Raw genomic sequence first — 72089 nt, 5'->3', positions numbered from 1 at the left:
CGCAGATTTTAAAAATGTTTTGCCACAGGGGTATCAAAAACATTGCACTGTTTTTCAAGGTCAAATAGGTGGCTCTGAAAAGAACCTTTTTGTGGTGTTTGTTTTTAGAAAAGTTGAATTGGTCAACTCTTACTGCAAAAATGGTTGCTATACTTCCAAAAAGGGCTGTAATGCATTTTGAATATTTCGCAAAAAAATCTGATTGCCAGCATCAGTCAGATGGACTCCATCCCAGTGAAAAATGTTTGTGCTACGAAACATAATTTTACATTGTGGAAAGAGGACATGCCAACATTTCTCAAAAAGGCACAAACAATCTTGTTGACATTGCATCTCGCTTTCTCCACTTGCGGACCAAATGAAGAAGAGTGCAGCCACATTTGCCTCTGCGAAATACGAGAAAAAATTACTCTGGAGTTTGGAAACATACCCATCACTTTCCCAAGTCCTTCTTTCATTGCAAACGGCAACACGATTCCAGTACCTTATCCTAAACTATTCCCTCCACAATGAATAATAATAATGTCTGGATGACGGTGTGTCACCAAAGTGGCACAAAGAGGGACCAAATCCTGCCACTTCATTCCGCGCACTCCATACCGCTGTACATCCACATGATGGAATCCAAGATCTGCAGCCACTCTATATTTCTGTGCATGCACCTCCAACCAATGTATCCACAAGTCTCCCAAGATCCAAACACTCTGCTTCTTAAAAGACAAAGCCATTGTCATAGGCATCTGCTCTCCTGTAAGCAAGCAGATCTTCTGACACAATCTCTCCTTACAAACAACACCCTGTAAACCTTATTCACCAATCCCCTAACATGCAGAGTCCCATTTCCATGCATAACAACCACATAATCTCTGGATGTAACACATGCAGTCCACAGACTACTGTACTGTCCATGGATATATCGTACAATTTGTGGTAATAGAGACACATATTTCAACCAGATTAGGACATTTAAATGTAAAGGTAGCTCTGAAAATAGCCTTTTCTTTGTAAAAGTACTTGGAAACAAACACCTTTACTTTTTTATCTTTTCATATTTTCCTCTTCTTCACATTCTCACAGACTTATAGGAACCGTTTGAAAGCATCCCTTAGATTATACAACCAAATGGCATTTCCAAAAGTGGATAGAGAAATGGCATCTGCATTGAAAAAGTTCAAATTCTGAGGATTAATGTTGTCATCGTCACAGGAGAACATTCCACAACTGCAAAGAAATGCAGACATTCCCCTGTTAACAACACTCCTTGCAACATTTTTTTGGGACCATAATACATTTGGATTATTCCATAGTGCTCTGGGTGTTATATAACAAAAAAGCACCTTCACACTAGGAAACAACAACATCAGATGCTACACCAGCTGCTTCAAGTCTAGAAGCAAACTCCCTGCACTAATATATCCCAAATGCTCTCCTCCACAGTACAGTATCAAAACATCAGGACTACCAACAGTAGCTATATCTCTGAACAAATCAAACAAAGCCTGCAAATTATGGCTCGGCACAAAGTTCCAAAAAGCCTGCACACCTGGACAAGCAAGATCTCCAGAAATGCCTCTTCCCTCAGCATACCTCTTCAGATAATGAAGAAAAATATCTCCCACTATCCACACAATATATTCTGTCTCTCTTCAACACCAGCCACCTTCACTACACAGCCAGCAAAGGAATGAAAAAGACTATAACTCTCCCTTCCTATACAACACAGTGTTAAAATGTGATTGGCTAATCCTTAAGTATACTCCCATTTTCATGCAAGGGAGACTCAGAAGCCCCAGATGTGGCACGCCCTGTTTGCGGACTCCTGCACTGTCCACAGACATCGTAACACAGCGACTGCCCTTCTTCCCTCTCCACTTGACTCTCTACAACACTCTTTGATTGGCTACTGTTAAACTGTCACTCAACTATCCACCAACCACATCCGAGACCTCTATATCTAGCTCTATCATCACACTTCAGCAGATAAGATCTACTGTTGAACACTTTCACTGCAAGTCTTTTGTCACTGGAAAACACCTACAGCAAAAAACTACTGTAATACTCTCCAAGATTTCTGCTTCCAGATTGATCTACATCTACATACATCAACACAAAATACAGGTATGAACACTTTCTGTATATTAGAATTTCAACTCTATTATAAATGCAAATGAAACAAATACCTGCACTTACCCTGCAAAACCAACAAAAAACATACTGTATTTTCCCTCACATCCTATCATCAAGTTTCACATGCATATCTATCTGCTTTACTAGTTTGCATGTACCAAATCACTCATTGTAATATGCAAACTATACTTTTCATCTTTCTATTGCTCATTTTCGCAACCAGTAACACCTTTACACACATGTTATCAAATGGCTAGAATGGATATGCAACTGGAAAGCAGTTTGTATCTTATCAAACAAAGAAAAATGCATATATATTAGCAGACCATACCAAGTGCATCCTGTTATTTTCAAATTTTAACAAAGATCAACTTGTGGTTTTCTGCCAAGGGGAATTAATTGCATTAATATTTTTTGTTAAATAGGTTGAGGATCTAAACATACACAGTTATGCCCAACATACCAACTATAAAAGGATAAGGATATAAGGCAATCAAATTCCTCACCTTTTGGTTTCAAATGGTTTAATTCTACTTACATTGAAAAACTCTTTTTAAAGTTCAGGAAAGCCAGCTGCATTTCAGGACCCTCTTTCAGGATAGGGAAGGGGTCTGATCACACCACTCTCCAGGATGGTCCACAACTTTTTACCATAGGGGCCAGTCAGCTTTTAGGCCTCCCCAGCAATAGAGAGCTCCACCTAAATGCAATTTCAGCAAATCTCCTTTGGTGTTTGCTTGCATCTGTCGGTTGGTAATTGTTAGCAGCTTTCCCCTTCTCTCATAGTGCATCCACTTTATATACCAGTGATGACACCATCAAGATTTCAATATTGGTCGGTGCCCTGCAAGAATTCTTGCAACCTGGACCCTTCTCTCTCTCTCGCCAAGTCCAGCCTCTCTCTAAGGATTGGTTTCTGAGTCTAGAGCAGAAATATGGCAACTTCCATTTGAAATCCCCTTGTTTTAATGTCAACGTTTTGGCAAAAAGTAGTTATGTGTCAAAGCTTCATAATTTACTAGTAACTGCCATAGTATATATATATATATATATATAGATTCCGCTACAGCTAACCATTGGGAATTTAATAAAACAGCTTGGTCTGCACCATTTGTACAAAAAGCATAATAGTTATGAACATGCAATTTACTCTCCAAATGCATAATTTTACCCTCCACCAGTTCGCCAACTCTTAAATTTGGGACATGTTCCGAGCAGCCAGGAACACATTTTAGCTTGCTATTATAATTCCCCAAGTCACAGACGGATGAATTTTATTTCAACAAAATCACCTAGAATTGATCTTAGAAATGACAAATAAATGAAAGCAGTATGACTTGTGGTTGCCGACAAAAATGCAAATGTTATGATTGTCCTTTTAAACTAATGGTAAATCTTCATTGTATTTAAATGTGAGCTCCCCTTCCTCCATGCCATTTGCCATTCCTGACCAGCATGTGACCAGAGCATCCTGGACTGTGTTTTTATTAGCCTCTTTGTTGTTTGAAGTTGGCAATATGCGGTCGTAAACTTGGGAGGCATCAGCTAGCTACACAGAGATCTCAGACGGCAGATAATGAGCTTGGCCTACCCTGTAATGCCACAAGGCCCTGCTGTCATCTGGCACCCTGTCCTGTTATCTGAGGTTGACCATCATTTTCGATCTGAAAAACCTCCTATTTTCTTGTATTTATTTTTAGAGTTCAGCTTCTCTTGATTGTAGTTTTTCCCACATTCCAATCATGCACTGGCCAGGCCCTTTGCCATTCACGGAAATGAGCTGTCAGAGACTGCAGGTCTGGGGAATATTTGTTTTCAACACCCTTATCAGGCCATACTTTTTTGCAGTTGAAAATATCCGGGAGGGATGCAAGAGCCAGGCTTGCTGTGGGGGAGTCCTTTGTTAAGTCTGCCCAACAACAAACAAAAGGGTCTGCCTCGGGTCTAAATTACGTTTTCTTGTGACCCATGGAAACAAAGTGGCCTTTTCTTTTCAATTGCCAGTATTTTGCATGTGAAGCATAATATACATTACATCTTGTCTACACACACAAAAAAAAATGTCTGACATCTTTATGTTAGCAGGGGCACATTTACATGTCTTGCTTTTAAACTGCAAGCACACAAGCACAGCCATTTTAGTGTCAATGTTTGAATATCCTGCTTTTCGTGTGAAAGGGGCCTTTGAATTTCTTCTGCCACTGTGAATTAAAAGGCTGCTTTTTCTTTTGTAATGACAGATAGGCCTTTTCACTTAGTGCTTCTTTGTGTTACTTGCAGAAACCCCCACAGTCTGCCTTAATAGGCCCATTTTCAATGTGAAGGTCTGTTATGATGGCTGGCAGGTCATTTTTCCAGTGGGCCCTTCAGTTCAGTTTGTTGGGGCCATGGATTAAACCCCACAGCCCCTAGTGGTAGTCCGCAAGGAAGAGGGATGTATTCAAGGATGCATCAACATGCAAATCCGAATGTGGCAATGCAGAGAGAAAACAAATGGAAAGATTACAGGATAAGGAAACTATCCCATCCAGGAGTGGGCAACATAGACATTGAGCAGTAAGAGGCTATTCATACCAAATTGCCTTTGTTGGCTCAAGAACTCCTTTGAGAATCTATAATTTAAAGTCATAGCTTCCTAATGAACAATGTGGTCAACAGAGCCTGTGAGGGTCATTGACGAATTGTCAGCCCCAAGTGCCTTCTCAGGAACCAAACATGGTTCCCATACATGGATGATTTACCAGAAGACATTCTAAAACATTGCATTGCATGCCAATTTACTGCATAAAACGTTCCCCACTTCTATTGCAACTCACTGAACTGCTAGAACATCTGGGGCATAAGTTGCCCTTGATTTTAATGGTCACCTCTTGGATGGATCCTATCTGCTGGTAGCAGTAGGTGAATATTCTAGATTTCAGTCATAAGGGCTACTCAATTGACTGTATTCAAACCTGTAGCAGGGATACTGGATAAGCAATTCAGTGAGTGGGGTCGTCTGAGCACTGTAAACTCAGATAATGCCCCTCCATGGAACAGCAATGATTTCAGATGACTGGCTAAGCACCTAGTATTCTACCATTAAAAGACCACGCTATTCCATCCAAGGAAATGGCTTCAAAGTTTATGACCGTACTACAGAAAACTGTCCAAAGAGTACAAATTGAAGACATGTTGTTACACAAAGCATTGTGTTGTTTATTGCAACATTACCACACCATATTGCATGATCTACAGGTGTTACTTCTTCTGAACTCACGATTGGGCACCTTCTCATGATCAGAGTGCCTCTAGGACCTGTGACACTAAATGAGAGAGACCTGGACATCATAACCAGCAATATACACATAAAATGGAAGGCAAAATGTGACATGGGTAGAAGACCATTGAGATAAGAGAGGAGGTCATTGTCATACAAAATCAGTCAAGAAAATCTGTCTCGCAATATTCACCTACTGAAGTCCATGTAACAGAAAATAGAATGGTGACCACAACCTCAGGCCATACACTTCAGGAAACACAGAGTACAAATCCCAACACCTGTAAAAGGAGGAAAGGCTGAGGCGAATATAAACAAAGATGGTGATAGGAATGGAAGAAACGTCTCGAGCAGCTGGTGAAGACACCAGTTGGGAAAAAGGTGCCGAACCACAATGGACATTGAGAAGGCAATGTAGTCTTTAGAAGAAATGTAATGCCACTCATTGAGTTAAGTGGGGGGAGATGATATGTATTTCCGAGCCACTGTAGACTCACACCAGTTTTGCCCCCCTACAGCCACCGACGGAAGGGAATGGCGGCCACAAGGGGGCTGCTTGGGGGCAAAAATGGGAGCAGCAGACCATAAAAGAAAAGGGAAGTGAGCGGACCCTAATGGGGATTGGGAGAACAGTGTATAGAATAAAGAAGCTCTTAACCCCTATGCTGCGTCTGTGTGACTATTCAGCCTGCCAGAACCTCTTCCAAACAAGAAAGGTACCACAGCTAGTTGATCAATAGCTTAGGCAATCAAGTGCCCGCTTCAGACAACGGTGTGAAACCTGTAGCCACAGGTTCAAATTCCAGCACAATAGACGCAGCCCATCAACCTTACCATGGTTGAACAAGTTGACATTATACACTATACAACAAGTGCATATTATTATTATTACACGATCTATGAGAATGTACTGTACATTTAACTGGGAAGGAAATGCTCAGAAGCGCCTACTATATGAAGCTTGCTCGAGATTAGTATTAGAGAGCTAAAGCTTTATTATGTCAGACCTAAAGCCCATCTTGCCTAGAAAACGAGCAGGGCGATTCTAAGCATGCAGGAATGTGGCAGTACCACCTCTATGAGGGCAGGGGTTACAGCACCTGTAATAGGACACTATATAGTAAAGACACTTCTCATTGGGACTGATGTGCTTGTGATATCATGCTGTCAGTGGTAGCCAGCAGAGCTGCTGTTTTTAGATTTTAACAGTACAAACGTTTCTCAAAAACACTAATATATTCTTTTTTTGAAACCTCCACTAACGTGCACACTTTATATTTTTGTGGTGGCTATGCAGTTGAGTTAAATGCCATCTGTCAATGTCCATCAAGCAAGTGTTTAAGCATTCAGTGCTCAGGTGCAACTGCTCCTTTGTGCCTCTCTCTCTCTCTCTGTCTCTCTCTCCCTCTCTCTCTCTTTCCCTATTTGTCTCTCTTTCTCCTCTCTCTCTTTCTCTGTATCTGTCGCTGTCTGTCTGTCTCTCTCTCTCTCTCTCTCTCTCTCTGACTACTCATAGCAGTATCCCAAAAGTTGTTTCATCATAGTCATTTTATTTGTGCATTCTATGAGCTACCAAGGAGGCTTCCTACTATGCAACATATTCACCAGCAATAAGAAGTATTTCACAGTAAAGAGAAACTATCCCTTCCCCACGGCAAGTGTCGTAAGACTCTGGAGCGTCAAAGTGTCCCGTGTCACGCAACCAGTCGAAGTGGAGAAAGTTCCATAACGTCTGAGTCCACCTGAAGGGGCTCCGTCGCTTTTCATACTGCTGTTGGAGGTGCACGGCTCAGATAAGTCCATCCCTGTTTGGCATTTGTCACTACCCTATAATTAAGGTGAAGCCTGTGTACATAGACTTTTCCCAAAATTCTATTGCTAATCACATTTGACTCGTGGATGGATTTGAATGAAACTTTGCAAGACAAAAGTTTGTCACAACTCCCCCTAAGATGGAGATTTTTGGAATAATTTGAGAAACGATGAAAAAGGTATTAAAAAATATTAAAAAATAAAAAAAACAGTGTCTCCAGCCTAGTCCCATTCTTTTTCACATAGAGAAAAGGTGCATTGATTGAACACCAGCAGTGCAGAAACTGAGCAAAGGATTTGTTCCAAATAAGAAACACAAAGCATCGCAGTAATTTCTTTTGTTGGTTTGAGGTAAAACCGTCCACTAGTTTTTAAAATATTCTACAGCGAAGTATGTGCCCCTGCTACCAAACAACTTTTAGATATCTTCCATGGTGCATTGAGAAGCTGAAAGGATTTTTAGAAATGAAAATCAGACATTTTTTTTGCTTGATACAATATTTTTCCGCAATAATATATTTGCATTTGTATTTTATTGTATTTTATATAGCGCCTTAATTCGAAGCACTACACATTTTAAAAACAGGGCACGGAACAAAATAATGATAGGTAGTACATATCAGACATCAATTCTGGTAGCAGGCAATCAAGGGCAAAGAAGAATATGAGTTTCAGAGAGAGACGAAAGAGAGAGTAAACAGTGATAAAGCGGAGAGATAGTGGGAGAGCATTCCATTATAAGGGAGCAAGAAGTTGAAAAGATCATAAACGGGACTGGGCACATGGAGGACGGGGAACATTCAGTCTAAAGAGACAAGAAGAGCGGAGAGAACGGGAGGGAGTGTAGAAAGATAAGAAGTCAGCAAGATAGGTGCAAGCCCGTAGAGAGATTTAAAAACTTGGCAAAGGAAATGAAATTTGAGTTGGGAGTGAAAGGGTTACCAGCCAATCGAGGCAAGTGAAGAGGAAATACAGTCTCGATAAGAGGAGGAAGTTGAAAATAAAAAGTACTCAAAATGCTATTTCGAGTAGTAAAATGATTGCAATCACATCAGGCTAGAGGAGTGGTGGGGAAAAGAGGACACAATGTGAAGTTGAAGAGTTGGGGAGGGCTAGGGAGCCCGTTATAGGTAGAACATTGTCAGTTTATCATGGAAATGCCTGGAGACTTGCGAGATTACCATAGCAACACTGCAAGATGCGATTGGAAAAGAACTTTATGACACAAATGGAAGAGTGATAGGGGGTAATGTAGAGTTTCAAGGAGGGAAAACTCATTTAAGGGTGTGGGGGAACAAGAAAAGAGTAGGGGGACACATGGTGATTACCTGTGAGGTTAGGGAAGAATTTTTCATTTTCAAGTGTGTTTTTGGTTACCACAGGAATCAGCATAATCAGAAATGATTTCTGGGAAACTATCACTGGAACAGAGTGTTGCAAAAATATTTTACACCTGCAGCAATCACATCTACTTCGCAGGGTGCAATGGGTCTTTGGGAAAAACTGATTGATGTAATATGTACAGTGGCCTCGGCCAAAGGCCACAGCCAAAGGCCATGGTTAGTGGGCCCCAAAGAAATGTATTGGTGCAACATGTACAGTGGCTACGCGTGACTGACGTGGCCACTGCACATGGCCACAGGCATGGGATTCTGTTGTCACAGGGGGGTGTTTTGCTTTTCACAGAGTGCGCAGATATATTTCTATTTTTCTCCTGAGTAAAATGAATGAAAAACTTTGGACGCTGAAGGGCAAGTATCCATACACACTCACACACACAAACACCCTCAGCTAGATTGTAAAATGGCTCTTATACGGCTTCTTTATTCATCAAAAGCATAAATAAATGAAAAAATTCAACAAGAATAATAAATGAATACATGAATAAAAGAAGTCTAAATAAAATACATCACCGTTGACACAGCCGCAAGGCACACCCTCATCTTGCCAGCAGTCCCTGAAAAGCTCCCAAACAGGCAGGCAGAGAGATCTTGGCATCAATGGGCCTGGATCGATGAGTCCATCCTCCAGTGAAGCTTTCTGTCTGCCTGCTCTGTCGCCCCTCATTTTAAGCCATCCGCAAATGCGTGATGGCATTTTCCAGAACCTTCTGGCTTTCCAAAGTGTCTAACAGTTGACAGTTCTCATGGACCCCCGACCGGAGAGACCCATGGTAACCCCAAGAGGCAAAACTCTTCCCTTTCTCAAGAAAACAGCAAAAATCAACAACATAACTTCTCTTTGGCTTTAGAAAATTCCATAAGAATGTTATCAGATACCAGCTGGCATTGGCTGATTCTAGCCTATGTGCGCATCATCGCTTCAATGTGTCGTTGGGGCAATTTAAAATAACATAAGAAATAGGCAGATTGGATCCTCAGGGTGGATGTGAGGGAAGCCTACCTGAAGGTGCCAATCTATGAGGCGCACGGGAAGTTTCTTCAGTTCTCATGTAGGGGACTGTGGGGGTCCATTATCGCTCTTCAGTGATCCCGTTTAACCTAGCATCAGTCCCTTGGTGCCTCACAAAGCTACTGAGACAGGTTGCAGCATTCCTCAAGACAAGGGTAGTGCATCCTTTGGTGTATCTGTACAAATGCCTCATTATACCTAGGTTTAAGAATGGGGGGGCTGAGCAGTTTGCTCATGCCAGTGGAGTTGTTCTACTGTCTGAAGTTTGCAATTGGGAGAACTTGGTTGCCTGCCCTTCCTGGTCCCTTGGGTTTTAAGAAAAGGATTGGATTATTCAGGTGGGGTTCAGCTTTTTACTGAAGGAAGGCCGGGGATAATTGGGTGGCTAACAAATTTAGAATATATTTGGCCAAGAAAAACGGCTACTTAATTCATCTCATGATTAACAACTTATATTATTCATAATTGTTTATTCAATACATTTTTCTTAAAAAACAATTTATGTTCAATAATCAATATATATGTGAATATGTTAAGCATTCATCTCGCAATATCGTATGTTAAAAAAAACTGAACGCTGAGTAGCGTCATCCGCTCCAGACAGCACATATATATCAGGGCTCAAGTCGAGGGTACACGCGAGGGGACGGAGTACACCCACTTTTTTCAGAGGGGGGACTCAGTCCCCCCACCACCTAAAACCAGAAACATTGAGGGGTCGATTCATGGAGCAAACGTGCGCCGAAAATCCCAGAGCAAGCAGGCGCAAGGTAGCGTAAGCGTGAGAAACGCAGCGCACGCGCACGCGTGCGATTCAAGGAAGACACTGTGCGTGTTTCCCGCTGTCCGTGCGCCCAACCCTGCCATGGCACACGCAGGCACACACGGCGTGCGCTACGCGCACAGAAAAAGCGCACATAGCGCGGCGCACACAACCAAAGTGGGCGGAACAGTGGGCGTAACACGCGGAATGGGGAATAACGTGTGAAAAAGAAGGCGTAACTGGGGAAGTACTGCAGGGAACTACACGGAACGCCCACACGCATGCCAACAACCCGTATTCATGGATTCGAATACGGGAAACCCGCGCACGGCAAAATACGCACACAGGCGTCAACGCGTCCCCCACACGAAGGCAGGCGGAAGCGTCCCCGCGCACAGTATAAAAGTGCGCGCAAACAACAAACACGTATATACAGCTACGATGAATGCCCCATTTGTCGCAGCACTGATCGTGGGACACCGCAGGAGGAGGAGAATAGCCAGGGCATGCATTTTCGCACCACGGACAAGCCTTTTTGGTATGCCTGACGACCAGGTCTACGGCAGGTATAGGTTTCCACCCCATATCATCCTAGACCTGGTCAGGGAGTGGGAAGATGACCTTACATCCCCCACCCTTTGCTCCCAAGCATTGAGCCTCTTGGAGAAGGTGCTCAATGTCCTGCATGTTTTGGCCACTGGGTCATTTCAGCGGACTACTGCCATAGTGGGGGGGGGTCTCACAGGCCACGCAGTCACACTGCCTACACCAGGTACTGGCAATCATGACAGCGCGTCCCTCAGTCCGAAGGCACATATACATGCCCAGAACACCCGCAGAAAGGCAGGCCGTTGTCCTGGATTTTTTAGGGTGGCACACTTCCCCAAAGTGCTCGGTGCCATAGATTGCACCCATGTGGCCCTACGTCCACCTAGGGCCACTGAGCACATCTACCGAAACCGCAAGCACTGGCATTCCATCAATGTACAGGTGGTATGCGATGCAAAGGGAATCATCACCTCTGTCTATGCAAACTACCCTGGCTCCACCATGACAGTTTCATATACAGAATGTCCGCCCTGAGCCGGGCCCTGGAAGCTGGGCAGCATGGCGACACCTGGCTCCTAGGTGAGTACAAATTCCCTTGCACATGCATGCATGTCACACACACACAAATACACAAACTCCAATAATCACAACCATTTAAACCTCCCCAGGGGACAGTGCCTACCCTCTGAGCAACCACATGATGACGCCAATCCGGAACCCCACCACACCACCCCAGGTAAGATACAACGCCGCCCATATTGCAACCAGGGCCATAGTGGAGCGCACATTCAGCGTGCTCAAGTCACGTTTCCGCTCCCTTGACCGCTCTGGCGGGCAGCTACTCTATGCACCACCAGTAGTGTGCAGGATCATTGTGGCAGCATGTGTCCTGCACAATGTTGCAACACGGCAGGGCGTACCGGTGGACATGGTGGTGCCCCCACATCCCCAACCACAGGCACAGGCGCTGCCCATGGGAGGGGACAGGGCACGTGGCGAGGAAGCCCAGACTCAGCTTGTGGCCACATTTTTCACCTAAACTCCCACCCCTGCGGAGTGCACACAGGCCTGGCACATACCAGGTGACAATCGATGATGACAAAGAGACAGTCAACTGTCACAACCCTACCACCTTGAGATAGTTGCCATGGAAGTGTCACATTGTCTGCATCCCTAGCTACTTAAACACAAGCTATCCTGTGTGACCAAAAGGCACACATATGACATGACATGGTATGGCCTATACACAAGTATTTTAAGGTGCGATGAGGCAGGGAGGGGGGAACAAGGGAAGACAGACAACGATACTACTAGGCCAGGTGTCATTTAGATTGTGCAAGTGCAGGGGTAAGGGAAAAGTGCAAGGGGAGGGGGGAGTGCAGTACAGGGTAAGTAGACTAAAAAACAAATACATAGGCCAGCTGGTGGCAACTGCAAAGGTAAGTGCAGACAAGTGCTGGGAAGGGGGGGCTGTAGGGATAGAGAGACAGTCCCGCAGTCCAGGAGTTGCCAGCGAGGCAGTGCAAGTGGAGAGTGGCTGGGCCAGGGACCGAGGTCGGTGAGAGTGGCCCAGTTGCAGATCCAGTGCAGTTCCAGTGAAGAATTTTGCAAGGGAGAGGCAGAGAGAAAGTAGAAGCAAAGAGGAAGGTCTTGAGGAGCTTCCCGAACCGGAGATGGTTCTCCTCAAGTTCCAGTGAGGCAGGAAGGCTGTTCCAGAGGGAGTCCCCTGCCGCGGAGAGAGATCTACCCCCAGCTAGTTGCTTTGAGAAGCGGATGACCCTGACATGCAAGGTGTGAATCACACACACCTGCAAAACAGGCCATGGCCATCACTGTTATGTCACCAAACCCTCCCAAAGCACAACATGACATGGCAAGCAATACCCATACACCAACACAGTAACAAAAAGGTACACTTTGCCATGTCCAAAATGTACAGTGGCATCAGACAATGATGCCTGACATGGAATCAGATGAAATCACTGACCAACAACCTCCCACCCAAAATAAGTAATTTCCAAATGCATTACAAGAGTTAAAGACGTAACATAACAATGAATGCCTGTCTACATGCACATTGTGCATTGCAAAATGAACACTGCAGCTTCCGTGTGCTGTGTCCAACTCCTGCAACACACTGCTCAGCGCACAGCACAGTGAACAGCCATTGTGTGTGATGCACACCCTGAGCATCACATCTAAGCGACAGACCACATCAAAAAGCAAATTAGGCATGTACAGAATCCGTAATTGGTCACAGAACATGTGCTGCAGGGACACAGTGGGCACCAGAAGGCAAACAGTGTACACGTGGATATGGAAGGGTGGTTGTACATGTAGTGCATCAGAGTGCAAGTGTGTGGGTCAGTAAGGACATGCACTCAACATATGCATGTGCAATCAAGTGACCATCAGTGTCCTCTACACATCACATGTGAACATTCACCATGTGTACACCCCAGCATGTCAAACCACAACTATCCCCTCGCACCTGAAAGGTAAACACAAAACAACGACAGGCATTGATCAGCAGAACACAACATGTACATAGGATACCACCATTATAATGTCAGGGTTCCCATCACACTGCAGGGCAAGGGAACTATCAACAACAACCCCCCCCTCCCTCACAAATGACCATGACCCATTGAACAACTGCACCTGGGTCATGGAGCCTTCAACCCTCAATTCCACCTGGCCACAGGATCACCTTTCCCCTTCGTCACCATCTCCCACATTGTGTGTAAAAAGGTGCCTGCACCCTCAGAGTCCGCACTCATTTCCAAAATCACAAAATCCAAGCCAGAAAAACGAACCAGAACACCCTCCAGTAGATGACTTGACGTAGCAGTACCTCACAAAGGCCAAGTACTACCACAATGATGTAACAACCAAGGTAGCACAGTAAAACAATGTCACAACAGGATGTGAACCATGTGTGGTACATAACATAGAATGATGCACCATGAACGGATGTGTACTGTCACAGGTCCCGTGTACAGGCGCGGGAGTATCACGAAACAACCACCCCCACCGTGTCCCGGGTGCCTGCAAGGTCAAACTCACACAGGCCTCTGAGACCCTGGTGGGGAAGGAGGGTCAGGGATATGCAGTCGGGACAGGTATTGGACACTGGATAACTGGAATGAGTGGCAGGAGAGGGGAGTAGGAATGACACATGAAAGTTGGGAATGCACGAAAATGTACTACCTGCATGAACACATACACAATCCAAACAAACTTGGACATCATTGTCATGGCCTTCTGTAGTCCAGGCTTAGGAGTGGCACGAACCAACCACCCCCTCTAGGGTTTTGGCACCTGCAGGTTTGGGGCTTACACAGGCATCCACAACCCCAGCGGGGAAAGAGGGTTAGGGAACGTTGCTTGGATAGGTACGGGAAGCAGGAACACCGGGTAGAGGGTACAGGGTTCAAAATTGCATAGGATTCCGGTTGATTAGGGGGAAAAAAACATACCAAATTGAATTACACATTCATCCATGCATTAGTGCACCCCACAGCAAGCCTATGAAAAGCAGAAAAGCAGTTTGAAAGAAAAACAACAAGACACTTAGCTCTGGTTTTGAGTGCTGGCCTCCTGCCTGCGCACTCTCAGGTCCGGTTACAGGAGCACTGCAATGCTGCAAAGAGAGCCACAGTCAACAACCTGTACGTGCCCATTACCCAAAAACACACCACCAAACATGCCCCATAGCAACAAACTACTCTACAAACAGACAATCTGGTGTAGATGCTTCGTACCCATATATAACATTACCCCTGTGATGGGTCATACACAGTCAATGCAGTAAGTCAGCCGCCGGTGGGTCCGTGGCAAATGGAACACCAATGCGTCACAATTCACACAACATGCAATGTTCCCTGGGTAAGCAGACAGACCCATATAGCAAGGCATGACTTCAGAGCAAGTTGTGTACCACCATGACCGAAACAAAGTTGGCAGTGCATTTATCAAAATGTACATGGAAATGAAATGCACTGCACCCGAGTATATCCCTTGCTGTATGTCCCTTTGAGCTGCCCCTTTCCATGTCTCGGAAGGCTACATGGTTGATACAAGTGCCTCAATGGACCCTGGTGTACCGGAGGGTATGTGCCACTGCCCCTGCAGGTGTCCCAGACAACCTTACAATCAACAGCCATCAGTCCACCAACACATCTGAGCTGCATTGTGTGCGTCAACACCAATATTCGTCCAAGCTCACCCTCAGTGCTGTGACTAAGCCTGCATGTGCAACTCGCCTGGTGCAAGCTTTGCTGTGTTGTGGCCCCCCTGTGCTGCTCACCTTGCCTGGAGTTCCTTGGAACATGTCAGCAGTTCTAGGATGTAGGTCTGCAATCCCTGTGCCTCTGCTTGTGCACACATGTGCATGTGGGCACCAACAAAAGTGTCCAGAATTCCGATGTCCAATGGGCCATGTCTGCTAGCAAAGGTGCTCTGGAGGCTCATCCCCCTGCAGAAAGGGCATGAAACACATGATTAATGCTGTAGAGTCATCTGTGTGTGTCTCTTCAGGCATCTCATTACTTGACCATGTCAGAGAGTTACATCAGAAATCACACCATCAGTCCGTCTTTCACATCCAAAGTGTGGAACACTATCTATGGCATGAATTGCAACAAGCACGTGTACAGTAAAGATAAGAAACATACTACACAAGGCATAGCAATGAATGTACACATTAATCATGAAACACCCCATCTAGCAAAAGCTGAACAGTGGACAATAACACCAAAATCATCCCCACTAGGGGTGTAAACACAAGTCACACAGCACCAGACATGCCACAGATATGACAGTCCAAAGCCCTTGTGTAATAGGTTGTGACACCGAACCATCCTTGCGAGCCCATGGATAAGGGAGGCAGGAGTGGCATATGTGAGTCAAGGACCCCAAGCAGCAAACACATACACAAGACAAGCCTGAAGGGCCCAGCTGGAACAGACAGTGGATGCCTTCAAAAGCCACAAAGCACTGCACCGTCACATGAAAGCACAATAGACAAGCAATTTTAAACTATATTAACTAATTACACTAACTATGGAAAACCTACATTACCTAATTAAACTAACTATCAAACAGAAACTTAACTAACTAAACTAAAAGAAAAATCAAAAATGGCCACATACGACCCAGGGGGGAGGGGAGGCAACCAGGAGGGGGGAGGTACAGGGTGCTGCTCAACATCCACATGCGATGATGCTGACCCAAAAAGAAAACCTCCATGGGCTCAACGCCTGCACAGCCCGACCTATGTGGGAGATAGATGGTCGTCCGAGTCTGGCTCATCCTGGAAAGGAGGACGTGGCACAGTAGCCTGGCCACGCCTAGCCGCAGCTTGCCCCTCATCGGCAGCAAGTCTGCCGGACGGGTGAGCCTGGTTCTGTGTGGCAATGTGACGTAGGTCTGCATGCAGAACCTCACGTGATACACGTGCTTCCTCTTGCAAGGTAGCACGTGTAACACAGAGTTCCTCCTGCAAGGCCTGGCTGGACAACCGCTGCACCTCCCGGCAAGCCTGTAGCTCAACCGAGATGGTACGCTCAAGCTGCGCAAACCTCTCCTCTACCCACTGCCTCTGGGACATCATAAGGACACCCAGAGTGGATTTGAGGGAAGCATACTCCTCCCTCAGGGCATCCATGTGCACCTCTGCGTGAGCAGCAATTGCTTGACGCAGAGACGATATTTCAGGCCGCCATGCCCAGCCTGAGCGAGCGGGCCGTGGACCGTGCCGCCTGCTGCTGGAGAAGCACCTGCCTAGCAGGGGGGAGCACAGATGGGGCCACACGCTCCATTCTCTCAGCGATGTTCTCCATTGCTGCCCCCTGCCGTTCTGAATTGGCAGTCATGTCTTGCTCCCACTCAGTATACTGCAGTTGCGCGTGGCGACCGCGTTGCCGGGCTTGACCCCTGCGGGACCCAAGGACTGGGGGTCCTCGCAGTGTTGGCACCGCCTGCGGCTGCACGACTACATGCCCCCGTCGACGAGATGTCCCAGGCACATCAGTGACTGGTGTGGAGGGTGACCCTGCATCCCGATCCACCACGGGCGGAGGAACCAAGACTGTCTGATCCCTCAGTGCAGGCGTCGCAGACAGAGGAGTGTCCACATCAGAATCACTCACCCCTGACACATGGACTTGATGCTCATCCAACTCAACATGGACGTCAGAGTCGTCATCAAGGCTGGACTCATAGGCAGCCAGAGACAAGATGGACTGTAGCACTTGGGGTTTTTCGTGGCCTACCACCCCACGACCCCCACTAGTGCCGGGTTGATGTAGTGGCAACAACCCTGTGTCTGGCATGACAACACCATCCTCCGCCTCGATTGCGTCAACACCTGAAAAATAGAGAGAAAAAAGGTCACTACACATGTCAGAAGCACACAACACACACACACACCGACAGCAAACGCATCAGGCAGACATGTGACACACAACATATAACCTGGCATGCATGCTGGGTCAACTTTGAATTGCTTCTGTGATCAGACCTGTTGAAAGGTGGCATTTTCCATGGAAGTGGGTCTATGCAGTGCAGAAAATGTGTACGCAACTCACTACCTACATGTACAAGGACTCCATGGTGTGTGCCAGGAAATGTGAAGGCAGTGCAATGTGAAATTCAGGCATCACGTGCCTTGTGCATTCAATGTGTACCATATCTAGAAGCCAAGCACCCCTCCAGCCCAGTACCAAAGCAGGGATGCCTAGCATGGTATCAAAAGGCTGACCATACACCTGTGTATTGACAGGCAGTGTTGACTGGCATCAACAGCTTAATGTGATTCAAGTGACAACACTGCAAATGATGATGGGACAGTAAGCAGGACACATGATGAAAACTCTGGATGCCGCCCATGTGTGAAGAAGACACAACAACAGTTGGACAGAGTCATTGGCCATTCAACAGGCTGAGGCCTGTGAGCCACACAGATTGTCAGACCCTAAACAGGTGTGCAACGCAGTACTGAGCCACAGTTGACATGGGAAGGCTGATGAGATGCCATGCAATGTATGTAACCAAGGGCTTGTATTACAGTGATCATCCAGTCAAGGACACATAGGGGCATGTGTGCAATGCACATGGAGCATGAATGGGCACTCATGTCCCTGCGGGACTTCTGACCTATGCACAGTACAAGTGAGATACCCTGCATCAAGTACTAAGGCTGTATCACACGGCATATGTCTGGCAGATTCTGCGCTAGAAGTTAGCATCTACACAGGACGCATGAACAGAAAGTACACATTGGCAAGATTGAAGCAGACCAGTGCAAAGGTGGAACTGGGGTGCAGAGTGGCGGAGGAGGGGCAAGGGAGCATGCCTACATGGAGTCCCCGCATGCAGGCAGAGGAGACATGCATCATGGAAGCATTGCATTACTTACACATCAGAACCATGCACACGTCACATGTAGTGGCAATCATGCACAACACATCCCACAAGTGAAACACACACGTCCTCAACAAACACGCATCAACACTCACTGGACTGGGCATCAAAGTCCAGCATCTCTCCCACTCCTTCGACCAATTCAGGTGGTATGAACTCCGCAACGAGTGCCTCATGCGGAGTGAGCTCTTCCTCCTCTGGTGCAGGCCCACCGCCAGTCACCAGAGTCAAGTTGTAATTAGAGGCACGCTTAGCCTTAGTGCTGCGTTTGATGTCATTCCAACGCTTTTTGCACTCTTGCGCCGTGCGCACCTCATGGCCGAATGAACGGACATGTTCTGCAACATGCTTCCAGTGGGTGTCACGTTGGGCAGCCGTAGTCTGACTATTGGCACCCACTAGCATGTCACGGCTGTGGCCCCGCACGTAGTCCACGAGGAAGTCCAGTTCCTGCTTGCAGAAAGGCTTCTTCCTCGACGTGCAGGAGGTCGTGGCTGTGTTTGGGGTCCCAAACTGTGCTGCAGGTGCAACCTTCCTCTTCTTGGACTGTGGCGCAGACCCTGGCTGGCTAATGCCGCCCTATGGTTTCGGGTTCGGTGGATTGAGCCGAGGGAGTGGCAGGTGGAGGGACGACCAAAGGCCTGACTTGTGTCAGTGGCAGCTGGGTGCCCTCTAATGGACCCTGCGCAGCAACATCAGCAGTGGCAGGGTCATTGACCGCAATGGTCCTGGTTGGCAGACTCACAACCGGGGTGTTGTTGGGTGCATCTGCCCCTGCACTTGCCAACACCTGGCTGTTCGGGGCAGCAGATGACATGACTGCCCCAGGGACACGTGTCTTGGTCTGAGCAGCCCGGCCTGCCCCTATGGTTTCCCTCCTGGCCTGTTGGAGATCTACCAAGGGCTCCTCAAGTGCCAACGCAGCCTGCGCTGGCAGACCCTGAGCCTGGGTGGCGGTGTCCACAGCTGCACCTGCAGCTACCACTACCCTTGGGCCCGTGGCAGTCGATGGAACGGACTGCCGGGTCACACGGGCGCCAGTGCCTGATGCAGAAGCTGCATCCCCCGGAACCACAGGGGGTGGTGGCATGACTGCACCGACACATGGCACAACATTGTGCTCAAGTGGCGCACCCCTGCCTCTTCCCCCTCTGTGGCCGCCCTGGACACCCTGGAGTCCCCCTACTCCCTGGTCACCACGGTCACGTCCCCAACCACGCCTGCCATGAGGAGTACGCCCAGCTGAGGCGCCCCTCACCTTTGGTGGCCTCCCAACCATGGCACAGATGTAGTAGTGCTGGCACAGATGGAGTGGTGCCAATGGGAGGTGTACACCACAATTGACCTGGGCAATTGGGGTGAAGGGGGTGGGAAGCAAGATGTTAACAGCCCCCCTGCGCTTGCAAGGCTGTATGTGACCCTGGTGATGTAGTGACGGGTCACGCAACGCTCAGGCACCCCAAAAATGCAGTAAAACCATGCACGCAACCCTGCAGCCTACGTGCGTGGATTCAACCTCCCGCAGTACGCGGTGGCACCCAGTAACATGAATAACGCATACGCGTGGGACACGCAGGCTACTATGACATCGAAAATGGGTGCGATTCACAGGGGCACCCGCAGTGGGAAAAAGAGCATGTGCGACTCACCGTCTGACTAGCGAGATGCAGAAAAACATGCGTAGCCAATACCCCAGCCAAAAGAAGAGATACGTCTTTGATAGCTGTGAAGTTGTGATGCCGCGCGAAACAACAGGAAGCAGCAACACACGTCGGTCTCCACGAAAGGCACGTACAGCGAACTGCTGGGCCCGCTCACCTTTAACCCGTGCTGAGGGAAATGCCCGCGCGCGTCACGTCACTTACGCGCATGTGCCCTTTCCTCGGATTACACGCGGACATGCAGTTTTTCACGGGCGCTGAAATGCCCATGCACGCCTGCACGCGTCACGTCACAGGGGCGCTTGCGCTTGAGGGGCCTTCTGTCCAATGAAATTGCGTATGCGTGCAGACCCGCTTACGCGCTATGGGCCTTTCCTCGAATTACACGCTGACGTGCAGAATTTTCACGTGCCAAATCACTCCGTATCAAGCTGGCCACGCGTAAGCACACGGAAGACCACGCTCCTGCCCAGAAGGCCGAATTACTGCCCCCCAGAGCCCCGAGCACGCTCCCACCTGCCATCTGCTGCTGCCTGACTGCCTGCTGCCCACGTGCCCTGCCATTTGCTGCCTGCACATCAGCCAGGGGTGCTGTTGCTGTGACCACCCCTGCTGGAACCGAAGACTCCCGACTGGGATTCCATCGCTCCACAGCCCAGCCCCAGGACCCAGTTGCCCACCCACTCCTGCCTCTGGGGTTGTCATGTTGGGCACTGTAACATCTGGCACCACTGACAACCCCCGGCCAGAGAGACAGAGGGGCACCAGATTCAGTGCCAGGGAAGTTGGTGTCCTGGTGGAGCAAGTCCTGGGGCTGTATGATGCCCTCTTCGGAAGTTCCCGCGCTGACAAGGAAGGACGGACTCGGATCTGGACGGACATCGTGACTGCCATCAATGCGGAGGGGGTGGCAGTCCGCGACTTCCAACATGCCAAGAAGCGCTGGGAGGACTTCAGGTCCAGGACCCTGAACAAGGCCCGGCGCCTCTTGAAGGCAGCGGATGCCAAGGGGCGCCGGGGCCACTTGTCGGAAGATCAGATGAGGGTCCTGGAACGCATATCCCCAGCGCTCCACGTCCAGGTCCTTGAGAGGCAGACCCGTCTGGAGTCGAGCGGTAAGTGTACATGCATCCTGATTGTGAGCTGTGCGTGTGGTGATGTTTCAGTAGTGTGCAGGTTGCACATGTGTTTGTATGGGGTCGAGTATGGGTGGGGGTGTACAGGGCCGTGAGTCTAACACATGCGAGGGCTGTAATGTGTGAGACATGGATGGTGCTTGTGTGTGTAGGCTTGCATGCCAAATGCAGTTGTGTGGGCACATATGTTTGGATGAATGTGTATGTAAGTAGACATGTTCATGATGTCACGCATGTATGTTGTTTTCAGCTGCATGTATCAGCACTGTGTACATGTGCATTTGTGTGTATTTGACAAGGGGGCAACAGTGATGCAACATGGATGCATGTGACAGCCGGATGTGGAAGCCTGATTGGCAGATGTGACATGGCTGCCCATCTGAACACTGCGACACTTGGCAGAGGTGTACACATGCATGCAAGTGTGGTGGTGTGTGTACATGTGTAGTGCACTCCCTGTGTTGCATGTGATGTCTGGCTCACCATTGCCTGCTCATGCTGTTGTATGTGTATGGATGGTGCTGGCAGTTGCGATATGGCTGTGGTATGGCTCATGTGTGCAAGTTGAAATGACATGTGTGTTGGGGATTGTGATGGCATGTCTGAGGTTTGCCAATGCCACTCATGTACAACTGTCATGTGTGTATGTGTCCATTGTACAGTGCCCTGATGCCTGTGTTTTATTTCTCCCTGTCTGCAGCGTCAACTGATGAAGAGGGCAGAGAAGGTGCTGTGGAGCACAGCGGCGGGGATCCCACCGCCAGCCGGAGACGCAAGGCCCGGCTCCCCTCCCAGGTTGTGATCTCATCGGGAGTGAGGAGTCCGGTGCTGCGTCCCAGGCCGCAGCTGCCGGGGGGAGGTCCAAGAGGCAGAGGTTGGAGTTGGACTCCTCGGCAGCAGAAGGGGCAGCTGGGACCCCACAGGGCCCAACGGGGGAAGATGGCACGGAGTCATCCAGGTTGGTGGGGGGTTTGGTGGAGGAGGAGGCCGTGCAAGCAACAGAGACGGGGTCTGGAGGTGGGGATTCCACTGGTGCTAGTGGTGCAGTGCAGGACCAGGGACAAGAGGCAGCACAGGCCGCCGCGGAGGTGCCTGTGTGCAATCCTGTCCCTGATCCTGTCCCTGCATCATCTTGCACCAGCAGGGATGCCTACGTCCAGACCCGTTTTCAGGCAGGGGATGAGCTCACGACAACTGGCCTTCCTCTGCCTGCGGATGTGGCTATCCGGGTCCGGGTTGAGCCTGTCCTGACTGGTGTGGCGTTGCGTCAACGGGCCATGCGAGGTGACCTGCAGTCTTTTCATGAGGAGACTGCCGGTCATCTCGAATGGCTCGTTGACCGCGTCAGCCTACTGGGACAGGTCACCCAGGCCGGATTCCTCCGTTTGATGGGGCTTGCTACGACCCCCTCCTCAACTGAACCCCCTATGCGCCAGTCGTCCTCCGTGCCATCTTCCCACCCATCAGTCACCTGGGTGCCCTGTGGAGCTGCCTCTGACGGTGCGGCCAGGCTGGTGGAGGAGGCATCTCTGCCACAGTCGGGAGTCGGACGTCCAGCAGGGGTGGCCACATCAATGACTGCACCCCAGCCAGCGGAGGATGTGCAGGCAGCAGGAGGCAGTGCACGGGCAGAGGCACAGCAGCAGCAGCAACATGGTGGGAGCCATGATGGCTCGGGGCCTTCGACATCGGAGGGGCAGGCATCGGCCGTAGGGGAGGAGGAGCCAGGACAGAAAGTGTCTTCCGTGTGGCAGCGGTTGGGCCACGCCATAGATGCGGAGCGGCAGCGGGCGGAAGAGGCACGGCTCACGATGGTCAGGGCGGAGAACTCCATGCGGAGGGCCCTGAGGCAGGCCGAGTGCCTCCAGGCAATCCGCAGGGGGTTGGAGGTGGACTCGTCGACGGCCCTGCGGACCCTCGGGGCCATGGAGGAGGACCGCCTCCGGGACATTGAGCAGGAGTTCGATGATGCCCTGGCCCAGGACATCCAAAAGTGAGCCGTCGGACTATCCCGCTGCCCTTGTAAATAGTTCTGTAGTTAGTGTTAGGTTTCCATTGGTTTTGCATTTTTTTTGGACCTTTTGGACAATGGGGCACATTTTTGTATATAGTTTTTTTTTATTAGGTAGTGTTATTAGATAGGTTTCATTTCTTCTGTTGGGATCATGGACCCTGGCTTGTTCATCTGTATATAGTTGACTTTTGGATTTTTTTTTTTTTTTTACAATTTACCCATGGAGCAATGGCTTTCAATTATAATTTTCCATTGGATTTTCTTTTGTGGACTGTGACTTTGGACACCATTCCTTTGGATTATGATTTTTGGTTTTGCATTATTTCACGGACATGCTGCTTTTTATTTTTTTTAATTCCCATTTATGTTTGTTTATTTTTGATTCAATTTAAGTTTCCTTTAATACATATTTTTTGTTCAAACTTCAATGTGTAGTATCATCTCATTGGTTTCATGCATATCATGATATGGGTTTTGAGATTCACTGACACCCATTTGGTGTATGTGAGGGACATGTGTTCATTTCCAAACTTGCAATTGGGGTTCTATCATGTTATTGCCATTTCTAAGTGGGTGGATGCAATACTCGGGTGGGTGTTTGGCATTTGGAGGCTGACCATAGGGACCAGGGATCTAGATTGTGATGACATGTTGGCTGGGGAACATGAGTTGGGGCCTGGTGGAGGGTGCCCCACAGTGCTGGGGGGTGGGGGTGCAGGGGACCATGAGTTGGGGCCTGGTGGAAGGTGCCCCACAGTGCTGGGGGGTGGGGGTGCAGGGGAACATGAGTTGGGGCCTGGTGGAAGGTGCCCCACAGTGCTCAGGGGTGGGGGTGCAGGGGAACATGAGTTGGACATGAGTGGGGGCCTGCTGGCAGGTGTCCCACAGTGCTGGGGGGTGGGGGTGCAGGGGAACATGAGTTGGACATGAGTGGGGGCCTGGTGGAGGGTGCCCCACAGTGCTGGGGGGTGGGGGGCGGGGGAACATGAGTTGGACATGAGTGGGGGCCTGGTGGAGGGTGCCCCACAGTGCTGGGGCGTGGGGGTGCAGGGGAACATGTGTTGGACTTGAGTGGGGGCCTGCTGCCAGGTGCCCCACCGTGCTGGGGGGTGGGGGTGCAGGGGAACATGAGTTGGGGCCTGGTGGAGGGTGCCCCACAGTGCTGGGGGGTGGGGGTGAAGGGGAACATGAGTTGGACATGAGTGGGGGCCTGCTGGCAGGTGCCCCACAGTGCTGGGGGTTGCAGGGGAACATGAGTTGGGGGCCTGCTGGCAGGTGACCCACAGTGCTGGGGGGTAGGGGTGCAGGGGAACATGAGTTGGGGGCCTGCTGGCAGGTGCCCCACAGTGCTGGGGGGTGGGGGTGCAGGGGAACATGAGTTGGGGGCCTGGTGGAGGGTGCCCCACAGTGCTGGGGGGTGGGGAACATGAGTTGGACATGAGTGGGGGCCTGCTGGCAGGTGGCCCCACAGTGCTGGGGGGTGGGGGTGCAGGGGGACATGAGTTGGACATGAGTGGGGGCCTGCTGGCAGGTGCCCCACAGTGCTGGGGGTGGGGGTGCAGGGGAACATGAGTTGGGGGCCTGCTGGCAGGTGCCCCACAGTGCTGGGGGGTAGGGGTGCAGGGGAACATGAGTTGGGGGCCTGCTGGCAGGTGCCCTACAGCGCTGGGGGGTGGGGGTGCAGGGGAACATATGTTGGGGGACTGGTGGACGGTGCCCCACAGTGCTGGGGGGTGGGGGTGCAGGGGAACAAGAGTTGGACATGAGTGGGGGCCTGCTGGCAGGTGCCCCACAGTGCTGGGGGGTGGGGGTGCAGGGGGACATGAGTTGGACATGAGTGGGGGCCTGCTGGAGGGTGCCCCACAGTGCAGGGGGGTGGGGGTGCAGGGGATCATGATTTGGGGGCCTGGTGGAGGGTGCCCCACAGTGCTGGGGGGTGGGGGTGCAGGGGGACATGAGTTGGGGGCCTGGTGGAGGGTGCCCCACAGTGCTGGGGGGTGGGGGTGCTGGGGGACATGAGTGGGGGTGCAGGCTAGTCCCCTGTGGTGTGGGCTGGCTGCAGGGGCCGTGGAGGTTGTGGAGCGAACACCTGGGAGGACCCACACGGCCAATTCACGTGTAGTACTCCACGGAACCCCTGAAATACACGTACCCTGCTGATATTGCGTGTGATACTTCCCGCGCACCCCAAGATACACGTACCCTGCTGATATCGCGTGTGAAACTTCCCGCGCACCCCAAGATACACGTACCCAGGACATTCGCGTGTGAAACTTCCCGCGCACCCCAAGATACACGTACCCAGGACATTCACGTGTGGAACTTCCAGCGCACCCCTGAAATACACGTACCCTGCTGATATCGCGTGTGAAACTTCCCGCGCACCCCAAGATACACGTACCCGGGACATTCGCGTGTGAAACTTCCCGCGCACCCCAAGATACACGTACCCAGGACATTCGCGTGTGGAACGTCCAGCGAACCCTGAAATACACGTACCCTGCTGATATTGCGTGTGAAACTTCCCGCGCACCCCAAGATACACGTTCCGAGGACATTCGCGTCTGGAACTTCCAGCGCACCCCTGATATACACGTACCCTGATGGAATCGCGTGTGAAACTTCCCGCGCACCGCTGAAATACACGTACCACGCTCGCACAGGGCCAATCGCATGTGAAACTTCCCGCGCACCCCAGTAATACAGGTACCCTGCTGAATTCACGTATGTAAGTTTCCGCGCACCCCGAAATACACGTACCCAGGACATTCGCGTGTGGAACTTCCAGCGCACCCCTGATATACACGTACCCTGCTGAATTCACGTGTGAAACTTCCCGCGCACCCCTGATGTACACGTACCCTGATGGAATCGCGTGTGGAACTTCCCGCGCACCCCTGAAATACACGTACCCAGCTGAAATAACGTGAGGTACTTCCCGCGCACCCCAGTGATACACGTACCGCCCGCTTGCTGTGCTGGTACAGGGTTAGCGCAGCCCTTTGCGCTGGATTGGGGGTTTTGATGCCATTTCCCTGTGCAAGGGGCGGTCTTGGGGGCGTAACTGGCGCTGCTGCAGGGTCGCTGCGCCACTGTGCGCCACGGCTGGTTTTGGTGGCTGGAATCCATGAATACGCTGTGCGCTGAAATGTATTTTGGCGCACGCGGCTGGCACTGGGATTCGCACGCGCACACTGTGCGCCAGCCGCGTTCGCCACTTGTGCGCTAAATTCTATGAATTACCCCCTGAATGTCCTATTTGAATTTATGAATTAAAGCCAACGTTGGGGATCGAAACATAGTTGTCAGGTTTGCAAGACGGACACTTCACCACTGCACTATATAACGTGATGAAAAACACCAAAAAAACAAAGGTGAAATGTCTCATTTCGGTACTGCATGCTCCAAGGAAAACATTTGCATTGGTTCTTGGAGTTTAAAACATGCACACTGTTTAATGTTTTCAAAAACACTATTAGAAGAAAATATTCTCTCTTGGTTTTGTGTGTGTGTTGATTTTATGAAAGGCAAATGCCATTCGTCCTGTGCAATTTGGATGGTTATGCAAAGCCAATTTAATGAAATGTGCATATTTCACCTTGATATGCTAATTTCTGGTGACGTCGCATCCCATTGTGTTTGTTGGTGAGTCGCCCCACTTTCATTTTTAGGACTTGACCCCTGATCTATATTAAAATATAAAAGTGTATATACATTACGTGAGTCACAAAGCAAAACAGTATTATGCACACACATCATTTTTTTGTTTACATTCACATTGAAAACATCTAAAAAATTACGATATTAAATTGGTGTTCTCCAGGGTTTCTGAAGACAACCAAACCTGCCCTGACATGTTTCAGTTCCCAATCGATAGAAACTTTATTCATGGGGATCTTGTTAGGTGCTTCGGCCGATACTGTGTAGTATAGTTCCCTATTTCTTTATTGATTGTTTAATTATTGTCCCGTTTTCAATATTCAAATGCTCAACTGTTGCATCATTGCTGCCCACAAACTAGATTGTAATGGGGGTTACATTACTCTAACTATAGACGACTGTATTGTGTAATTGTATTATGACAATTCAAAACTAAATTAAATGTCAGTTACCTGTTATTCATGATTTGTTCTTGTTTGTCCGGGGTGTTGCATAGATGCATACAGTAAAGTGACAACAGATAAGATCAATAACAGTGCCGACAGGCTTGACGAATGAGAACTCCTAGACGGTGACTCTGGGGAGAAGAGGACTGGCCATTGAAGGGAGCATTTCCTGTTCAGGGAATGGGATAAATTCAAACATGTCCCTAGACTACGGCTTCCCCACTCAGGAAGTCTCTGGCCAGGGAAGGACTAGCAACATTTGGTCCGGGAGGCAAGAACAATTTAGTGGGCCCATGCTGCAATGCCCAATGGTCCAAGTCCACAGTGCAGCAGACCAAAAAGGACAACATGCAACATATAATGGTTTTCTTTTTGAGGTTTCATAAAGACCTGGGCCCAAGGGAACCTTTCCCACATGCCAAACCTAGTAAAATGATTTGATCAGGATAATTTTATTTGGCGACATGGTTAAACTGTGATTTGAGTCCAGGTTTCCTGTTGTACCAGTTTGCAATTTGACAGCAGGCGACATCTTGTCCAATCTCATCCAATTTTGTGTTTTAGAACAATGTAAAGAGGCGGGGACGGTAGACAATTCATTTGTAAAGCTGAGCAACACTCTGGCTTTTCTCTAAGAGCCACAAACGAGCCGGCATGGAAATAAACATATACGTGGCTTCCTGCCCCCACCCCGCCAACACAAAACCCATACCTAGCTCCCTGTTTTCTCCCCTCTGCCATAACATAACAGCATCTCTTAGAATCCTGCCTTCCCACAACACTAGATCCATAGATGGCATCCTGTCTCCCCACTAGTACGCATTATATAAAACACTACTCTAATTATTATTTATAGAGTACCACTGTAGATCATGAAAAGTGCTTCAAATGGAAACAAAGAGGTGCAGGTTTAAGTGGGCTGTGGCTCAGGCATGGCAGGGTCCAAAATGTGCTCTCAGACGAGGACCTTCCCCATCCCATTTCTATTAATCTCACTCTGTGTCCCCTCCATTGTATGGTTTACTGTTTGTGCCGGCCTGCTGTTTTCACAGCCCTCTGTTTGCATATCCTTCTCTCGTATATGGTTTGTTGTTTACTGTTTGCGTCCCCCTTTCTTTGCGTCCCTCTCTGCTGAATGTGTGTGCCTCTATCCATTCATAGCCCCATGCCTACACATGTCCCCCTTCCAGTCATGTTCTCACCCCCTCTTTCACAATCTGTGTAAGACCATCTTTTTTTCTGAGCCTGAGCCTGGGCCTTGGAGGCACGCTGTAACATCTCAGACAGAGACATGGAACAATGAGCAGATGGTGTATAACTTTCTAAGTAAAGGGTTTCTACATAATGGCTGAACTTGATGCTATACTCAAAATTCCCGCAAAGAGAACTGATGAGAACTGCCAGGGATCGATTTCACCCTTGTGTGTGAACTTCTCTTCTCACCTTATTATTTTAAATCCTGCTCAAAGTTCTGGACTTAAAGTTCACTAGCCAGACGGCAACTTTGTTTGAATCTACAGAGCTCCTTCTCATAATCTTTCTCCTTTTCGCATAATATCCCACGGAACTACTTAACATTTTCTGCCTGACTGTCGTGAATACCTCGTCTCCTTGCTGAAAACGCCTCCATGCCAAAAATCTCACCCCTGCTGAAATCAAACCGCACCATGGAAGCAAGGCTTATCCTAAATATGTCCCTATACCGAGGTAAACCTGGTGTTTCCTGCTCTGTCCCTCTGGCAATGGTCATCGCCATTAGGGCAGGATGAGACCACTTACCACCCCCTCCTCAGAGACCAGCTGCAAAAAGAGAGGGGCACTATGCAACCTGCAAATGAAAACACAAAAAGGTCTCAGTGCCCTTCTGCTGAGAAGCTAGAACTTGGTTGTAGACCCTTCTGAGCGGAAGAAATTCCATAGAACAGGGTATTTGACCCATGTTTGTTCTCAGTAGAGGGGCTCCCACACTCTTGTTTCATTTGTAAAACTTGGGGTTTCACCTTAAATAACCCAGGGCAATCCAGATTTGGACCCCTTGATCACTGAGCAGTAGAGAGTCTCAGCTTCACCTCACCGAATAGGCCTAACATGGCTGGAACACGTGTCTGGGGTTGCTGATGGTACTCTCGTTTAGAAGTTTAGTTTAGTTTAGTTTAGTTTATTTATTTGTACCGCGCACCGAACCCTGGGGTAGCTGGGCGCCGGAGACTTAGAAACAGTTACAGCATGGCAAAAATATACAATACAGACTGTGATAAAACAACAACGGTGTAGCAGACCGGGTTACAGGTGGTCAACAGAGGCATGCAGAGAGGAAGTGCATTAAGCAGCGTTTTTGTTGGAAAGCCATGTTTTTGTTTTGGCTCTAAAAGTCCAAAATGAGGGTTCTGCTCTAAGGTATGGTGGCATAGCGTTCCATAGTTTGGCAGCTAGGACCGGGAAGCTGGCGCCACCTGCTTTTTTTAGGGAGAATTTGGGAACGGAAAGGCAATGTGCGTATGGTGTGAAGAAGAGAATTGCCTGGCATTTTGGTGCTGGACTGCCCTTGTGGGTGGGACCAGACTGATATGCAAATAGATATTTCTCCTCTGTGAAAAGAACAGTGAACTAAAATGTGGTTGTAGACCCTCCCGAGTGGGCACCTACCCATAGAACAGGTTATTTGTCTGTGTTCGTTCTCAGTAGAGGGGCTCCTACACACTTGTTTAATTTACCGAAAAGCACACAAACACTTACACATACACAATAAATAAATACTTTTACCCACACCATGGAGTCTACGTCTTTATAGATAAATGTTTCCTCCGGGAAGAAGCAATGCAGCCCCTACCAGCCAGGCCCTAACTGAGCTCGTGCTGACACTGAAGATGTTCCCCTTCCGAAAATGTCCCTGTTCTGAAAGACCCTGCTGTTGAATTGTCATAATGCCCGAAATGTCCCAAGTTGCTGAACTTGACATTCTCTTCTACCATGATTGCTTTTGTCATGTGCCTGGCTGAGCCTCTTGTTTGCATGGACCCAGACCATTTGTTGGCTTGACTTTCTCCCATCCTGATCTCTCATGATCTATTCTTGGTTAGTAACAGCTAACTCAAACTTTGTGGGAGAAGCCAATCTTATTGTATCTTCTAGTTCCTTACACAACATTGTTTTGCCCAATTACTGTCCAATTTCCTATTAATTTGAGCATCCTAATTGGGTCATTGTCGTCCTCAATTGTGCATAATCCATCTTGGTTAGGATTCTTTATTAAAGCATTGTTTTTTATCTATCACCGAGCACTGACCCATATATAAACAAAAAAGAACAAGCATTTGCAATGCTAACAGTTTTGGCGTTTGTGTAGGCCTGGGATAGGTATTTGCCAGGCACCTACGTAATGGTACTAAATGACCATTAATGGTAGCAGCTGTAAAAGATTAAAAGATCTACTGGACAGATTAATTTTAATTGACTCTATATCAATTTGAAACATTTTAGCTTGTTATTGTGTTTAGCTGCTTTATCATATTCTATCATATTTGTCTTACTCTGTTATATTGCTGAATTAATTTTAACTGAATTCGCAAGTGGTGTACACATAACTCTTTGGGCCTTTCATCTCTGCCCGTAACGCTTAGGAAGTACAAACCTTCTAGATTTGACTTTAAGCTAGCACATACTACAGGCCAGGGAATTGCAATCCCCGGCACCTTTGTAGTTTACCAGACCTATTTGTTAAAGGTCAGGCGCGCCAGTGCTGGCGCGTCTGCGTAAGCCGGTCTGTGCTGGTCTATGGCACTCTGTGGACTGTTGACTGCCTGCCTGTTCGCTGTAGAGGGTTCATCTATGGGAATCATGCAGGTACTTGCTGCAATTAATGCTGCCAGGGATGGTTTGGGTGCCAAAAGAAATGGTGTTAGCTTACAAGTAAAGGAAGCGCGCAGTGCTGCTATCCTTCAGCGCAATATGACTGAGGTCTCATTAACTCTACCAATGAGTCCGCCATTACCAGTTAAAAGGTCTTTGAGGGAAAGGGAGGATATTCAGAAGTTTGCGACCAAAATAGATCTATTGACACCAACCGTCGAGGTGTCTGTGGTTTTGATGTCAGGAGAGGAAGCTGCTAAATGGTTTGCAGGCCTAGGTGAGGAGAAGAGAGAGGCTTCACAGGTCACTTTGACTGAGCGAAAGAGGATTTACGAGAGCAAGGGACTGATGACATAATGCCAGAGTCTGCACTGAGGTATTTATCTAGTCCCTCCCTGTCTGCAAGTAAGACTGTGTATATGAGAAGAAGTCACATCTCGCCTTTAAAAATAGTGCTCCTGAATACCAGGTCACTGTTAAAACAGGCACTAGAAGTAGCTACTTATATTACAGACAGTGATGTCGACATTTGTGCACTCACTGAAACCTGGTGCCATGAAGAAGCTGGTCCAACTCTGGGGCTAGCCTTTCCAGCTCGGTATGATATGCTGTGTCAGGACAGAATAGAGGGGAGAAGAGACGGTATTGCCTTTATCTTTAAATCAACCTTGGAAATATGGGAGGTAGACTCCCATGCATTGCGGGTAATGAATGAAAACACAAGGATAAGCCTTGGTGCTGACACCACTCTCAACATGCTATTGGTATATAGACTGCCCACTCCCGGGACAAATTTCCCAACACAATTCTGCAAACCTTTATTACCTATCCTTAAACCGAATACCAATTGTGTGGTCTTGGGTGACTTTAACTACTGGATGGGTTGCAATATTGTTGCTTTAGCCACCTCGCTTGAAGACTCACGGAATAATTTGGGATTTGAGCAATTTGTTAGAGCCCTGACTCATAGCAAGGGGAACACATTACTTTGGGTGGCCACTCACAATACTAAAACAATAGACTTGGCAGTCTTGCACTGCCCATGGTTAGATCACTCCTTTGTTCATTTTACAATAGTGTGTAACAAACCTACAAGGACTAGAGTAAAAGAGAAACATAATGTCTTAGTAAGGGATTTAAAGAAATTAACCCCAGAGGCCCTGGAACCATGGCTAGGACTTTTGGTGCATGAGATTACCAAGATGGAGACAGCAGAGGAAATTGCTAATCTTTTTATGCAATCTTTGCAGGAAGCCAGTAATACCCTGGCACCTCTTAATACTAAACAGATCTCCGAGAAAAAAGGTAATGACTGGTTTTCCCCCGAACTACAAAAATTGAAAGTGACCAAAACCAAATATTTCTATGCCTGGAGATTATCTCAGGACACCCCGGGCAAGCAGGCAAACAAGATGGCTGTGCAGGATTACAAGATAGCAGTCATAGCAGCTAAGAAAAATATGTTTAACGAAAGGATAATCCAGTCTCAATCAGAGGCAAAGGAACTTTTAAAATATTGAGAGAACTAGAAACCCCATACCAGAAGAATTTTGACATATTGGGGAAAGATGTTGCTTGGTGCACACTGATCCAAGACACTATGTGGGGAAAGTTCAGATTAAGAAAGACATTGAAGTTAAAAGGATAAATATTGATGTGGCAACTAACACCTGCATGTGCAAAAACGGTCAGATTGTCAATTTAACTTTACATCTGTATCCGAAGCTGAATTGGCAAACATTATTGACCATCTTAAACCCACTAGTTGTATAGGGGATCCTTACCCGGCACTGATCATAAAGTCCTGCTCCCCTATCTTAATCAGTGCCTTGTGTAAATTTGTCAATGCTTCTTTTGCTGAAAACCATGTACCAGTGGGGCTCAATAGTGCCTGAATGACTCCATTATTAAAGTAACCTGGACTGGCAGCTAACTACTGGCCTATTACCAACACACCATTTCTTTTAAAAATGTAAATTGCATGGCTTATATTCAGATTTCGGCTTACTTGAATGAACGCATGATTTTAAACAAATGGCAGTCAGGTTTTAGGCAGGGAAATGGTACGGAAACAGTGCTACTTGATTTAAAGTCAAGGCGATTAGATTCCATGGATTAAGGTCAAACTACTTTGCTTATGCTGCTGGATTTATCTGCAGATTTCAACCTAGTGGAACATGCTCTATTGGTCACTAGGTTGGAGGAAGTGGCTTATTTTTCAGACAACGCCGCTCTCTGGATCACATTTTTCTTTAATGATAAATGGTGTAGGGTTTGCAGCAAGGATATTGAAGCCATACCTGTGCCATTGGCATATGGTGTACCACATGGTGCTTGTTTGTCACCCTCTTTATATAATGTTTTAACTGTTCCCTTTTTTAACCTCCTGGAGAAAAATGGCGTGACTTTGACCAATTACGTGGATGACACTCAGTGGGTCATCCCGCTAACAGGTATATATCTGGAGGACGAAAGTACCAGTAGCAAAGTGTGTGACCTCATACATACATGGATGATACAGAATGGTCTAGCACTTACAAAAGAAAAAAACAGAGTTGATGGTAGTAGGGACTGGGAATAAAATAAGAACGTTAGGCCCAGATTATTTTTCAATAACAGGGTGTGACATCTTGACAAAGAAAAAAGTGAAAATGTTAGGGATTGTATTAGACCAGAATTTGAACATGAAAGTGCAAGTAAGCAACTTGGTTTCCTCATCGGCCTATTATATAAAGCTGCTAGCACATCTCCGGCCATTTCTTTCTCAAACGAACTCTGAAATACTAGCAAGGGCCATTGTGGGGTCAAAAATAGACTATTGTCGCAATCCTTTAGTAGGCATCCCCAAATTGGAATGTAAACGTCTCCAAGTCATTCAAAACAGTGCAGTGAGAGTTGTCACCGGACTAAAACTACAAGATCAAAACTCAGACGCTAGACCTGGTTTGCACTGGCTCCCGGTGGAGGCCAGATTCCTTATCGTCTATTATTGATCACCCATAAATGTCTTGCTGGATCCATGCCAGCTTATCTGAGTGAGGTTTTGTCTGAGAAATCCAGAGTAAGGCTACTTAGGTCAAACAATACCAACCGGCTGAAGACGCCAGCCTGCAAATCTAGCAAGGCTATGAACTGTGCATTTGCTAAAGCTGCACCATGGGCATGGAATGCCCTCCCGCCCGATCTAAGACAAATGGGCTCCACAGCAGTTTTTAGAAAGAGGCTGAAAACATTGTTCTTTTTCTGATGACAGCTACTAACCTAAGACCCCCCTCCCCCACCCCCGACCATGGTATCTTGAGTGAGTCCTATCTTTCTCCAGGAATGTATTCGTCCTGTTTATGTTTCACGTGTTCTGTCTCAGTTTGTGTCCGCCTGTAAACCTCAGGGTCCTTGGTGCGCATTTTTATAAATTGAATAAAATAAAGTAAACATGGCCTGAGGACCTCTGCATATAATAACAGTGCCTGGCAGTGCCTAAATAATACCTATACACAAGCCAAAACTGTTGGCTTTGCCAATTCTTATTATAAAAGGACTTCAATGAAGGATTGCATTTTGCTTTTAAATCAAGTGCCTGATGGCAAATTATGTTCAGCCATTTTTATTACACCAGTCGCTGATTTACAGCTCCAATTAAGCCATGAACTCTCAGAAGACAGGAATTGCTATCCCACCCTTTCATGTTACTGCCAGAGACAGCAAGCTCAAAAGAGATTCCAGGAGTATGTGTTTTGGGCATGGAAGGGCAGGACGTAGGTGGGAATGGTCATAGGTATTAGCCTGTCAAATGCAGTCAATAGGCGGGTAAATAACCAAGCAACGCCTACAACCCGTGTACCCTTCCTCATATCACATCTCCCTCTCAGCCGTGCCTCAGTGTAATCGTTACGGCTTATAGGTGCACCACCTAATAGCCAAAACCAAAAAGCACCAAAAACACGCTCCTTTTTAGGCATTCGAACAGTTGTTTGAAATGTGCACTGCTTGGACATTTGTGAGTAAAAGAGGCACGGGCATTTCTGGGCTTACGTTCACAGCCCTCTATGTTTCACAATCAAAGGCATGGTGTTACTCACAAACACAACAGGAAGGTGGGTGTTTTTTAACCACACGCACTGTGTATCACTTGTTTGTACAGTAAGCGAACCATCAGCACAGCCACAAACACCAAAAACAGATCCTTGGAGAGTCAACCATATAGGATTGAAAACAGCCTCCCACTTCCGTTTAGGAGGTATCAGGGAATCACCATACGTTTACATATCAACAGGTCATCCAATGTGTCCTTAACAAAATAATTAGCACATGTGCAAAGAACTCGCCTCAGGGTACAGTTGGAAGACACCATCTTAAACTGGGCAGCATCAATGGTGTCACAGATTGCAGCTGTACTATTTCCAACTTCAATGACACTGATTCTGTGGCAAGGGTGACCTGGGTGCCACAATGATGTAGGCGGTCAGAAGAACAGTGGGGCATGGCAGGGGGGCTCCTGAGAGAGGCCATCCTCTTTTGCCCTGACTGGCCGGTACCACCCTGGCTTTAGCTTGTTGAAGGCGGTCTGACATCCTAATAATGCTAGGATAGTCGAAATGAGGGCATCAGCTGTCTGCAGGATAGGGGGAGGAGTGGTCATGGGAAAAAGAAGGTGGGGAGGAAGGGGTAAGAGGAGGAGCCAGGAGCACTGTTAGATTTTCACAACAAAGTCAGCGGGAGCTATGACTGTACAGTGTAGTGAAGTCGGTTCGTCCTCACCTGGCCATATAATTGAGCAGTGGTACCCTCCTTCGGCTTTGAGAAGTCAAGATACTCGATAATCGTAAATATTAGAAGTGCCGGACCTGACACCCGGCTAGGACCGGCTCATTTAAAGCATATACGCCCATATGTGTGAGGCTTTCCATAAGGTTTACATAGAACAACATCACTACTGGGCAATGCTAATTTTGGCTGTTAAAATAAATCACAGGCAGGTAAAGTGATTTGCTCAGGATCACATAATGTGTGAAGTGTGGAAGGTGGGATTTGACACCTGGTCTCCTTGTTCCACAGTTTACAGCTCAGACAGTAGAGGAGACTTCATCTTACTCTGTTCTAGCTTTAGTTTTAGAGCCGACAGTATGCTTCCTGCTTTCAAGGGAAAACCAGTACATTGTTCAATAAATCAGACTTTCAGACTTTTGAAATGATCTGGCCTTCATAGCACAAAGTAACATGACAAAGCAACCTGATACAATATAAGTGTCTTCTTAGAAGAAGCACACTTTCAAAAAGCAAGTATGCATTCATTTGTCAGAAAAACAATAAAGGGCCATTTGTTGGAATCAGCAAGAGTGCCTCCCCCATCCACACATAAGCAGTTAGGCCGTGCAGCACTCTTTTTTCTTCCAGACAGGCTGGTTTCTGCAGGATGTTCCCTTTTGGAATTTATTTTTACATCTTACATTCCGGGCCCAGTGAGAAGCAACACTGCCAGCATGTAAGGGAAAGTGCCCCATTGTCCCCCTTCGAACCCCAGGGCTCTCTGCCTGCATGTCCGGAGCCCTCTGAAGTAAGGCGTCAAAGAACGAAATTACCTATGGCAGGCCTTTGGTACCATAGAGCTGTAGATATTGAAGTGTAGAATGACAGAGGTACCATAATATATATTGATCATAGTGGGTGCCACATTGACCGTCAGCCCCCGTAGCAACCCTAAACCAAAAAGCACAAATGCCCAGTCCATTTTTTCAAGCTCCAGAGGCTACGTGGCACGAAAAACAACCACATAGGGGCAAATGAAGAGGAACCGAGAAGTGAAATAAAAGGTTTTACATGGTCCCATTAATGGACTCGTCAAAACATGAGGGGATTAACCAATATGTCACCGTCTTTTGCTCGATTCAGTCCTACAGCTGTACCAGTGATCTCCCACCCTCAGGGGAACCAATTAAGATAAACATAAGGTCCCAGTGGCCTCGCAGTGAATGTAGGTGTCCCGCAGATGTGGCAACCAGCTAATACATTATCAAATGTCCCATGTAGGAAACCGAACTACAATGAAAATCATTGTTTCCTACAAAAGGGGAAGAGATTCAAGCAAAGTCATGGGCGTAGGAGACACATAAAATCTGGGGGGGACAGGGGACATCTTGGGGACTTTGCTTTATTTATTTATTTATTTATTTATCTATTTATTTATTGTGTTTTAGTCAAAGAACTCGACTTTTCACAAAATTAGAATTAAAATAGCAGTATGTATTACATTAAAAATATCACTGTATAAAACAAGAGAAAAGAAGAAAAGAAAACAGAAGAAAATTAAAGGATGCAGCAGCAAAGAACATGTCTTTGTATGTTGCATTTCTGGATTTTTTATCTGACTATGAGCTCATGGTAAGAGAGAGGAAATAACAATTACTTCCAGTGGGTCACAGCTAGAACGCCAGCTCGTTAAGAGGCAGATCACCTGTAAGTGGACTCCTGCCAAATAAAGGAGTTAAAGCCTTTTCTACCAACTGCAAGTTGCTACCATTTTTTTTGTGGGGCAAGGAGACATGTGTGTCACTTGGAATGGAAAGATGGGGGTTTCAAAGAAAGAGGAAATCTTGTTTGTACCTCTGAGCAAGCCCTGTTATGGGAGTAGAGGGACCAGGTGTGTGATGTTGCTGCTTTGACTGTCCTCGGGGGCGGGGGGTACAGCAAACAAGGCAGAAGAGTGATCGCAAGCCCCCCCCCTTTTAAGCACTCCCCAGGTCCGCAGCTGGATGTGTCGGACCCGGGGGATGCCTAGTAGGTGGGGTGTATGTGGACCCATGGGGTGGCCAGAGGGGCAGCCCGCTATGTGGGCTGCCCCTCTAGCGCCCCTGCGAGGGCCGGGCCAGCCTATCGCGATGAGTCTGGTCCCTCTTATTCCATCTCATGCTGGCTTCAGAGCCTAGCCTTTCTTTGCCTTTGTTATTCTGAATGCAGAGCTGGACTCTGTTCCTTTCTCGTTTAACATTTGCTGCAAAGCCTGATCTATTTGATTCTCTCATATGTTACTAGGACGGCAGAGCATGGGTCCTCTGCCCTGTTACATTATTCAAAGAGCCCCTTTGGCCTTTCTTTGCCTCTCCCTTGTCTCACTGCTTGCTTGCTTAATACATACCCCCTTTCTTGAACACTCAACATATTCTCCCTAACACAGCAAAGGCAGCAGCAGTCTGTCTTAACTTCTATTTGTTCTGTGTCTTGAATTGGCCTCTTATTTCTGCTTTTCTGTCTGCAGTGGAAAGGCATTTGCCAGTCACTGCCATGATGGTTCTACCTGGCCATAAGAGGGCAACAGCTAGCCAATATTGGAAGAACATGGGCATATTGTGCCAGAGGCTGGCAACTGCCTTCCTAATGCCTACACAAGAGATACAACTCTTGCCTTTGTTTCTAACAGTAATTCAGTGGATGAAGAAACGCGAGAGCACACATATTGCTTATAAAGGAAGGGGATGATGTCACACTTGGTTAAGGCATTTTGATCACGCCAGGAGCTAATTTCCAGCTGCAATTAATCGATTACCTTTTAGACTTCTGGCTTCAAATAACGTTAGTATCACCTGGAAAGCACAGAGTTTGCTCAACAGGGTTCCTGGAGCGCGAGGGGTACCCTACTCGTGGGCATGGATGATTGGAGGGCATTCTTGCTCTGTTTTGGAGCCTGGCCCCTACAGCCATGATGGGAGAAGGGGCCTATTACTTTTGGTTGTACATACCCTTTGAGGGTGGGCAGACATTGCCTCCTGCTTTAGCCCACTAACAGCTCTGCTTTACAACTTTATCACACATACCTGTCAGGTGGCATGTAACTCAATGCTACTAATGTTATCAGCCTCGGAAGTCTGGAATCCTTTGCCACATCAACTAGGGTACAGGCTTGCCACCTGAGACTTACCCATGTCTGAGTCGGCATCTGTCGCCCTATGGGGAAGACACACACAGAAAGAGCAGGGCACAGTGCCCTTGTGGGTTTTTCACACTTCTTCCTGGGGGTGGGCACAATTCACTCAGCAGAGAAAGTGGCACATGCTGGGCAACATTCTCCCACTTTGACAATGTTACCCAAAGAGTGAAATTGGCCGCTTGAAATACCTCTGTCGACATATTATTGCACAATCCACACTGATGGGTTTCAGCACCTGCTTAACGCGAGATGGCAATTAAGGGCATATAAGGGCATATGCCAACGCACTCAAAAGGCACAGGACACCCTCTTACCAGCGACATGCCATGCTCACTCATTCCGATCACAAATTGACATTTATCTGGGGTCATGTTAAATGCATTTATTTATTTATTTATTTATTTATTTATTTATTTATTACATGTGTAGCATCACGCAAACCCCCCAAGCCTCAAGGCGCAAAGTAAACTGCATTGAGTGGACCACTTCCATTGGTGCACATTTTTACTTTTCCGCCACAAAATGGAAGATTTTAGCGTAACAGGCAGGTGAAATCACATTGCTTTTCCACTTTGGAAGAGTGTAAATACCTCACGCAATTAGCAATTCCTGGCGGAATTGACAATGGCTTCCTCTGGACTCCACCTGCTTTTACCAGGTTTCATTTCCAAGCAGATCCCAGAGGAATCCCTTTCCTTATTTCCAGCATGAGGATCCATGCTGGCAGTAAGGCCGCATTTGTCTGGTGGAGCGGGAAATACAGCGGGTCCTGGTGTGTCCACTCGGCTCCCGAACTCCACCCAGAAAATGCACGAAAATCTGGCCAATTAGAAAAAGCGACAGTAAAAGTGTTTTCCAGCACTTTTTCTGAACCAATTGATCTGGAAAATGCTGTGTTGCATTGGAAGCTGAATGCATTCACTCTGCCTATTATCCCACCAGAAGATTAAGCCAGGTGCTGAACACAGGTGTTACATATTCCTGTGCACAATCTGCATTTGGAGAAATAACTAACTGAGCTACCTTACAAATGATATCTCCTCTGGGGCTTTACCGTCTTAACCCCTTAACTGTCATGGGTATTTCCCCCAGTGCAGGGCCTTTTTTGGTGATTTCCGTATGTCGCCATTCAATCCCTTGTAACTTCTTTGTTACATGAGATATCTCGGCCTAAGTTGGCCCCTTTTTCCCCACATGTAGGTGGTCGTAATGCCACCCAGGAATCCTAGTTTGCTGTAGGGGGGTGAGAGAAAATAACCAAAATGGAGAACATTTGGTTTTTTTTCAGAAAATGGCAGTAAAATGGTGTACAAAGAAGCCTGTGGTATTTTCCTTGTAAGAGCTAGGAACAAATGGTTTGCTGTACTGGATTTGCATTTTCTAGGCTTTCAAGAACAGATTGAGTGGAACCAAAATAACATATTTTGATATGCTAATCAGCCGTTTTGTGAGAGGTAGGCGATTTTGGCGTTTTTTGTCCAATAGGACATGCGTGGACGGAATGGAAGAAAAGGGTAGGAAAGCTGAATGGGAAGCCAGAAAGGCATACATTTCTGAAAAGTAGACAATATTCCAAGTTTAGGAAGGGGTGATTTGCACAGGTCAGGCAACAACTATGTAGGGAAAGATTCCATAGTTTGGGGGGAAATCAGGAAAATGAGAGAAAAAAAACCCACAATTTCCGCACATTTCACTCTGGTCACCGACCGAAACATGCAGCCAACAACACATGGCCTACCTTTGCGCGTTCCCACAGGTTTCCCGATGAAAACGGTACCTCACATGTGTGGGTGCACCTACCTGAGTGCAAAGGGCAAAGCCTAAAACACTGTAACCCCAAGTCTTTTCGCACAGCAGATTTTCAGGAATTTTGCTCATGTGGACAACCTACAGATTTGGGCCTAGGGTGTCGAAGCCACGAAGGAAAACAGGGAACCCATGCATTTCCGAAAAGAAGACACCCGTGGGAAACCACAGAGGTCTGAATTACGCAAATCGCCCATCATTTATGACCCACAATCCCTGACAAAGTCTGAAATTTAGTGGAAAAAACACAATTTTCGCTTTGTCTGGGATTGTAGGTATTAACTTCTGGGGCGATTCAATCAAGTCAAACCTCTGTGGATTCCCACGTGTGTCTTCTTTTCAGAAAATCATGGGGTACCCTGTTTTCCTATGTGGCTTCGACACCCTAGGCCCAAATCTATAGGTTGTCTCCCGAAACCCTTTGGGGTTTACCAGTGGTTTAGCCTTTTCCCTTTGTGCCCAGGTAGGTGCACCCACACATGTGAGGTACCGTTACATCGGGACACCTGTGGGAACGCGGGAAGGTAGGACATGTGGTATTGGGGCGTGTTTCGGTGGGTGGCAAGAGGGAAATGTCTGAAATTTGGTGAAAAAACTACAATTTTCAGACTTTGTCGGGGATTGTGGGTAATACATTCTGGGGCGATTCACGCAAGTCAGACCTCTGTGGATTCCCACGGGTGTCCTCTTTTTGGAAATGCATGGGGTTCCCTGTTTTCCTTGGTGGCTTCGACACCCTAGGCCCAAATCTGTATGTTTTCCACATGAGCAAAATCTGCTCTGCCGAAAGGCTTGGGGTTACCAGTGGCTTAGCCTTTTCCCTTTGCGCCCAGGTAGGTGCACCCACACATGTGAGGTACCGTTTTTGTTGGGACACCTGTGGGAATGCAGGATGGTAGGAAATGTGTTGTTGGCGGCGTGTTTCGGTGGATGGCCAGAGTGAAATGTCTGAAAATTGAGTTTTTTTCCACCAAATTTCAGAGACATTTCCCTCTGCCCACCCACCGAAACACACCGCCAACAACAGATGTCCTACCTTCCCACATTCCCACAGGTGTCCCGACAAAAGAGGTACCTCACATGTGTGGATGCACGTACCTCGGCGCAAAGGGAAAAGCCCTTCCCTAGGGGCAGATGGGGAGGGTCAAAACGTACTGCCCCAGGTAGGGGGGGTGGCTCTGCCAATATTTGCAGTGGCCTCTCCCCCGACCCAAAATGGATGGAGGGCATCTCATGTACCCCTTCCTAGGGGCAGAAATCTGCCCCAGGGAGGGCTACATAAGGTGCCCCCCATCCACTTAGGGTGGGTGGCAGAGGGCACCCACCTGGGACAAATCCCTGGTGGCTAGTGGTCCCACGCGCACACACCCTACCTAAAACTACGTTTAAAAATAAAATAATCTTGTTTTTTTGTTTGCCCCCCCTTCCCTGGGGGCAGATGATCACCCATCTGCCCCCAGGGTATTGCCCCCATGCTTTGGCGGACAGGGGGAGAGGGCAGCTTACATAGTAAGCAGCCCCTCCCCCCATTTCAAAAACAGATCCCTGCACGATACGCCAAACACATATTCTGGGGGGGATAAATTACATTACATCCCCCCCACTTAAAATTGTGGGGGGGATTTGTCCCCCCTGTCCCTTCCATGTCCTACGCCCATGAGCAAAGTTGAGAGAAAGAAATAGAGAGAGGGAGAGAAGTGTAGGGGGATTTAGAGAGCGAGTGGGAGAGAGTGGAAGGGATAGAGTGTATAGTAGGAGAGTGGTGGGAGAGTGCAAGATGGTAGTGCGATTATTTGTGAGGGTGGAGTGAAGCAGGAGGAAGGTAGTTGGGAGTGGGAGTCAGAGAGAGTGTAATAACATCAGGACACAGATGTAGAGATAGAAAGTAAAGAGAGTGAGGAGAGAAGAGAAGCAAAGTGGGGAGTGTAGGGCGAGAGAGGAGAAGAGATTAGGAAGGAGTGACAGCAGGTAAAGAGAGAGAGATGATGAATGGAGCTAGAGACAGAAGAAGGGGAAGGAGAACGATGTTCACAGAGGGGGAGAGTGGAGCTAGAGATCAAGAGAGAAATAGGCAGAGGAAGAGAGAGATAAAGTTTAATGGAGTGAGGCTTTAAGAGAAACTCTAGTGACATTGGGTAGTAAAAAACAGACCACAAGTATCCCCTAGATAAGTCCCAGAGGGAGATATATACAAAGGACCACACCCTTTAGGCTTTCTGCCCAGATTAAAAAAGCCTTAGAAAGTAGGTGTTACTTTGTGGTGATTAGGGATACTTGATTAATGTGGAGGGAGCCCACAGGGAGATCTAGAGAACTATAGAGACCTCCTAGTTTCAACCATCACAGCCTTCTCAAACCATTTTTGTTTAAAATAAAAAATAACACCTTAAAATCTATTAACCTTTTCCTTTGAATTTCTGAGCCCTTCTGTGACAAGTGGTGTCATCTTGGCATCGATCAGGCCTGATTTACAAAGGCCTTCCACAGGAGGGAGAGAATGGATACACAAGAGCATAAGCTAGATTTAGATGCTAAATCCAGAGGGATACTATTGCAGAGTGCTGAGTCCAATTTTCCAGGACCTGACCAATCAGACATACCGACCAACCCAAAATCCCCATGGCAAAATACCTACGATGTAAATAGCACCTACAACTACGGGGTCCCTGTGAATGAGAAGATCATGGTCATGACCAACCTAAGGGAAGACCTGCCAGAAAACAGTGTTGTGTTTTTCCTTCCAACCCAGAGCAATTCCAAGGTACCACCATGCCAGTTGATTACAGTGGTAAACTCAGCAAATCACCCCTGTAATGTCTGGGTCATGCTGTTCAAACCTTTAGCCCCTTTGGCTAGCTTCAGAGATGGGAGACAGTTGACCAATTTTGGTGGGATACACTGTGGACCACTGAGCAAGACCCAGAGAGTAGAAGCCTCTACTGAGATAGTCGATGCCCACCTCGGGAACCCATTCCCATCACTGAAGACCACCATCTTCCTGATAAGAGGAACCTTCTAAACTTGAATTTGAGGCCTCCACAAAAGACTCAGCGCAATGTATGTCGCTGGGGGGCGATGAAAAAGTATCAGTGACTGTATAGTGTTGCAATAGCACATGGAAGGCAGAAGATCAATATCAGATCCAGCGAACCCCACCTCTGTGGAGAGATCCTAAAAAGTAGTTAGAGAGAGGAGAAGAGGAGGGCACTCACCTTATCCTGCCCAATCAATAGATAAAGCCCTGTTTGGAATGGCTAACCTTGCATCCTCAGAAAATGGGTCGCCTAGCCCAGGATCAAGACAGGGCTACGCTAAATCCTGGGGGAAAAGGGGTGATTGTCAACTTGACAGGGTCGGCAATAAGGCGGAAGACCCATTCCATGGAGAACATAGGGGAAACACCCAACAGTGTGCCAAGAGCCCACAGTGAGAATTTCCAATCCGTGACCATGAAGGTACCATTACCTATAGAGAAAGGTGATTTCAGGGGTAGACAGAGGTGGAGATGAAACCCTTTTAGCTACAGCCGGAAGATCTTTCTCCGGGGAAAATGAAGGAATCTCCCTGCAGGAAATATCACAACTTTGTAGTCCTACAACAATGCAGTGAAGACGAAGATTTTGATCTCTCATCCAGCAGCAAGAGCAAGGCAGAGGAACTGTTTTGTATTGTCTGTAGGGTGAGGTGGCCCATTGAAAACCTGTGCCCTCTCCCCAAATACCAGGAGCTGGATCTTACCTCTTCATTGAAACCAGCACCACAAGGTAAAAGCAAGAGAAAGGCTTCCAAGGAATGCACCCACCATCACCATCGTCATGCCCCGGGTGATCTGTCTGAAGAGACATTCTGGGTGCCAGTTCAGATCCAGGTGGACACGGCCTGGGACTTGTTATGCTCAGGTAGCACAAGCAATCACATACATCTGGAACTTCTCTCCTTGCACAGTTCCAGGGCATAGAACAATATGGATTCCTGTTGCATACATGAGGATTGGGTGACCTACAGAATGGCAAGGCTTCCAATATAGGTGGGGGATGCTGTTTGAGATTCTGGACCAACAGGACTCTGGCATTCCACAGGGTATTCCCCACCTTCATTAGAACCCTTGCCATTCCCCATGGAGGCAACAGGTAGGAAGAGGTATTTCTGATGTACGCGATTAGAAAAAGGAGCACATAAGCAACCATGTGAACCAGGTCTTTTGTACGCTATAACTATACCACCTCAGCCCATGTTTCAAAATATTTTTCTTGGTGCCCACATTTTTAATTAAGTGGATAGATTGTTGGGAATGTTAGCAATGATCCAAAGTGCTGTGAGAGCCAGTTAGGATCATCAATTCAGTGATTACTGGACATAAACCTTTATTTAGGGGATCAGGATATTTATAACTGTTCTTTCTCTTTCTTCCATGACTTATATACCTCCCCAAACCAATCTCGTAATATAAATGTTGCAGAATTTCTTGGCAATACTGAATTTCCAAAGGTCATGGATACTGATATTCAGTTGCTCAATTTACTAATCTCCCAAGAAGAGTTCCTTAGGAAGATCAATTCTCTCAATAATGAGGAAGCCATGACCCCAGATGGTCTTCCTATTGATTTTTATAGCATATTTGTGCATTATTTAGCCCCAAGGATGACTGAGGTCTTTGAGGATGCACAAAAGTTGGGGGAGCTTCCAGTTTCTAGGTACGGAACAACCATTGCAGTCTTCCTTAAGCCAGAAAAAGAACCTGCTTGCTGTGGCTCCTACAGACAATTACTAATGAATTGCTGCCAGAAGTATTTACTGTTTGCTATACCAGGACAGAGGTTTCAATATGTTGTACTTCCATTCGGCATGATGGCAGCTCCCAGAACATTCCCACATCTGGTAGATCTGGCAGTAGGAATACTACATCCAGAAGAGATTTGCATACATTCTCATCTGGATGACTGTCTGGTCCTGGTTAGTGTTTCAAGTTTTCAGACACAAATGCCAAGACCGTGGTGAAACAATTGGGATTCATAAACAATATGAATACATTGCAACTAATCCTGGTACAGAAAAGGGATTTTGTTGCATCAATGATAGCAGCCAGTGGTATTTGTCTTGCTTCACCAAAGATGCACACTGAAGCTGAAAGGCAGACTATGGGCCTCATTCTGATATTGGAGGGAGTCATGGCTCTATTTGCGCCATGACTGCCTCCAATAACGGTACCGGCACCGGTCTCGTTCAATGGGGACTTACCGGTGTAGTCTGACCTTTGCGGGACCGGTAAATCCCCATTGAAAAAACCATTCCCTATTCCCATTTGAGCCCCCATAGAGCTCAATGGGAATGGGGAATTAGCTAATAACGGTACTGCAATTTGCGGTTTAGCTCTGAAGTCCCTTAACGGGTCCCGTCCTTAACACCTCGTCAGACCAGGCGTTAAGGAAGGGACCCGCTAAGGGACCTTATAGTAGGGCGGAAAGGGATTACCGCACCGGTCTCCTTACCAGTGCCCGTTATCCCTTACCGCCCCACTCGGAATGAGGCCCTATATCAGCTACTGACCATACAATAAGATACAACCAGGGAATGGCTCAGAATCTAGAAAGACGTAGTGGTGATGGTGTTTCTTGTTCTTTGGGCTTGTTTCAATTGAAACATCAAGTAAACTGTGTGCACATACACTAGAAACTAGAGCATATGAAGTAAAAACAGATGATAACAGTTCTGAGGAAATCAGGGAAAGGTGACCTGTTCAACAGAACATGGAGATGGGAATATGGGTGGATCCACCAAGTTCTGAGAGGTTGACAACAAATGTCAGTGAGAAGGGCTCATGGGGCACCCTTGAAAGACCAGTGAACCCATGGAAGATGATTAGAACAAGAGAGTGGGTTGTCATTGAGCAGGGGAGAGTTGATGGCGATATTTCAAGCTCTTAAGACATTTTCACCAGTGATTAAAGGCAAATCAGTAATGGACCACATCAACAACAACGTAACCAAAGGTTACATAAACTGCCAAAGCAGAACAAAAGAGAGATATCTGATGTCTTAGGAGAGCAGAATTTTAGCTGGGTGGAAAGGAATCTCTTGTCGCTAACAGCTGTAAATCTCAAGGAGATGCTGAACATGATAGCGAACATTCTTAGCACAGTGTCTCCACTCTTTGGAATAGAATCTGTCGCATGAAGCATTTCAAGGGATCTTTGGGACTTTTGGGGTACCCCATATGAACATCTTCGCTGCCCACTAGAATGCATTGATTCAACTTTTCTACAGCAGGAATCAATATTCACAGTCGAGGGAATGGCACTGACCGCTCCTTGGCTAAGATACTTCTGAATACTTTCTCACCGTATTGCTTTGCTGTGTCCTGCTACTTGCTTGTGAGCATCAATTACATATTTGCTGACACCTGCCTGTACCATGCACTGCTTTTACTATCTCTTTCTTTCTCTTTACTCCTCTCTTCACTCTCCCCTGCTCAAAACCATTTCAATTATCTTCCTATCTGTATCATCTCTTTTCCTCAAAGAGATGATAGGGATAGGAAGGGATGCCACTCCTCTTATCGCTAACCTACTCTCTCTGTTCTCAAAACCTGCAACTCCAAATTTCATCAGTCTTCCACTTCTTGCATCTATTTATTTATTTATTTGCATTTGTAAGCGCACTTGCAGCCCATGAGGCATCGAGGCGCTGTTACAGAGGAAACACAGATTAAGATTAGATTTTTTCTTTGTCTTAGTTACGTATTTATAACGCGCTTAAACACTCGGAGGTTTCTAAGCGCGGACCCGGGGATCGAACCTGTTGTTGCTTTGTGTCGTCTTGCTTCCAAGACGCGCACGCTGCCGCTATGCTATCCTCCCAGCACCTCTCTACTTTGCAGACTCAACATCAGTATGCTTCTACATTTCACTCTCTTTATGTTGCTCTTTGGATTGCACAACATGTCTGTAACAAGACTTCTTTAGCCTCTGACTCCCTTCTTTCTCATTATCCCTGTCTTCTCCTCATTACCCTTACAGAAACTTGGATTTCTCCCTCAAATTCTGCAACTCTTGCTGCCCTTCACAACTCTGCTTACACCTTCATGTATTCTCCCCACCCAACTGGTAGGGGTGGTGGTGTAGGGCTGTGCAAATCTGAAAAAGTCCTATCTCTCCTTCTCCCCTTCTTCCGCTAGTTCGTCCGCTTTCAAATAGAGTTTCCACACAATCATTGCTCCCTATGGCATTCATATTATGTCTCTCTATCTGCCACCTGGTCCTGCTGGTCAATTTATTGACCTCCTCTCCTAATTAATTGACTTCCTTGCTCCAAATCATCACCTCCTTGTCACGGGTAACTTCAACCTCCCCTTTCTCTCCACTCCTCATCTACATAACCACTTGCTCTCTTCTGTCAACTCTCTGCCACCCATTCATATGGTTACATCCTTGACCTTATTCTGATATCCTCTCAACTCTCCACCTCTAATATTTCCACTGCGCCTTCTCCCTCTGATCATTCCATCATCTTTGCCTCAATCTCCATGCCTACTTCTATCCCACTCTCCCCATCCACTACTTCCATTACCAAATGCTAGTTTCCCTCTTCCAAATTCCCTACCTATCTGACCTACACCACTCTCTCTCCTTGAGTGCAAAATTCAGTGTTTCATCCACTGATAAAGCCATTGCTAACTTTAACACTACTCTCCTCTCACTTCCCTCTTACTACATTCACTCCTAAACTCTCCCCTTCCTGGCCTTGGATTACACCTACCATGCGCAACCTGAAAACGAGGAAAAACCTTTGCACCTGGCAAAGATCTAGACACTCTTGAATCTCCAACTCTACCTAAGTGCACTCCAACACTACTCCTCTTCTCTCTACTCTCTCAAATCAATTGTCTCACCTACCAAACCATCCTCCATCTCCTCTACTCTTTCTGCCGACAATCTAGCTCTCTACTTTGTTTAAAAAACATCCCCAAATGTTTGAACGTTTTGAACATTCGTTAACACAGCTTTTGATTTTAGCCACAATAGAACTGTACTGATTTGGTGTCTGCTGCTTTGAATTTAACCACACCAGAACTGTACCCCAGAGCTTTTGAATTTGGCCATAGTATAATTGTACTGATTTAGTTAACACAAATTTCAAATTTAGCCACACTAGAATTGTACTAACTAGGTTCCCGCCACTTTTGAATGTAGCCACACTAGAACTGTACTAACTTGATTCCCACTGTTTTTTAACTTAGCCACACTAGGATTGTACTGATAGAGTTACTTCCTCCTTTGAATTTAGCCACACTAGAATGGCACAGACTTAGTTAACTCTGCTTTTGAACCGAGCCACACTACAACTATCATAACTTGGTCCCCCAACTTTGAATTTAACCACACTAAGCTTGAAATGAATTGGTTAACTCAGCTTTTGAAGTTAGCTCACTAGAATTGTACTATTTTAGTTAACGCTGCTTTTGAATTTAGCCACACAAGGACTATACTAACGTGGCCCTCCTCCTTAGAACTTAGTCACACTAAAATTGTAATGAATGATTAATGCTGCCTTTGAATGTAGCCACACTAGAATTGTACTGATTTTGTAGTTTAGATTTTGTTTCGATGCACACCGCCACAATCCATACACCAGGCCCAAAGAAATCATAGGACAATACAGAACGAAGGACCAACGATAAAACTATTCAACACTAGAGATCATCTGAAACTAACTAACCACCCCCTTCCCTTTTTCACACCCTCACACATCTCATGTACCACACAAGCCCAGACGGCTAGTGAAACAACCAACCAAGAACTCACAAGCCGCACACTCCTCTCTAATGATACTACAACCCAATACCTGCAAACAACAAACAACTCAGACACTGGACGCTATCCTTACAGACACAACAAGCCCAGTGTGCAAAGTAATGCACACCTAGAAAGCTAACACACACACTAACACACACAGACACCAGTTTCTCCTGGTTCTGCACACATCAACAGATGAGCACAAACTATATCCTATCCCTCTCTCCCTCACTAACCAACCCTACCCACTTCTCTCACAAAGCCACGTGAGCATCTGGAGACCATGCAAATGGCAGCGATGCATGGTATAAATCAACATAACATAACAATAAATGACATAGCAGAACATAACAACATTCAAAATATCCTGGCAAATTCTTTTCTATCCCTTCACCTGGACACTTTTCTCTACCACCTCCACCCTCCTCTCCTGCGAAAATGTCTTCCTTTGCCCCCACTAACTGGCATGTGATTCTTGACCTCCTGCTCATGGCTAATCCTTCACGGGGGTGACCCGTGCCACCCACCCAGGTAAGTGAAAGCTGTCTCTGGCCTAGCCCCAAACCCACCTCTCCCTTTCACTCGACCCCAATGCCGCCAAACGTTTTGAATAAAAAACAAGCCCCCCTTCCACCACAATCTCAGCCCTTCCATCTTTTAAAAAAAAAGCTGCAATCGACCTCCCCTTCCACCATGACCCCAACCCTGTCATCTTTAAAATAAAATTCCAAACCTGCCCCCTTCCACTACAACCCCAGTCCCTAAATCTTTTCAAACAGAAATGCCCAAACCCAGCCCCTTGACGCTCCCGTAGCCTTCCCTCCCCAGGCCCTGAATGGTGTTGCTGCTGCGGGACCCATGACCCAAACAGCAAGACCAAGAACACCTGGACATGCAGATGAGGTAAGAAACTTGCTTCACACCACCGCTTGTTGAAGGAGACCCCCGCCACCCACCCTGGTAAGTAAAGGCTGTCTCTGGCCAACAATCCCAGCCACAAACCTAGGCCCTTCCACAGGATCCGAACCCCTCCAACTTAAAAATAAAGCCCAAACCCACCTGCCTTTCACCACAACCCCAGCCCCACCATATTTATTTTTAAAAGTCCCCACTCAGCTCCCCTTCACCACAATCACAGCCCTCCATCTTTAAAAACAAAAAAAACTCACCCCTCTTCCACAACAACTCTAGACCTTCCATCTTTTTTTAAAAACACACCCCTTCCACCACAACCCCAACCCCTTCAAATTTCTTTAAAAAAAGACCCAACCTATGCCCTCAACCCTCCCACAGCCCACCCTCCCAAGCCCTGATTGGTGTTGCCTGGGATCTCGTGACCCAAACAGCAACACCAAGACTACCTGGGTAAGCAGGCGAGGGACGCCACTTGCTTCCCACCGCTGCTTGAGAAAATAGACCCCCGCTACCCACCCGGGTAAGTGAAGTTCATCTCTGACCAACAACCCTAGCCCCAAACCCACACTCCCTTCCATTATAACTCCAGCCCCTTCATCGATAAAAGAAAAAAGGCCAAACTCACCCTCCTTTCCATCATGGCCTCAACCCCTCCATCCTTAAAAAAAATCCCAATCCTACCCCCTTCTACCATGAACCCACCCCTCCATCTTTTTTTTAAAGAAAAGCCCAAACCCACCCCATCCAATCCAACATGACTCAGCCATTCGATCTTTTTATTTAAAAAGCCTAAGGCAGCTGCCCCCACGAACCCAGCCCCTCCATCTTTTAAAAAATCACAAACCCACCCCCTTCTACCATGACTCTAGGCCCGACATCTTTTTTTTTTTAAAAGCCCAACCCAAACCCCGTCCACCTAAACCCTGCCTTCCACCATGACCTTAGACCCTCCATGTTTAAAAAAAAGGCCAAACCCATGCCTCCTTCCACCATCACCCCATCCCCTCCATCTCGTTTAAACAGCACTCTTCTCAGACCTTCCCAGGGCAGCCTTGCCCGGGCAGCTGGTGAAGGACAGTGGATAAGGACAATTTCCTGTTTGCATGTTTGCTGGTTGCCCAACCCTGCATTGCAGACCCCCATAGTCGAAGGAGACCGTGCAGGAAAAGGTAAGGGACAACATAACATACCCATATTGTTTCTTTACACTTTCTGTTTCACCTCTGAGACCCCTGAATGTTGTGGTTGTCACAGTCTGTCACTTTAAACATCTATACTGTGACTTTTTAAAGTTTTAAATTTTGCTGCTGCCAGACTCTGTCATTTTAACCCTTTACTCTGTGGTTTAATTGCAAATTTTTCTGCTCTCACAGTCTGTCGCTTTAAACCTCTACACCAGTGGTATTCAAACTGTGGGTCGCGACCCCCTAGGGGTCCGCGGGTGCATCCCAGGGGGGCCCTGAGAGCTCAGCATGAAAAAAGATTTTTTTTTTTTTTTTTTTTTTTTTTTTTTAGATTGGAAGAAATGGACAGGGGTGGCCCACATGGGCGGGCTGAAGCATGAAACTGTCTCAGGCAACAATGAAAAAGTGGCCCACAGTTGTAAATGGATATTCATTCCTTTAGTCACAGACTGGGCCTCATTACTACTATGGCGGACCAGTAACAACGGTGCTGGTAAGCTACCGGCACCGTTGCTACCGTTCCGCCATAGTAAGAGTTGTGCTCGTGGGTGCTTGACAGCCCCCGCCAGGTCTGACCTCAGCTCGTCGGATGCACCGGCACCGTTATTAACGGTGCCGGTGCATCCGAGCTCCCCCTTCCCATTTGAGCCATATGGGGCTCAAATGGGAATGGGGATCTACCGGCACCTTCGAAAGGGCAATTATCATGTCCGCCTAACTCGGCATGACCTAGTAATTGCCCATTCGCGGGTGCCAGACCCGGATGCAACTCCAGTGGCAGCCGTGCCGGTTTTACCGGCACAGCTACCGCCAGAGTAGTTATGAAGCCCACTGTTTCAATAGTACCCAAAGGGGTGCTTTGTGTTAAAATGTAAGTAAATTGTGATATATTCAGCAACAATGGTCAACATTACTAACTGCATAGTGGCCCCTCACCCATTATGGAGGAGCTAAGGAGCCAGCCCAGTGAAACAGTGAGCACTCCCTCAGCTGCTTTATCCAGCTAATGGAGTGCTCCTGGGCTGGCTGAACTGTCAAAGGGAAACACTGTTTCCCTTTGACAGTTCAGTTTAGTTCCCCAGCCGCACATGCTCACTGAGCCATGCAAGTGCTGGGGCGTTTTGCTTCGCCAGCATTGCATAGCTCATTGGAAATGCTGGCTGGGGCACTGCATGTCTGTATGTCCGAGGGGGAGCTCCTGCGCCTCCTCGCACATACGGACAGAGCAGCTGGAGCAGCACCCACACACAGGCCAATGCAGAAGGTACGTTTATGTTCATTGTTTTTATTTAAACATGTGTATGGATGCGTTATGAGTGAGTGTATGGTGATGGATGCTCATGTGAATGATAGAGTGATTGCTGTATGAATGTGCAGCGCCTTGCATATACACATAATCATGTTCATTGTGTTAGGACCAGTGGGGCCCAGGGGACAGGGATGGTATCTTTTTACCGGACATCTATCATTCAAAACCCTCTGCCTTGTCCACAAGGCTTTCTGGGGCCTCGGTCCAAAATACCTTCAGCTATTCCTCCGCAAATACCTCCCCTCTCGAGCTCTTCACTCCTCTACCTCCAACTCCCTCAGGGTCAGTCGTTTATCAAAGAAACGAGCTGGGGGTAGATCTCCGTCTTCGGCTGGGGCCTCCCTCTGGAACAGCGCCCTGCCACTCTAAAACTTGAGGAGAACCATCTTTCTTCCTGCACTTATCAGACCTACCCTGTCTGCTGCCTTAAACGTAGCACTTGCAAATTGCTGGCTGCACTACCACTGTTTGTTGCCTTTATTATTTATTTATTGTTATTTATCTGTTTCTCCTCTGCTTCGCACTTTCCACTTCTCCCCCCTTCCATGCACTTTTCCCCTCACACTTGCGCGTTCTCAATGTCACTGGGCCTAGTAAGATCGCTGTTTTATTCTCCTCTGTTCCCCTCCCTTGCCTTGTCACGCTCTGAAACACTTGTGTACGAGCGCGATAGAAATAAAATATCAATGCCTGCCCCCTGGACTCCCAGCAACAATTGCAAACTGTTTGGCTATTTACCCATTTTTTGTTAAAAGTATGCTCTACAATGCAACATTTTAACCTATTACTTTAAAAAAAAATTCACAGGGGGAAACCCCCCGAACCTCCCCTTAATGCCCCTCCACTTAAAAAAGATTCACCAGCCGCCACTGGCCCTCAGACTGTGTTGGGAACGGGATGGGGGAACCGAGGGACTATGGTGGGAGCACAATGGGCGGGAACCATGGGATAGTGATGGGAGCAGAGTGGGGAGAGCCCTGGGTGTGTGATGGGGTGGGGAGAGACCAGCGACTGGGTAGGAGTGGGATGAGGGAGCCCAGCGACTTTGATGGGAGCAGGTGACGGCGCGCAATATATACTGTCCATTTGCCATTTCTGGGGGGTCCCGACCTGCCCAAATTTTGCTCAGGGGGGCCCTGGCCAAAAAAGTTTGAAGACCACTGCTCTACACTGTGACTTTTTTAACTTTTTCATTTTGCCACTGTGAGAGTCTGTCACTTTAAACCTTTACAGTGTGTTCTACTTTTTAAATTTTGCTGCTGTCAAAGCCTGTCACTTTATACCTTGTCACTTTTTTAACTTTAGAATTGTGCCGCTCTGGGAGTCTGTCACTTTAAACCCGTACACTGTGTTTTAATTTTAAATGTTGCTGCTGTCACTGGCCCTCATTACGACCCTGGCGGAGATCGTGGTGCAAAATGCACCATGGAGCACGGCGGAAAGCTGCCAATACCGCCATGGGGGTTGGCGGATTTACCGCCCCATTCCGACCTTGGCGGGGCGGTAAATCCCCAATCCCCATTTTACCCTTCCCCATTCCCATTTTTGCCCCATAGGGTATAATGGGAGTGGGGAAGGCGTTAATTACGCCACCGTAAAATACGGTGGCGTAATTAACAACAAGGTCCCGTAGCGCCATGGATTTCTCCGCCCGGAAAAACCAGGCGGAAAACGGCTCCATGGCGCTACGGGAACTCGTAGTAGGGCGGAAGGGTCCGCCGCGAATACCGCTGGCGTAAACCCACTCCGCCAGGGTCGTAATGAGGCCCACTGTGTTTTACTTTAAACCTCTCCACTGTGACTTTTTTAACTTTAAATTTTGCAATCTTGAGTCTGTCACTTTATACCGGGACACTGATTTAAACTTTTGGATTTTTCCGCTGGGATAGTGTGTCACTTTGAACCCCTACACTGTGCTTTAATTTTTAATTATGCTACTATCACAGTCTGTTACTTTAAACATCTACATGGTTACTTTTTCAACTTTAGAATTTTGATGCTGTGAGAGTCTGTCACTTTAAGCCTTTACACTGACTTTTTTAACATTTAATTTTTGCTACTGTGAGAGTGTGTCATTTTGAACCTTTTACGCTCTGAGTTTTAACCTTACAGCTGTGACTTTTAACTATAAGTTTTACCTTTGAATCTTGCTGTGCCGAGAACCAATCGCTCCGAAGTTTGATGCCCTGAGTTTTAACTTTGAACAGGGCCACTATGGGACTCTGCCGCTTTACATCTTGATGCTCACGGTATTTCACTTAGAACTTTGCCAGTGTAGGGCTGTCACTTAGAATTTAAACACTAAGATCCTACTGTTTTAAAAACTCAGAATCTCTGTTGCTCTGAGCCTTAACACTGAGATTTTATCTCTAAAAACTAGCCATTGTAGGATTTTACCACCTTATCCTTGCGGTTGAGAGTTATGCATCGAAACTTTGCCTATGTTAATTTTGTAACTGTGAATGTAGATGTTGTTAGATTCTATCGCCTCGAACGCTGATGCTCTGAGTATTAACCTTTAATCGTGCCACTGTGAGATTCCTAAATATAAACTTTGATGCTCAGTGTTTCTACCTTTGAACACTACCATTGTAAGTATCTGCCACTTTCAGCCCCGCCATGGTGTTATTTTACCACTTTAACGTTGCTGTCTCCTTGATGCTGTGAGTTTCTGACACCTTAAACTATAGTGCTGTGATTCTTAACTTGAAATGTTGCCACCGTGAGACTGTCGCCTTAAACTATGACGCTGTGACTTTCGAACTTCTAATTTTGCTGCTATAAATCTTAACTTCAAATCTGGAGGTGGTGAGATTCTGTTATGTTAAACTGTGATGTTTTGAGTTTTAACTCTACATTCTGCTGCAGTGGGATTTTACAACTTTAACCTTCTGGCTGTATGCTTTAACTTTTAATCCTGCCACTGTGAGACTCTGTACCTTTAAACCATGACACTCTGAATTCCTAACTCCACATTTTTTTTATTTTTTTTTATTTGCTTTTAATCAATAAAAGATTTTTACAAAATGGCTTTTTGTCTGTTGGCTAATTCTGCTAATGAGCATACTTAGGACACCGCTTTCAATTTCTTTCTTTCAATGTTCAGATACCCCATTCAGACTGGTCAGTGTCCATTTGAAGAGGAGGGTTTGCTGGGTTAGCACATTTCAGGGCAATGTCTAGAAGTTTAGCTGCAGCCTGGAATGAGCCGATACCAACCCAACTCCTCGTTTAGTACCGATGGATAAGATAATAGCAGTGTCAAGTATGCCTCTCGTTCGGTAGCCATTGCTGGGCAAGATGTCAGGAGATGCCTCACCGTTTCGAGCTGGTCTGAGTTCATGCATAGCCGACATGTTGTTATTGGGGATTTAGATCTAATGGCCAAAATTTCTCTTGTGTGTAGAGTATTTAGCCAATCTCTCATAAAGGTCCTTCTCAGGTTTTTGTCTGGAAATTTTTCGCAGTATTTCAATGGAGCGTTTAGTTTGTTCTGACCCGGCGGAAGATCTTTCAGTAGCTTATATGCAAGAATTTTGTCATTTGTCATTGTCCAATCTTGCTACAACATTTTTTTTTCACTCTCCCAGGGTTCCAGATTAAGAGATCTTTTGTGCAGGCTATTTCTTCCAGTTTTGCGTTTCGTTTCTTGACCCAGTTAGTGAGGGGTTTACATCCCCCTTTCTGAATTTCTTCTGCTGCCACTTGAAAAATTGGGAGGCCATCAGGCATGAGAATATTTCTGTACAATTGCATCGCCCCCTGCTCCACTGTAGAGATGAGCGGCAAGAGACCAAGGTCCCTTCGAATCGCCACCATTGGGGCTGACTTTGGTAGACCTATCACCGACTTCCACACAAAACCTTCCAATTTTTGCCATATTTCTTCTGGAAGAGTTAAATTTGCACTCATTCCGTAGGTCAAAGCGGGAACTATCTTGGCCTTATAGAACTGAAGAGCAGGTAACCAAGAAAACTTCCCATATTTTTTATTTACAGCTTTTAGTTGAGCTGTCAGGTTTCTAGCCTTGTCCCACAGGGCTTTCGTGGTAGTATTGTCAATCAGGGAATTATCTATCCACACCCCAAGATATTTGTAGTCTTTCACCACTTCCAGTTTATTGTTTTCCAGGAACCAAGCCGATGTGTTTTTGCGATCACATGATGATTTGGTAAAAAGTAGAATTTTAGTTTTCTGGGTGTTGATTTCAAGACTATTTTCTTTCATATAAGCGGCAAGGTTTGATAGTTGTCGTTGCAGACCAATTTTTGTCTGGTCCATAAGGATTAGGTCGTCCGCATACCATAACCTGGAAACTTTTGGCAATCCCACTCTTGGCGGGAATGAGCAGATTTTTTCTTCAGTGTATTGGAAATCGCCTATAAAGGCGATAAACAGTGCCGGTGCCAGGGGGCAGCCTTGCTTTACTCCACGTTCCGTGAGGATTTTATCTGACAGGAGGCCTTGCTGGTTCAGGCAGACATGCAGAGATGCATGGGTGTGCAATGCCATGATTGGGTCTAGTAACAGGGACGGGCATTCCCAGGTTCGAAGTTTTTCCCAGAGTTTCTCACGATCCACCATATTGAAAGCCTTCGATAGATCGACCAGAGCTAGATGGGTTTTTGGGGTGCCCGATTTGACCTTTGCCTTAATGATGTTTAATATTAGAAGATGTATTGCCGTCCCAGCGCCCTTTAGGAAACCCGTCTGGAAAATGTCAGCCACGGGTGAAGCTCTTGCCCACTTCTGGAAATATGTGAGTAACATGGTCGCAAAATGTTCCCCAGGATGTCTAACAATGTAATAGGTCTATAATTAGAAGGATTTTCTCTGGACCCTTTTTTAAAAATTGGGTCCAGAATAGCTTCTGTCCAGGACGTTGGGATCTGTCTGGCTTTATGGCAGAGTCTGAAAATTCCCCCTATAGCTGCGGCCCATTCTTCCGGGTGCTTTTTGATGTCGATATTAGTTAGCCTGTCAGGGCCCGGGGCTCTCGAAGTTTTCAGATGACATATTATTCTTAGAATCTCATCCACGTCTGTCAGCGGGATCCAACAGTTGTTGATCTTCTGGACTTTTTTTATCTACAGACGACTGGGGACATTGGAAAAGTGTGCTGACAAAGGACACCCAGTTTTGTTCTGAGACCGCGTTTGCAATAGGGGGAGCCCTTACCCCACTAGTAGTTTTTAGTAAGTTCCAGAAGTCACCTGTTTTTTTTTTTAGATGAGTGACTTCTGCATGGCTTCAGTGTCTTGCTGATATAGGCACGCCGCATGGTGTTTTATCCATGATTTATAATGGGCGGCTCCCTTTTGGTAATCCAACCATGCCTCAGCTGTTTGGTGCCTTATTGCATAGTTTTTTAGATTTCTTACTTTCCGTCTGTTGATCACCACCAATCGATCGTAGTTGTGGTTATGTACGGGTTTCTTGCCCTTTGTTCCTGCAAAGGGCACCCTGTGTGGTAACAATAGTGGAGTGTAATCTGGTCGTGTGGCGACTGAACTGTTAGTTGTGGACTCGTGGTCCATTCTTACCCTGTCCTTTATGGCTCTGATGTGGTCGCTTTCCAACGTTTTCACAACTTTGAAGGACAAAATCCATGGGATCAGGCCTTTGGTTATGAAAATATAGTCCAACGTAGCAGAGGATGCGTCTCTTTCCCAGGTTGCAATCTGAGGGACAGAGTCGTTTAATGTTGCTGCATTGAAAAGATTTCCTGATTTCATCAAGTTGGACCATGCAAGACCTCTTTTTTCTGCCAAGGAGCCATTCGCTACTGATGTTTCAGTTGTTGATTGTATTTTGCATTTTGCGTTTAAGTCACCGCAGATTATGATGTTGTCAATATCAAAATCAGCGTTGATGGAGTCTATGACTTCCGGCACCTCATTGCAAATTTTTTTTATCGATGTTCTCTCCGGATTCCAATAAAGATTTATGATTGCGATGTCCGAAATAGTCCATGTGTCCTGCAAAAAGTCATATCGCTTCCATGTGTTAAGGGTACCAGGGAGGCCATAAACTTCAGTAATTTTGATTTTAGGCGTGATCCCAGATCCTGTCCGAATGGCCGTCAAGAGGCCCGATGAAGGTCTCCCCATCAGGGATCTGCTGGCTGGAGAAAGATCAATTGTAAAGCCATCCAGTGAGGGTAGGTCACTTAACCAAGTTTCCTGTAGACATAGGATGTCAAAGCTCCCCAGTTTTATATCACTTTGGCGGGTCAGGTGATTAAAGCCTCTAGTGTTCCACGATGCCATGACCAGTTCTTTTTTTGCCGATTTAGGGGCTGATTTCGGTTCGGTCGTAGGATGGTTTTGGATGTTTCATGTTTGCTGCTATTTCTGATGGGATCGTCCAAACGTGTCCCCCCGCCAGTTCCAAGGTCCTTTTGAGACTTTAGCCTTCTGCTGAGGGGTTTGGTTTGTTGTGTATTCATCCCGTTTGTATGTGGAATGGGTTCTCTCTGAAGGACTGCACATAGTTTTGTAAAGGTTTCTCTTGTGGAGGGTCCTACTGTTTCTTTCCCTGTGAGATGAAAATTCGGTCATTTCGTCATCACTTCTCCAATCAGATAGTTCGTGGCCGTTTGTCTAAGGCGATGTCTGGTAGTTCTGCTCCTCGGTTGGTCTTGCCAGCGGTTTTGATTATACAATACTTCTGTTCTTGATATGTAATGTGCCCTGGCAGGAAGAGCACTCGACTTTGCTTCGCTTTCGGGCTGATTTCGTGCTGGTTTGGTTACTAGGAATAGATTGAATCCTAGTTTTTGAAGGTCTTTAACCACTTCTGAGGGAATTTCTGCGAGGGTTTCATTTCTTATGTGGATAAAAGATTTGGCTCTGTGGTCCCGATGATAGGTAACTCCACATTTTACTGTTGTCAATCCATAACTTTAAATATTGATGCTGTGAGACTCAAATTTATGCTCTGAGTTTTAACTTTGAATTTTGAACTAATAATTTTCGAAGTCTGCCTCTCTTGCACTTCTGAACCCCTTGCTATCTGGCAACTTTGAACTTTAATACTATGAACCCCACTGCCAACTCTAACCAATGTATACCTCCTGCATCAAACTATGCCACTGTGAAGCGGGGTCTCTGCCATCGTGAGAATATTTACTACTGAGAAACAATCACCACAGAGAGTCTGCTCCAGGGATAGTCTGCCCCAACATGGTCTCCGCCTGGGATAGTTCTGCCACTAGGAACATTCTATGCCTGAGATACATGTGTCCCTTGAGTTACTTGAGCCCTGTGACAGTCCCCCTCTCAAAATATTTCTGCCCCTGAAATAGTTTCTTGCCTTTGGGATAGTCTCTGAGCGCAGAATAGTCTCTGTGTCTGGGAAAGTCTCTACCCATGGTAAAGTCTCTGCCCCTTTAATAAGGTTTTGGCCCTGGGATAAGGATTTGCCCCTGGTATAAGATGTTGCCCTGGGAAAGGTGTCTGCCTGTGGGATAGGTGTCAGTCTCTGGGATAAGTCTAACCTGGGTATAGGTGTACCCTGGGATACGTTCATCACCACAAGAGATTTAACACTGGGAGAGGAACACTGACTGAAGAAAATCAGCCCGCACATACAACCTGTGGGTGAGGGGGCAGAAGAGGAGAAGCCTTGTAGGCAACTGGACCACCACCAGAAGAGACCAGAGCAATCAACCTAACCATAAACGTATACCCTGATTTTAAACAAGAAACCTACCCTCCAACCAACAAGCCTGCACAGCAAAATGCCTCCTATCATGAAAGACCCACACACAAGAAATAACCAAAATACAACAAACCAGACGGTAGAAAACCAACCATCTGAAACCACCACACGAGAGAACCAACCAACACCAAGAAACAGGACACCTAACTGCCCACTGGAAGGGAGCACCTCTGCTGCAACAAGACCAAAATCACTCTACCTTTCACGCTACCTATCAACTTACCCCCAAGTTGTACAAACATCCATCGACAAGCATATTGTACACACAAGGAGGAATGCGGGAAACACAACAATAAATATGAAATATGCAGAAGCATAACTGAATAAACTGCACTCAACACACCGTTAATCACAAGAAACTGGCAAGACACAAGGAATCAACAACAAGAGCTGCAAACAGCCCGAATAAAACATCAACTCAAAATGCAACCTTCAAAATCTGCACAACGGGGAAACAGAAACCTCAAAACTGGATACAGAAGCAAAAGGAAAGATGAATCAACACCAATACAAATCATCAACGCCACCCTCAAAGGACAAACAAGAACCATAAAACAAAAGGACACACTGCAACCAGGTCAATGCCAGACCAGTGTCAGAACACATCACAGAGCTCTATGAACTCCTAAGTGAAGGAGGAACAGACATCCTATTCCTCACCTAAACACGGGTAAATCAAAATGTTAAACTAGCTGCACAACAGCTTCAAACTGAAAGCAGCCAATAAAAAAGGAAAAAGAGCAGGAGGTCATTCTGCTGCTTACAGAGATCACCTCAAGATGATAACAGCACCACCAGTGAACATCCCAAACTGTGAATCACTCCTTCTGCACCTAGCCTCAGACCACCAAACAAAACTGTCATTCTTACTCGTCTACCGATAGCCTAAATACAACCCTACCCTCATGGCCACACTTATGGATGCATTCAACAACATCACGATAAAATATGACAACCTGGTCATACTAGGAGACTTCAACATCTAGTTTGAGAAAGAAAACATGAACTCACTGTGATAAGGCAGAAGAAGATGAGGGAGATCGGAGCCCCTTCTATGTCGTTAGCCAGCCAGGAAGAGTGAGGTGATGATGTCATAAAGTGTCAAGAAGGGAGTGCCCTCTGTTGGAAAGACATTTGAGTGGGCCAATGAGAGATAAAGAGTTGGTTCTCAAAAAGGTGCTTTTCTTTAATACTGGACTTCTGTTTGTTGTCTTTAGGGTTTTGAAAAAGGTGAGGAGGATAGGGATGCCCCTGAAGAAGATGTCGTTTATGAATGGGCATATTGATAAGAGGCTGGCTCAAGAGTAAGACAAGACATGCTCCTGTTGAGCGTCTTGTGAAGATTTTTGAACAATATTGTTTGATCCGAGTTGAGAAGTTATACAGAGTATCGAGGTGAGCGGAGAGCTTGGAAGGCGTTACAAAGGCCGGACGTTTGAAGAGAAGTAGAGGTGATCAGCTGTAAAGACCCGATTGACATCTCCAGCCCTTCGTTGCGGAGGAGAGAGCAGCTGAGTGGGACGACGCGCTTTCGTTCCAGCCCCACCGTTGCAGAGAAGGAGCCGGCACAGCGAACTCCCTGGAGCTGTCCCAGCACTTGTTGAGCTGTCAGGACTGCTGAGAGGTCCACTGCCGCTTTGCTCCAGCCCCCACCCTTGCGGGGAGGAGCTGACGCAGCAAAGCCAGCAGAGACGTTGGGCCCAGCTGAGAGAATTCCGCACAGCCCGCTCCAGGCCCAGCGTTGCGAAGTAGGCGGCCAACAGGCACACAGCTGAATCATAAGGCCGCACACGAAGAGGAGGGGCTGGATTTCTTCGGAAGTGCCCGGAGTGAGTCGAAGACATTTCATGAAAAGGTGAGGGTTGAATTGCCTAGTTAGGCAGCGGAGAAAGTTAATACAAATTGAAAAAAGGTGAAGAACAGAAAGAAGGGGAACGGTTTTGAGTTAAAGAGAAAGACTTTAACAACAATTGTTCTAAGAGGATAAAATAGTAGTACCCCGAACCCGATGGGTACTTGCCATTAACCCCTTAATCGGCACGCACGTTCCACCACGTGGTAGATTGAAAGCGAACTTTCATGAAAGACAAAGTCATTCATATGGGTGGTCACGCTCTGGAAGGACATGAAGGCTATCTTGTAATGGCCCCTAAAGACTCTTACCACAAACAAGCACAATTGTCTCACCAGGAGACCCGAAGAGGTTGAAAAGATTGGCTGTTGAAGGAGATAGTCAAGACAGATCTCTAGTTGTTGAGCCTTTTATTCCTAAAGCTACAAGTTTAGACAAATAAATGCAGTTCAAACCAATCTGTGTACTGAGTGGTCTATTCCCAACTGCTCTATTACACTCACCAAAAACACTAACAAATCAACTAGCAACAACGCATCTGTAGCAACTGCTGAAGAGAGTGACAAATACAGCAGGGCACACCATAGATCCAATATTTTGCAAAACAAACCTGGTCACAATGATACTCCCAATGCAAATTCTCTGAAGCAACCACCTCACAATACCCTTCGTAATCCACTTGCCAATGCGATTATTGATATTTCATTTCTATCACGCTTGTACACAAGTGTTTCAGAGAGTTATTACTAACTAATATCACAAAAAAACACTCCAAATCCGAAAAGAAACTGGAAAACAATAAGCATTGCATACTTAAATACCAGACTGGAATGAACAAAACCATCAACCACTGTCTTAGACTCACCCAATATCGAAGAAAGAACTGAGACAATCCAATCATCGATCACAAAAATACTAGATGACATTGCACCGGAAAAACCTTTTACTTGCTCGCTAAACAAAACAATTTCAAAATGGTTCACACCCTGCCTCAGAGCATTGAAGAAAATCAACAGTAATCTAGAAGAAAAATGGAGGAAAAAATACAATCATCAAACAAAAACTCACATTCCAGAGACAGATACAACTATACAAAGCTGCAATGCTCAAAACAAAAAATACACTACAACAAACGTATCACTAATTCAAGCAACACCCAGAAAGAGAAGTTCAGCACTGTTAACTAGATAAGAAACACTAGGCCCACTCCCTGGCAGAAACTGTGCGATGACCTTGCAAACTTCTTCAAAAACAAAATCACAATCATCCAGTGAGTCATCAAAAGAATCCCAAAAAACACCAACATCACCTGTAATCAGCCTACACCAGAACCAGCCGCTATACTGACAGACTTCATCCCAATCCCAACAAAAATATTCAACAGCCTATTGAACAAAAGCAACAAAGCTGGCTCACCTGCAGACCCTTGCCCAACAAATATGTACAAGACTATCCCCACCCATAAAAAACACTGATGGAATACTTCGGCAACCTCTTTAACCATTCGCGATCAACAGGAAATGTGCCAGGAGCCTTCAAATCAGTATACATCAAACCACTCTTTAAAGACTGAGCAGGAAGCATGCCAGACCTTACCAACTACCAACCAATCTCAAACATCCCGTACCTGGCAAAGGTCCTAGAAAGCTACGTCTACCAACAAATCCTGAAATATGTAGAACACTACTGCATTCTAGAAAAGGCACAAGCCGGCTTCAGACCCATGAGAGGAATGGAAAAAGTACTGCTATCTACATAGGACGATCTTAAAACCAATGCAGCCTCGAATGCCACTTCAGCACCAATACTACCAGATCTATCAGCAGAGTTCGACACAGTTGGCCACAAAACAACATGGCGAACCCCCTTCAAGTCAGCACAACTACATGTGAGGTATGTGACAAATCTATCAAAGCCGTCACTTCTTCTCTGGCGGAAGTCTCCCCTCATGTGGCCAGGGAAGGCAGAAGCTACCTGACACTGGCGCTAACTATATGCAGGAGGACCACATGGGGGAGAACAACCCTTGGGGAAGCAGCCAGACCCCTATCCGTATTCCTTGATGACACCCACTTGCCTTTTCCTCAAGCATCTATATTGTAATGTGGATAGATTGCCATGTTGTTCTGAACACAAATCTTGCTTACACCTCCCCTTTCCTAATACTGAGACGAGGAACGGTAACAGAATAAAGAGGATCCCTAGAAGTGGAAATTGAACACTGTGGTTCATTGTAGGGTGTTAACAAGTGCTGGGACATTTAAAAATGGCACATCTGAGCAGGGAGAGAGACTTGCATCTCCTAATGCTGGTTGGGATACCGGAGGAGAGCAGGTTGCAGCACGGAGCAAGGAGCAAGGAGGTTGACGAAAGCCCAATAAATTAAGAATATAATTTCTTGGATACAAAAATGAGTGAACATTGAAAGGATAAAGCCATGGCTTGAGAGTAAACCAGACAAGCAGCGAGTCTGGGACCCGTACCCAAGTGTGAAAGAAATAAAAACCCTGGTAGTAGAGTATACCGGGGGCACAAGAAACGAGGGGGAGAATTCCCCAATTGTGAAATTTGGAGAAGCAAAAGTCTGAAACGGAAAGACCATACCCCTTTTGAGAAAAGGACATTGTAGATTCAAAAATCAAGAAACTCCATGTCTAATAATACTACACGATTAGAAGAAACTCAAGGGAAGGGGAAGAGCCATCCCCCTTAGCATTCCGAAACAGATTGAAGTAAAAGGGTAGCAAGAACTTACAACCGTGGTAGGAGAGTAAACCAGGGGTGGCAGAGGAGGGGACATTTCCCCCTGTATGTGAAGTAAAAGATAGAGAAGGTTAAGGGGGTGAGAAACCCCCTCTTGGAAGCGTGGATTATTACAAATCAGAATGGGAAGGAACATACCCCTTTGAAAAAGGGTATCAGAGGTCCAAAGAGAAAGAAGTTGTATATCCGGAGAAATGCAAGGGAAGAGTTATCCCCCTTGGGTTTGTAGAGTATATTAATGCTGAAGAAAACTCAGGGGAAGATCAATCCCCCATGAGAGTGTGGAACCTAGTTGTTTATTTACAGACAGACTAAAGTGACATTTTAGTAAGGGACAGAATAAACATAGGGCAAGAGAGGACCCCTTTGCTGGTGGAAATACATTGGTTTTCTTTTCTTTACCTTTTTGAACTATATTGGTTTTCTTTTCTTTACCTTTTTGAACTTTATTTTTTGGAACATTGGAAGAAAGCTGCAGGTTAACAGCTAACAGATATACTTGTTTGCACATTATATTAAGTTTAGTGTGAGGGTCGGTGTAGGGTTTTGGACACAGGACCGATAACTTTTTTTTTTATTTAGACATTTTTTTTATTTAGACATCTTGACACACACAGTCCTTAGTTTTGTTGAGACAGGGAAACCCTCCTAGAGATAGGGATCGGTAGGATTTCCCCAAACTCATCTTTTGTTTTGATAATAAAAGTCACAGAAGCTGTTACTGTGTCTGAGTCTTACTCTTGACTCCTCAGAGGTCCCACAAGGCTCATCTCTCTCACCACTCCTTTTCAACATAGACATGACCCCTCTCATCAACCTCATCAAAAGACGTGGACTCATCTGCTACAACTACACAGACAACACACAAATCATCTTCAAAATCAACACTAGTGGAGAACCAGACCCAACCATTATCTACTGCCTCACAGAATAAAATGACTGGATGAGCACCAACAGCCTCAAACTCAACCCGGACAAAACAGAAATCATGATCACACCCAACAACGCATCTAAACAACTGCACATCCCATGGCCTCCCCCAAATGGGAAACCAACCAGAACCTTCCAAAGTGGTTAAAACCTGGGAATCTTAATGGACAATGACCGAACACTTGAACCACAAGTTAATGCAGTGGTAAAGAAGGGCTTCTTCCACCTACACACAGGCAAGCAGATCCTGCCTTTCCTCACCATCCCACATAGAACACTCACCATCATCTCCCTCGTCATGTCAAGAATAGACTATGCCAACGGCAGCTTTCTTGAATATCAGAATACCTCACCAAATAAACACAGTGAATACGAAATTTGGCAGCAATGTTACTGCTCAGACTACCAAAAAGAGAACAGGTCCACCAGCGTGGATAACCCTATATTGGTTACCATTGCAAAAACATTTTTTTCTTCAATATACTCTGCATAACCCACAGAACAATCCATGGCCAAGGAGCAGAATTCTTACAAGGATAAATATCCATCTGCGAACCAAACAGTAGATTAAGGTACAGCAATAATGTTCTCCTCGAAAAAAAACAATACGCAACACAGAAATATGGTGGATCAGCCTTCTCCTCCATGTCAGCAAAACTTTGGAATTAATTCGTGAAGGAAATGAAAACAACAGAAGATCAACTAAAATTCAGAAAACTGCTAAATACATGGTTGAAGAGGAACATCCGGTACAAGAGGAAACGCCCAGCATAAACAACACCATTATGATCCAAAACTTAGACACCCAATGGAACAAAACAATTAACACAAACCACCATGCAAGAATTTGATCCCTACATTCCAGACTAACTTAACCAATGCAGAGAAATACACAAACGACACCCATCACTTACCCTACTACCTCTGCTTACTCACCCTCAAACACCAAACTAAACACACCCATAATTCTACCGCAGCAGAAACATAAAACCACCACACATTGCCCATACTCTGCAACACCAAACCAAACCCAACAAACTGCAAAAAACTAAAGCAGTGGAAACAAACCATCCTACATGCACTCATACACTGAACACCACCTAGCTTTCACCAAGTACACACAAACAAACTCAGCACACAATGACTGCTTTTTCCTAACTGAAACTACCAACAGAATATGAAAGCTCTCTAGCGCTCTCCCTCTTTATCCCACTAACCAATCCCCACCCCAAGCCCTCCTTCCTTTTCTGATCTGCAAAGCACCTGGAGAAAATAAAATGGTAGTGGTGAGCAGTACAAATCACAATAACAAAACACAACATGTGCCCCATCGACCCTCTATCCATGCACAATAGTGAAACACAGAGCTCCCAGTGTTGCTCCTTATCTTATTTCCCTCTTCAACTCCTATTTTGACAGTGCAACTGTTCCATCATCCTACAAGTCAGCTACTGTCATCCCTATCCTTAAGAAATGTGCCATAGATCCTAACTGTCCTGCCAACTTCCATCTTTCCTGTCTTCTACTTCACTATTCCAAAATCCTAGAGCATGTCGTTTTCAACTGACTAACTGAATTCCTTGACACACACAACCTCTGGGAACCTCTTCAACCTGGCTTCTGCACTCAACTGATTCAGCTCAGTTATCTGTTCATCTATTCTTATTCTTCTTGACTTCTCTTCTGCCTTTGATACATCAACCAGTCTGACTTGCGCTCAACACTATCTCTCCTAGGCATAAGGAACATGGCCCTCACTTGATTTGCTTCATAATTTGCCCCAGACATAGCCTTACCTCTCCACTCGCACACTTACTGTTGGTGTACCACAAGGGTCAGTCCTGAGTTCATTTATCTTGACTCTCTATACCTCTGCTCTTGGGACCTTGATCTCATCCTCTAGCTTCTCCTATCAACTCTTTGATAATGACACTCAGAACTTCTTTTTTCCTTCCTTTATTGACGAGATATGATACAAAAATGTCTAACTGTGTCACTGCCATCAAATACTGGATGGCATCTTACTTGCTCATGCTCAACTCCACTAAGACCGAAGTTCTCTACTTCTGATCTAAACGGAGTATCTGTTTCTCTCCCCTCTTCTGTTCTTCTCTCCTGACTACCTTCCCTCCTCTGCTTCTGCTCACAACCTTGGTATTGTCTTTGACCCATCTCACAACTTCTTGCTCTTCATCTCCAAATCTGCCACTGCGGCCAGACTTAATCTCCTCAAAATCAGAGAAATAAGACATCTTCCCCCCTTCAACCTTGCTAAGCACCTCATCACCCCTTAGTACTCTCTCAATCTGACTACTGTGCCAGCCTATTCTATGGCCTTCTCAACTTTGCTTTTTCACATCTGGAATAAGTCCACAACTTTACTGCCCATACACTCTTCAACCTTCCCATCTTAACCTCCACCGCCCAGCCTGTCATAGTTAGGCAGGTTATCTATGAAACAGGGGGCAAAGTATAAACTCATTATCTTCGTCTTCACAATTAGACACAGATGTGCCCCACGCTAGCTATCAGCCCATCTCACTCTCTACTCTCCCCCTCGTTTCCTATGATCATCCTGCGCTCACCACCTTTCCACCTCTCGTGCCACTTGAGCTCTTTCTCATTTCTGCTCTCTTCCTCTCCTCGCTCCCTTACTCTGGAATGCTCTTCCTCTCCCTATCTGCCCTACTCCCCCTCCATCAGCATTCAAATCCAACCTCCAGGCTCTCTTCCTCTCTGAAGAACTACATGCAGAGAATCCTACGCCACCACATCTCCCTGTTGTGCTCTCCCCCTACCTATCTATGACAACCAGGGGGCACTTATTCCTCACCCCTTAATCCTAAAAGTTAGCACTTCCTCCACTATCTCGTGCCTATATCATGCTCTACGGTCCTTGTCCCTGGTTCATGAGGACAATGGTCCTCAGATCTGTAAATCAGTGTTGACATGTTTTCCAACCATGTTTGTGCCAAAAATGCATTGCTCTACCTGTAATTTTCATTAATAGCTTTTTAAATGATATACCAAAAATGATATGTTTGTTTCGTTAAGATGGATTGTGACATTGCTTTGCCATACTTCTGCAGAAGACTACATCTATGACTTTTCAGCCAATTATTATAACTTTGGCATAAAAGTTTTGATTCCTCAATCATAGTGGTGAGCGAGATTGATACTTTTTCAATGAGTCTCAAGCCTGTTCATAGTTCTGGTTTCTTTTGTTGGAGCCTGACACCAAATTTATGAGAACGTTTCGTGTATGTGTGTTTCACTAAGGGATCTTGTATCATATTAAAAAAAAAAGTTGAAAAACAGAGCAAGTTTATGACCTCCATTTTTTCTACTGAAGTGGTGGAGTTAAACAAGTCTTTTAATTTGTCATTAAACATTTTTGAATTTGTGACAGACCACCTAATACGATGCGCTGAAGAAGAAACTATTACATTAGTCAAACTATTATATTCAATAGTGAGGAATTGCATATTTTAATTGGCAATCAGTGGCAAAGCCTTTAGTTTCTGTCCATTTTTGAGTTTTTGCCTGGAAACTGTGAAGCTAAAAAGTGTGGCTCTACAATGCCTCAAGCTAAACTCTTCAAAGTAGAAGTCATCTTTCTCCATTCCTCAAAATCCAACTGCACTTTCAGATCTCCCATTTTTTTGCCCTACCTCCTGGCTCCCTCACACATGGCTTGTAGCCTTGGAATTCCCTTTGACAGAAACTCGAAACTCTGCCTGTTTATCATGGCCACTGCCAGTGAAGCCAGACTCCTCCTCTGCCCACACTTGTCACACCGCTTCACTACAACCCTTATCTCTACCTTTGTGCTCAGCAAACTGGACTAATCCATAAGCCTATGGGCCTCATTACACGGTAGGCGGTAAGGGTTTACCGGTACCGGTAAGGGCACCGTACAGGTAAACCCTTACCGCCTTACTACGAGTTCCCTTTGCGGGACCCGACCTTAACGGCTGGTTTTACCAGCCGTTAAAGTAGGGTGCCGCAAAGGGACCTCGGTGCTAATTACGGTACCGCAATTTGCGGTACCGTAATTATCACCTTCCCCATTCCCATTATGCCCTATGGGGGCAAAAATGGGAATGGGGAAGGGCCTTGGTGAATGGGGAATTACCGGCCCCGCTCACCTTGGAGTAGGCTGGTAATTCCGCCATCCACCAAGGCAGACACGTTAAAATACCCGGCGGCAACCATGGCGCCAATAGCGCCATGGTTATCGCACAACGTGTAATGAGGCCCCATGTCTTGGTCTATCCCTCTGCTCTTTGGATCCCCTGAACAAATGTATGAAATCTATGACACACACCCTTTTACAACTTACTCAGATCCTCCCCTGCCTCTACGTGCTGTCACTGCGCTGAATGTCTCTCCATGCAAAATTGCTCCCTTTAAGTTCCTACTACTCATCCATAAATCCGCCCTTGATCCCCCTAATGCCTTACTGAATGCATCTCACTATATTCTCCCTCTCGAACCCTTTGATCCTTGACTCTTCACAAGCTATCAGTCCACTGTAGCCCCTTGTGCCTCCTCCCGCTTTTGCTCGTTTTCCCTACTTGCCCCATCTCTCTGAAATGCTGTTCCCGTAGCCATCAAAGCTATGTCTTTAGAGAAACTCTTCAAAACAAGTCTCAAATACACCCCGCCATCAATTCAAGGAGCCCCCCCCCCGAACACCACCACCTTCCTACCCAATCTAACCACCCAACCCACCTCTTCCTCATTCTGCCCTCAGACTACTCTATGTAATTTGTAAATATATAAATACTGGCTTCAGGCTCCCAATGTTAAAATATTCTAATGTCATCCAGTCCCTGTCCATCAGTTATGTTACTATTCTTACCTCTTCACCACATTGTATACTTCATTCAATATGGCATTGCTCCTATGTAAAGACACCTTACCCTATGACTGCCTCTGCTCTCTGTTATTGCCTATGTTTTAAGTCATTTCTGTTCAAATGACACTGTGTGCTTAAATGAATAGAAATAAATACAAATAAATACCTCAATGAATATGCACATGCCACAGACTCATCTTGTGCCTTGTTTCTGTGTCAAAATCCTACCTAAAGGAACGCAGGGAGCGTGTGGAGTGCCGATTGTAAGGTGTAATGTGTATTGTTTTCTGCACAGCAATGTCTGCCAGCAGGAGACTCAGAAACACTTAATTTCTCTGACAAATGGGTTAACCTTTAATTGTTTGAGTTGCATGGGCCCCTCAAACTATGGGGGCTGCGACAAATCCCTAGATTTTGTTACTTCTCCCATAGGGGGAGCCCCTTCTCATGAGACTAGGGAGGTGAGGCCGCTACCTGATAGTACCCCTGGTGGTGGTACTCAGCAGGTGGATCTCATGGGGAGGGAAACCCCTATGGGATTAGTGATGGCCTGGAGAGAACATGGTATCCCCATAGCCCATCTAACCCTAAAACACTTTCCTACCCACCTCCCACCAACACTCTCCCTAGTGTTCCCATATGTTTATGTCAAATTATTAGTATAGAAATACTGGGACGAGGAGGAGTGTGGACTCCTCAAGGGATGTGTACCCCTTCAGCACTGGGCTGAAGAAGACGTGCATAGCCATACTGAGGGTTCCGCAGAACCAAAGAGAGTGGTCTAGTTGCCTCAAACAAGGTATTCGGCTACTGGCAATAAAAAGGGAAGAAGGACTTCCGGGGCTGTCAGACCATTCCTGGAGAAACCAGGAAACATAAAACGAGCTGGAGTAACAGAGACGCCGGGAGTGCAGAGGCTGAG

Source organism: Ambystoma mexicanum, chromosome 10 (genome assembly GCF_040938575.1).
Source record: "Ambystoma mexicanum isolate Mex_15411 chromosome 10, UKY_AmexF1_1, whole genome shotgun sequence".
NCBI lineage: Eukaryota > Metazoa > Chordata > Amphibia > Caudata > Ambystomatidae > Ambystoma > Ambystoma mexicanum.
Note: the sequence above shows the minus strand (reverse complement) of the source record.